Below are 71,426 nucleotides of genomic sequence, written 5' to 3' on the forward strand. Positions count from 1 at the left end.
CAACAGTGACTACACTTCAAAAAGTACTTCCTTGGCTGTAAAGCACTTTGGGGCGTCCAGTGGTCGTGAAAGGCGCTATATAAATGTAAGTCTTGCTTTCTTTCTTTCTTATTTAAAGCGGACCACAGCTGCTTTCAGGCGACCGCCAAGGACACCTAAAAACAGCACGGGCCAATATGGTGGCGGTCATGCAGATCGGGACCCCGGAAATCGCTCAAAGTTGTGCCTGTTTTACGCCCAAAGAACAGTCGCAGTTTATACCGGTTTCTGCCCCCCCACAAACCCCCCGCCATTTGTCTACAACATTGTCGAAATGTGATTGCATTTTATCGAATTGTTGGGTTATTCCCAGTTAAACTCCCAACTACTTCATTGATACAGCATCTTTAACACAGTAAAACGTTCCAAGGCTTGTCACAAGAGCGTTTTTGTTAAAAGTTTGTTCCTGGGATGTGGGCGTCGCTGGCAGGGCCAGCATTTATTGCCCATCCCTAGTCGCCCTTGAGAAGGGGGTGGTGAGCCGCCTTCTTCTTGAACCGCTGCAGTCCGTGTGGTGAAGGTGCTCCCACAGTGCTGTTAGGGAGGGAGTTCCAGGATTTTGACCCAGCAACGATGAAGGAACGGCCGATATATTTCCAAGTCGGGATGGTGCGTGACTCGGAGGTGGTGGTGTTCCCATGCGCCTGCTGCCCTGGTTATCGAACAAAATTTGACACCGAGAAAAGGAAGGAGACGTCAGGGCAGGTGGCCTAATGCTTGGTTAAAGAGGTGGGTTTTAAGGAGCGTCTTAAAGGAGAAGAGAGAGGCGACGGGGTTTAGGGAGGGAATTCCAGAGCTTAGGGCCTAGACGGCTGAAGGCACGGCCGCCAGTGGTGGGGTGAAACATAGAAACAGAGAAGATAGGAGCAGGAGTAGGCCATTCGGCCCCTCGAGCCTGCTCCGCCATTCAATGCGATCATGGCTGATCATCCAAACTCAGTACCCTGTCCCTGCCTTCTCCCCATATCCCTTGATCCCTTTAGCCTTAAGAAATATATCTAACTCCTTCTTGATATATTTAATGAATTGGCCTCTACTGCCTTCTGTGGTAGAGAATTCCACAGGTTCACCACTCTCTGGGTGAAGAAATTCCTCCTCATCTCGGTCCTAAATGGCTTACCCCTTATCCTTAGACCGTGACCCCTGGTTCTGGACTCCCCGACCATCGGGAACATCCTTCCTGCATCTAGTCTGTCCAGTCCTGTCAGAATTTTACAAGTTTCAATGAGATCCCCTCTCATTCTTCTAAACTCCAGCGAGTACAAGCCAAATTGACCCACTCTCTCCTCATACGTCATTCCTGCCATCCCAGGTATCAGTCTGGTGAATCTTCGCTGCACTCCCTCCATGGCAAGAACATCCTTCCTCAGATAAGGCAACCAAAACTGCACACCATACTCAAGGTGTGTTCTCACCAAGGCCCTGTACAACTGCAGCAAGACATCCTTGTTCCTGTACTCAAACCCTCTCGCTACGAAGGCCAACATGCCATTTGCCTTCTTAACCGCCTGCTGCACCTGCATGCTTACCTTCAGCGACTGGTACACAAGGACACAAGGAAGTGGCGGATGCACCAGAGGTCAGAGTTGGAGCACAGTGCAAGCTGCCGTTTGTCCAGAGTAAATAGCTCGAGGGGATGACAAATGAGCTTCGCCTCCCCCAGTTGGCCTCGTTGGATGAATGTGTTGGCCGCTGTGGGGCTGAGCCCTTAGAAGCAGGGGGCTTGATTCCTGAGCTGAGGCAGCTGATCTCTGCCAAGGTTAGCTACAAAATGGCCTCGGCGCCCCTGGGGTAAGGAGGGCCAAGTTCAGCCAGGATTCCTGCTCCCGATTGCTGCCCAGTGACTGTCGGAATGTCCCACTTATGGATGTCGGTGGGACGGGGGGGAGGATGGTGAGGAAACGGATCGGGTGTGGCAGTCATGGCAAGCAGCGAGCCATCTTTCACTGTCTGACAGACCCATGGAGATGGGTCACCTGGATGAGGTAATGAAGGGTGGGCAAATCCAGGAGGAAAAGTTGAGGAAAAGAAGGAGAAAATATTGGGACATGTGGTATATAGGTTGATTCCTGGGATGAGAGGATTGTCCTATGAGGAGAGGCTGACTAGAATGGGCCTATAGTCTCTAGAGTTTAGAAGAATGAGAGGTGATCTCATTGGAACGTATACAATTCTTAGAGGGCTTGACAGGGTAGATGCTGAGATTCCGTCTCCCCCTGGCTGGAGAGTCTAGAGTGTGGGAGCACCTTCACCACACGGACTGCAGCGGTACAAGAAGGCGGCTCACCACCACCTTCTCAAGGGCAATTAGGGATGGGCAATAAATGCTGGCCTTGCCAGCGATGCCCACATCCCATAAACGAATAATAAAGAAAAGAACTAGGGGGCATAGTCTCAGGATAAGGCGTCGGCCATTTTGGACTGAGATGAGGAGAAATTTCTTCACTCAGAGGGTGGTGAACCTTTGGAATTCTCTGCCCCAGAGGGCTGTGGAGGCTCAGTCGTTGAGTATATTCAAGACGGAGATCGCTAGATTTTTGGACACTGATGGAAGCAAGGGATATGGGGATCAGGCGGGAAAGTGGAGTTGAGGTAGAAGATCAGCCATGATCTCATTGAATGGCGGAGCAGGCTCGAGGGGCCGAGTGGCCGACTCCTGCTCCTATTTCTTATGTTCTTTTGTTATCTTATTATGTCGCAATAAAAAGGGGAGCAAACAAATCGCGAGCTGGAGGTTCTGACCCTGCTCGTTGGCTCACTCAATTTGTGCATCTCAAGAAAAGGGCTCTTAAAATTGCACGAACACCCCTTGATGCTCCTCCTCAGTTTACCCAGTGAATCGCTGAGCTGCCCAGAGCAGGAAGGTCCCAGTCTGTGCTTCATTTATCTTTGCGATTCATTCTTGGGATATGGACATCGCTGGCAAGTCCAAGTTGCCCCTTGACGAGGTGGCGGTGAGCCGCCTTCTCCTTGAACCGCTGCAGTCCGTGCGGTGAAGGTGCTCCCACAGTTGCTGTCAGGGTGGGCAGTTCCAGGATTTTGACCCAGCGACGATGAAGGATCGGCCGGTTGCTCTGCTTAGAGCAGACAAGGCTAAGAGGAGATTTGAAAGTTGTGTTTAAAATCATGAAGGGTTTAGCTGGAGTAAATAAAGAGGAACTGTTCCCAATGGGTGACGGGTCAGTAACCAGAGGCCACAGATTTAAGGTGATTGGCCAAAGAACCAGAGGCGACAGGAGGAAAACCTTTTTTCCGCAACGAGTGGTTAGGATTTGGACTGCGCTGCCTGAGAGGGTATTTCAGTTGTTATCATTCTGTTATCACAGAATCCCCACAGTGCAGATAGAGGCCACTTCGGCCCATCGAGCCTGCACCGACACATATCCCACCCTATCCCTGTAACCCCACGTATTTAATCCCCTAACACTAAGGGTCAATTTATCATAGCCAAATCAACCTAACCCGCACATCTTTGGACTGTGGGAGGAAACCGGAGCACCCGGAGGAAACCCACGCAAACACGGGGAGAATGTGCAAACTCCACACAGACAGTCGCCCAAGGCCGGATTTGAACCCGGGTCCCTGGCGCTGTGAGGCAACAGTGCTAACCACTATGCCTTCAATAGTAGCCTTCAAAAGGGAATTGGATAAATACTCAAAGGAGAAACAATTGCAGGGATGTGGGGAAAGAGCGGGGGAGTGGGACTAACTGGGTTGCTCTTCGAAAGAGCCGGCGCAGACTCGATGGGCCGAATGGCCTCCTTCTGTGCTGTACTATTCGATCATTCTATGATATATGTCCAAGTCAGGATGGTGTGTGACTTGGAGGGGAACTTGGAGGTGGCGGTGCTCCCATGCGCCCGCTGCCCTTGTCCTTCTAGGTGGCGGGTTTGGGAGGTGCTGCCGAAGAAGCCTCGGCGAGCTGCTGCAGTGCATCCTGTAGGTGGGGCACGGTGCAGCCATGGTGCGCCGGTGGTGGAGGGAGTGGATGCTTTTAGTTTGCATTCACTGAGGACTGCTGGGGTAGAGGATAGAGGTACGAGAAATTGCCTCAGCACCCCTCCACGGAGGAGGGGAGAATCCTTCCTCGAGTCATTGTCGAGCGACCCCTGATACAGGGTCATCGTGACGGGGACAGGACCGGACTCATCTGCAATGCCTTCAGTAGTGGAAGTGCCTGCTGAAACCAATTCAGTGGTGACGAATGACTGCTTTGGCAAAGTACCACGATATATCAGTGGAACCATCTCCCAGCGAGGGACAAAATTGGTGGATTAAAAAGGAATAAACACGCCTTATCCCATTAGCAAATCTGTCTCTGTTTCCCTCTCTCTCTCTCTCTCTCTCTCTTCTAGTTTTCTCTCGCCTTAATCTGTGCACGAGTTTGTTTTTTCCTTTTCTCTCTCTCTCTGTCTTCAACTCGCTGCAAAGAAAGGAAAGTGGTGCATGGGGGCGTGACGGAAAGCCGGCGCTGCGAGGGTTAACTCTGCAGTCTTCCCAGGTCTGTCTGCGTGTGATGTTTCGAAAATGTTTAAAAATAGAGCAGGTTCGAGTTTCGAAGGCAGCGACCCTGCAGAGCCAGAAATAGAAGCAAAAGGAGCTCGTGCACAGCCTGCTGAGCAGCAGGCTCGTGCGTAGGTTCCCAGCTGTACCGCACAGCTGGGCAATGGGGAGCGAGGTTAGCAGCAGCAGCGGCTTCCACATAAAAGGCCACTCTCCCATTGGACAGCGGGGCTAACCAGTTAACCCTTTCACGGCCAGCAGCTAATGTTCATCGCCCCGTGTTCTTTCTCACCCCCTCCCCCCTTTCCTCCTTTCACCCCCCCTCCCCCGCCCTCCCCCCTTTCCTCCTTTCACCCCCCCTCCCCCGCCCTCCCCCCTTTCCTCCTTTCACCCCCCCTCCCCCGCCCTCCCCCCTTTCCTCCTTTCACCCCCCCTCCCCCGCCCTCCCCCCTTTCCTCCTTTCACCCCCCCTCCCCCGCCCTCCCCGCTTTCCTCCTTTCGCCCCCCCTTCCCCCACCCTCCCCCCTTTCCTCCTTTCACCCCCCTCCCCTGCCCTCCCCGCTTTCCTCCTTTCACCCCCCTCCCCCGCCCTCCCCCCTTTCCTCCTTTCACCCCCCTCCCCCGCCCTCCCCCTTTCCTCCTTTCACCCCCCCTCCCCCGCCCTCCCCGCTTTCCTCCTTTCACCCCCCCTTCCCCGCCCTCCTCCCTTTCCTCCTTTCACCCCCCCTCCCCCGCCCTCCCCCCTTTCCTCCTTTCACCCCCCCGCCCTCCCCCTGTCCTCCTTTCACCCCCCCCGCCCTCCCCGCTTTCCTCCTTTCAACCCCCCTCTCCCGCCCTCCCCGCTTTCCTCCTTTCACTCCCCCCTCTCCCACCCTCCCTCCTCCCCCCCCCACACCCTCCCCCTTTCCTCTTTTCACCCCCCTCCCCCTCCCCCCTTTCCTCCTTTCACCACCCACCCCACCCCCGCCCTATCCTTTCCCTAAAGAGACTGGGGGTAGAAATGCGTTTTGGGGACGGTAGTGTGTTATCGGATCGAGGATCCGCTCCTTTATACGTCCCGCCTGCTATTCCGATTCATCGCAGTCAATGGGGCCGAGTAACGGGCCGGGCGTAGAACGGGAGGGGATTCATTCTCGCCTGCATTCTGCCCCCACGCGCGGTCTCCTGGCTGAGAGGCAGTCGGCCCAGACCGCACCCCCCACTCTACATTTGAACCTGTTCCCTTCCTCCCCTGTGCAGGCGCACGGGAACACCGACACCTCCAAGTCACACACACCATCCCGACTTGGAAATATATCGCCGATCCTTCATCGTTGCTGGGTCAAAATCCTGGAACTCCCTCCCTAACAGCACTGTGGGAGCACCTTCACCACACGGACTGCAGCGGTTCAAGAAGGCGGCTCACCACCACCTTCTCAAGGGGCAATTAGGGATGGGCAATAAATGCCGGCAATGCCAGCGACGCCCACATCCCGTGAATTAATTTTAACAAAGCATTGCTGGAAACTCCACTGTCCATGAATGTGGGTGATTCAGCTTCCTCACATTGACCTCTGCCTGTTAGTCGTGGCTGTGCTTGGTTGGGTAACAGAGGTGCAAGTCTACCTCTAACATAAATGGGGTCGGATATTTAGGACTGAGATGAGGAGGAATTTCTTCACTCAGAGGGTGGTGAATCTTTGGAATTCTCTACCCCAGAGGGCTGTGGAGGCTCAGTCGTTGAGTATATTCAAGACTGAGATCGATAGATTGTTGAATATGAAGGGAATCAAGGGATATGGGGATCGGGCGGGAAAGTGGAGATGAGGTAGAAGATCAGCCACGATCTTATTGAATGGCGGAGCAGGCTCGAGGGGCCGAATGGCCGACTCCTGCTCCTCGTTCTTATGATGTCTTTTCCTTATGTGTGACAGCAGCGGTCAAATCCCTCGCCACTGCCCAGGTGAAGTTTAGTATCTGTTCTGTCAAGGACATCATAGAAACATAGAACATAGAAAAATAGGAGCAGGAGTAGGCCAGTCGGCCCTTCGAGCCTGCTCTGCCATTCAATATGATCATGGCTGATCCTCTATCTCAAGACCATATTCCCACTCTCTCCCCACACCCCTTGATGCCTTTTGTGTATAGAACCTAACCATAAAAGCACAGACCCAACAATTGTTGGAATATCTTCTGAAGCACATGAGAAAAAGACAACATTTTTATGTTCGTGGTAGACTTGCAGCTCTACTGTCCAACAGGGACACAACGGCACAAGTCTTCCACGTCCTTAGGATGTCCCAAAGCGCTTCACAGCCAATTAGTTACTTTTGAAGTGTGGTCACTGTTGTAATGTTAACCAACACGGTAGCCAATTTGCACACAGCAAGGTCCCATGGCTAGCAAATGAATGAATGACTAGTAAAGCAGCCGATTCGCCCACCATCCAACTTGATGGAATCCCCTATCGCAACATAGAACAACTCCTGCTGGGTTTGATCCTACTGGGGAAGGTCTCTGGTCCAGGCCCGTGGAGGACAGGGGAGAATGTGAGGGGTGTCAGTAAAGAAAGCAAGACTTGTATTTCTATAGCACCTTTCACAACCACCGGACGTCCCGAAGCGCTTTGCAGCCAATGAAGTACATTTTGAAGTGCAGAATGGATAAGGTCCCGCATAAGAGATTAGCGTGCAAAGTTAAAGCACATGGGATTGGGGGCAAGGTATTGACTTGGATAGAGAACTGGTTGGCGGACAGAAAGCAAAGAGTTGGAATAAACGGGTCGTTTTCCGAGCGGCAGGCAGTGACTAGTGGGGTACCGCAAGGATCGGTCCTAGGACCCCAGCTGTTCACAATATATATTAATGATCTGGACGAGGGAATTGGATGTAATATCTCCAAATTTGCAGATGACACAAAGCTGGGTGGGAGGGTATGCTGTGAGGAGGATGTCGTGAAACTCCAGTACGATTTGGACAGGTTAGGTGATTGGGCAGAAACATGGCAAATGCACTATAATGTGGATAAATGTGAGGTTATCCACTTTGGTGGCAAAAACAGGAAGGCAGATTATTATTTGAATGGCAATAGATTGGGAGAAGGGGAAGTGCAAAGAGACCTGGGTGTTCTTGTGCACCAGTCGCTGAAGGTAAGCACGCAGGTGCAGCAGGCGGTTAAGAAGGCAAATGGAATGTTGGCCTTCGTAGCAAGAGGGTTCGAGTACAGGAACAAGGATGTCTTGCTACAGTTGTACAGGGCCTTGGTGAGGCCACACCTTGAGTATTGTGTGCAGTTTTGATCGCCTTATCTGAGGAAGGACGTTCTTGCCATGGAAGGAGTGCAGCGAAGATTCACCAGGCTGATACCTGGGATGGCAGGAATGACGTATGAGGAGAGATTGTGTCGATTGGGCTTATACTCACTGGAGTTTAGAAGATTGAGAGGGGATCTCATCGAAACCTATAAAATTCTGTCAGGCCTGGACAGACTAGATGCTGGAAGGATGTTCCCGATGGTCGGGGAATCCAGAACCAGGGGTCATAGTCTAAGGATAAGGGGTAGGCCATTTAGGACTGAAATGAGGAGGAATTTCTTCACCCAGAGAGTGGTGAACCTGTGGAATTCTCTGCCACAGAGGGCGGTGGAGGCCAGTTCATTAAATATATTCAAGAAAGAGTTGGATATATTTCTTAAGGCTAAAGGAATCAAGGGATATGGGGAGAAGGCAGGGACAGGGTACTGAATTTGGATGATCAGCCATGATCTCATTGAATGGCGGAGCAGGCTCGAGGGGCTGAATGGCCTCCTCCTCATCCTATGGTACTATGTTCCTATGTTGCACCCCCCTGCCCCACACCACCATGGCCCATACGACAGATGCAATCTCACACATATCTCTTCCCCCATTTTAACGTCTCTCTTCCTCTCACGTTCTTTGCATCTCTCTCATTGGAAGTGGGGGCGGGCAATTTTGACTTTGAGCAACAGTTTAAAAAAAGATAATATCGTATCATTCGCCCTTAATATATCTCTCTCGATTAAAATATTGGAAATGGAAACTTGGGGGAGATTTATGATGGGCGGCTGATCCGATATCTTCCGTTTAACACCAGTGCCCCTAGTCACAATTACCCCCACTGTCTCTCACTATTTGCCTCTTTCCTGCCCCTCATAAACACCCCTCCACCCCCACCCCCCTCGCCCCTTCATATTTCCTTGCCCACTTGTTGCGGACATACTTCTGGCTCCTCTTCCATTCTTTGCCTCCTCTCCCTATCCCTTTGTTTCTCTCCCTCGCTCCCTCCACCCTTCTCTCTGTCTCTTTCCTTCCTTTCTCAGTGTCAGCTGTGGCTCAGTGGGTCGCACCCTCGCCTTCTGAGTCAGAAGGTTGTGCGGTTCGAGATTCACTCCAGAGACCTGAGCACAGAAATCTAGGCTGACACTCCCAGTGCGGTGCTGAGGGAGTGCTGCACTGTCGGAGGTGCCGTCTTTCGGATGAGATGTAAAACCGAGGCCCTGCCTGCCCTCTCAGGAGGACGTAAAAGATCCCACGGCCACTATTTCGAAGATGAGCAGGGGGGAGTTCTCCCTGGTGTCCTGGGGCCAATATTTATCCCTCAACCAGCATAACAAAAACAGATTATCTGGTCATTATCACATTGCTGTTTGTGGGACCTTGCTGTGCGCAAATTGGCTGCTGCGTTTCCCACATTACAACAGTGACTGCGCTTCGAAAAGTACTTCATTGGCTGTTAAAGCGCTTTGGGACATCCGGTGGTCGTGAAAGGCGCTATAGAAATGCAAGTCTTCCTTTCTTCCTCCCTCTCTCCTCCCTTTCATTCATTCAGGGAGAGCCTCTGACCCAGCTCAATCCTTTGTTCCCATTCACAGCTTCTCTTTTTTTTTTCAAATCCTTTAATCATTTTAAACACCACTGCCCGCCCCCCCCCCCTTCCTTCCCCTCCTCCCGAAGGCAAAGGTATCGCCATGGAGACGCAGGATGCACACTGTGCCAGGAGCGGGCGAGTCTGCCAGCTCTGACGTTGGCTGCACCTGCCCCATTCAGGCAGGAATTAGAATAAAAACACTGAGCCAGAGAGAGAGAGAGAGAAAAAAAACACACACACACAGACAGACGGCTTTCCCCAAAATCCTCCATCCGAACTTAATAGTATTGAGTAACAGCACTTAACACACACACACAAAAACACACACACCCAAGAGCTAGTCTCACCAGAGAGTGCGTCGGAATCCCGGGATGGTTTTCCCTGTTTATTTAACTTGGTTCCTGGCCTGGAGCCAGCTGTTCTGCTTCCAAACACACGGCTCCCTTCTTATTTTTTTTTCTCCCCCCTGATCTTTGCTTTCTCTTGACTGCAGTGTCCCGTCAATGATCTGTCGTTGGCCAGCAGCTCGGCACAGAGTTGCTGGCCTCCCGTGGAATTCCTCCCTGTCCCCCCTGTGATTTTGCCACAGGGGGAATGTCGGCCTTTCTGCGCTAACGTTATCGACCGGAGGAATTTCATCTGACACCCCCCGCCACCCCCCCCCGCCCCACCCCACATACCACCCACCACCCCTCCTCGTGGGACTGCTCCTGGGCCTGGCCAAAGTGGCCATTAATAGGTCCAGGCAGCGGGCGGTCGAGGGGTGTCGTCCGGCCCGATTGCTTGCCTCTCTTCCGCGGCCACGTTCGTGCCCGGGTGGCCCTGGAGATGGAGCACGCGGTGTCCGCCGGCACGCTCGATGCCTCCCACAACCGGTGGGCACCATGGGGACTGGAGTGCATCGTCACCCCCAGGCAATGTAATTTAATTTGATTTGATAAGTTTTATTTTAAGTTCTAGTTAATTTACAGTTAACCGGTTCTAACAAAAGAGGACTACCCACCGCCCGCCACTACCCACCATTGCAACAGGGGACGTTCCCTAATAGTTTAAAGGGGTGAATTACTGCCTGGTCGGTCTAACTGTGCTGTACAGAGCAAGACAGTCCCAGCTTGCTTTATTCGTTGCCCTGGGTCTCGGCCGTGGCTCGGTGGGCAGCTCTCTCAGCTCCCGAAGTCAGAAGGTCGTGGGTTTCAAGTTCCCACTCCCCACGAGACTTGAGCACATAATCCAGGCTGCCACTCCCCAGTGCGGTGCTGAGGGAGTGCTGCACTGTTGCAGGTGCCGTCTTTCGGATGAGACTCGTAAGAAAAAAAATCCCACGCCCGCTATTTCGAAGAAGAGCGGGGTGGGGGGGGGGTGGCGGCGGGGGGGAGTTCTCCCCGGTGTCCTGGCCAATAGTTATCTCTCAATCAACATCACTAAAAACAGGTCATTATCACATTGCTGTTTGCGGGATCTTGCTGTGCGCAAAACTGGCTGCCGTGTTTCATAAATTACAACAGTGACCACACTTCAAAAGCGCTTCACTTGGCTGTAAAGCGCTTTGGGACGTCCTGAGGTCGTGAAAGGCGCTATAGAAATGCAAGTTCTTTCTTTATCGCTGGTTTCTGCTGAGGTAAACGATCTGGGCAGCTGACCACAGCGATCCTGGGCTTAAGGAATGGGGGTGTTGGGGATTCAGTGATGTTTTCAACTGATGCGTACTCTCCACTGATCCTGGTCGCTGCTTGGCTCAAGAGGTGGCTTTTTAAGGAGGTGAGGGAAGTGGAGAGGCGGAAGGGTATGTGGAGGGAATTCCAGGAAGTGGGACCCAGGCGGCCGAAGAAAGAAAGGCTTGCATTTCTATAGCGCCTTTCATGACCACCAGACGTCTCAAAGCGCTTTACAGCCAATGAAGTACTTATGAAGTGTAGCCACTGTTGTAATGTGGGAAACGCCAATTCGCGCACAGCAAGCTCCCATAAACAGCAATGTGATGATGACCAGATAATCTGTTTTTAGTGATGTTGGTTGAGGGATAAATATTGGCCCCAGGACACCGGGGAGAACTCCCCCTGCTCTTCTTCGAAATAGTGGCCGTGGGATCTTTTACGTCCCCTTGATATAAGAAGAACGGTAGCCAGCAAGAAAGAGCGACTCCGTCAAACATCAGATGAGAGGCACCCTCTGCATTGTCATACACCTACACCCAGCCGCCTAAAGTCAAGGAAGAGCTTCATGAACAGTGTTGTTCCATTACAATCAACCTCATCTGAAGCCCGCATCGCCTTGTGGAAAGATCGGCTCGCCAGTCTTGAACAACCCCCAGCGATGGAAATTTTACTTGATGAAAGCCTTCCCCCAGGAGCTAATTGCAACTGGGCAATCTGGAAGTGCCTTAACAGACTTAGGACCGGTGTAGGTTGCTCAAAGGTGTCACTAAGCAAATGGGGATATTCAACCAGCCCGACAACTTGTGAATGTGGAACTGAGGCACAGACTATGCAACATCTCCTGCAATGCCCATCGTTAGAGGAACCCTGCACTGTTGCAGATCTTGCCGAGTCCAACAACAAGGCGCAAAAATGTGTCCAGTTCTGGCTGGGCTATGTATAGACTGTCCGTGGACATGATAAGAAGAAGACCTGAGAGAGCAGACGGGGCCTCGGTTTAACGTCTCATCTGAAAGACGGCACCTCCGACAGTGCGGCGCTCCCTCAGTACTGCACTGGGAGCGTCAGCCTGGATTTTTGCAAGAGGGTGGAGTCAGTGGAATGGGGTGTTTGGGGGGAGGGACTTCATGTAGAATGAGTGTGAATCCTTGAAGGGGTTAAGTGCGCAATACCAGGTGTGACCCAAGCCTCGCGGGGATCTACTTTGCTGCCCCGCTGTGGCGGTCAGTAAGTCAGATCCTGGATTGAATGCAGGGGGCTCTCTGTCTCTCAATTTGTTTCTGTCCCCTGCCCGCCCCCCGCCCCCCCCCCGCCATCACTCCCCAGTCTTGCAGGGCTGATCCCAGTCCCTGTTGCTGTGTGTTTATTTCTGGCAATGTGGCTGCCTGTGAGGAAATTCCCTCGTGATGATGACTCATTGCAAGAGAAGGTTCCCTCTGTCTCTCTCTCACATCTCCACAATCCACCCACCAAACCACCCCACCCCCCCCTCACCGCCCTTCCTCACCAAAGTTCAGTCTAACAATATCGAGCATGAGTCACTCAGTGTGAGTCAGGTTTCCCTTTTCGAAAGCTTTAATAGTCTGCAATGAGCTGCTTTGAGCCTCCACTGTTGGGGGATTTCCCTTGCTTGTTTAAGGGAGTGCCTTTTGGGATTGTTACATAGAATTATTACAGCACAGAAACAGGCCACTCGGCCCAAGAGTGGAGCATAAACACCGACACAGACCAGTTGGGCTGAATGGCCTCTTTCTGTGATGTCAGCTGTGGTTCAGTGGGTAGCACCCTCACCTCTTTGAGTCAGAAGGTTGTCGGTTCAAGAGTCCCCACTCCTGGGACTTGAGCACATAAAGCTAGGCCGACACTCCCACTGCAGTGCTGAGGGAGTGCCGCACTGTCGGAGGTGCTGACTTTTGGATGAGATGTTAAACCACAGGCCCCGTCTGCTCTCTCAGGTGGATGTAAAAGATCCCATTGCATTATTTCGAAGAAGAGTCGGGGAGTTCTCCCCAGTGTCCTGGGGCCAATATTTGTCCCTCAACCAACATAACAAAAACAGATTATCTGGTCATCATCATATTTGTGGGAGCTTGCTGTGCGCAAATTGGCTGCTGTGTTTCCCACATTACAACAGTGACTACACTTCAAAAGTACTTCATTGGTTGTAAAGCGCTTTGAGACGTCCAGTGGTCGTGAAAGGCGCTATATAAATGCAAGTCTTTCTTTCTTTCTATGCTGTAATATTATGTAACTGGTCCATGCCGGAGTTTATGCTCCACGTGAGCCTTTTCCCACCCTATCAGCATATTCTTCTCTTCCTTTCTGCCTCATGTGTTTATCTAGCTTCCCCTTAAAAGCTATTTTCCTCAACCACTCCCTGTGGTAGTGAGTTCCACATTCTCACCACTCTCTGAAACATAGAAACATAGAAGATAGGAGCAGGAGTAGGCCATTCGGCCCCTCGAGCCTGCTCCGCCATTCAATGAGATCATGGCTGATCATCCAAACTCAGTACCCTGTCCCTGCTTTCTCCCCATATCCCTTGATCCCTTTAGCCTTAAGAAATATATCTAACTCCTTGAATATATTTAATGAATTGGCCTCAACTGCCTTTTGTGGTAGAGAATTCCACAGGTTCACCACTCTCTGGGTGAAGAAATTCCTCCTCATCTCTGTCCTAAATGGCTTACCCCTTATCCTTAGACTGTGACCCCTGGTTCTGGACTCCCCCGCCATCGGAAACATCCTTCCTGCATCTAGACTGTCTAGTCCTGTTAGAATTTTATAAGTTTCAATGAGATCTGGGTAAAGAAGTTTCTCCTGAATTCCCTATTGCATTTATTGGTGACTATCTTACATTGACAGCCCCTAGGTCTGGTCTCCCACACAAGTGGAAACATCTTCTCTACGTCTACCCTATCGAACCCCTTCGTAGGTTATCAGGAGACGGTAAAGATTGTCCGACTGCCCCCACCCTCAGCGGCCCAATAAAAAATTAGAGGGAACATTGGCTGCTGCTCCAGTTACATCATCCAAAAACACGTCAGGTTCCATATGTACGCTAATGTAATCCAGCTGTACCTCACCATCACCTGCCTCAACATAAGAACATAAGAAATAGGGGCCTAGAAATTGGGTTGGGGCGCCAAAGTGGCGCAAAAGTCGCCTGAGCGCAGGATTTAGCGCAGCGATCGGAGTGATACCGATCGCCAGAAATTCAGTTTCAGTGCCCCTCGAGGGAGACGGGGCGAGGCTCGAGGCGCTCCACGTCCCTCTTAGGGCGCTGAAACTGATTATTGCAGCGCAACGTGCCGCAGCGCCACATGCTGCGGCACGGCACGCTGCAGTACTGCAGGCCTTCCTCCCATTGTTAAGGGGGAGGTGCCTGCAACAGCGCGATCCCCGATTGCGAGTGCCGGCAAATGAGCCCGGCACCAAGGAGAAGTGCCGGGCTCTCGGGAAACAGCCGGCAATGCCGCGGGGGGGGGGTTAGGAGGCCGGGGATGGAGGTGCTGGCAGGCAGCCGCCGAAAAAGCGGCCGCCCCGCACCTCCACCTTAACTTGCGACGCTGCCAGCACAGTAAGGCCCCGTGAACCAGGCGCGGGTAGCGAGCGGCGCAACTGCGGCGTTCGCTACCAAATATCGCAAACGGGGCACGAATGGGGCGCTGCGCACACCGATGACGTCATCGGTGGCGGCGCAGCACTAATGCCTAACGCCACCATTAGCGCCCCTACTATCGCCGGAGACGCAGCCAGTGGCGCTACAGCCACTGACTGCCTCTTTAGGCGCTAACAGGTGGCGCTACTCACCCAATTTCTCCCCCAGGAGCAGAAATAGGCCATTGGCCCTTCGAGCCTGCTCCACCATTCAATAAGATCATGGCTGATCTTCTACCTCAACTCCACATTCCTGTACTATCCCCATATCCCTTGATCCCCTTCATATTCAAAAATCTATCAATCTCAGTCTTGAATATACTCAACGACTGAGCCTCCACAGCCCTCTGGGGCAGAGAATTCCAAAGATTAACCACCTTCTGAGTGAAGACATTTCTCCTCATCTCAGCCCTCAATGGCCGACCCCTCCACTGTCTCTAAAATGTCAGACAGCTTGTCTGACATCCAGTTCTGGATGAGCAGAAATTTTCTCCAACTAAATATTGGGAAGACGGAAGCTGTTGTCTTCGGTCCCCGCCACAAACTCCGCTCCCGAGCCACCGACTCCATCCATGTCTGAGGCTGAACCCCAACCTTGGTGTCATATTTGACCCTGAAATGAGCATCTAACCATATATCCGTTGCATCACAAAGACCGCCTACCTCCGTAACATCGCCCAACTCCGCCCTTGCCTCAGCTCATCTGTTGCTGAAACCCTCATCCATGCCTTTGTTACCTCTAGACTTGAGCTCTCTCTCCTCCTTTAAGACGCCCCTTAAAACCCACCTCTTTGACCAGGCTTTTAGTCATCTGTCCTTAATATCTCCTTCTGTGGCTCGGTGTCAAATTTTGCTTGATAATCGCTCCTGTGAAGCGCCTTGGGACGTTTTACTACATTAAAAGCATTATATAAATACACGTTGTTGAAAAATATTATTGAATCTGCTTCCACTGCCCTTTCAGGCAGCGCATTCCAGATCACAACAACTCGCTGCGTAAAAAAAAAATCTCCTCATCTCCACCCTAGTTCGTTTGCCAATTATCTTCAATCTGTGTCCTCTGGAAACAATTTCTCCCTCTCTACTCTATCAAAACCCATTGTCATTTTGAACACCTCTATTAAATCTCCCCCTAACCTTCTCTGCTCAAAGGAGAACAAACCCAGCTTCTCTAGTCCCTCCACATAACTGAAGTCCCTTGTAGTGTATGTACCTTGAAGAAGGAACTATATTCTGCAGCCCCTGTATACTGCAGTACCAGTAGTGACCACCCCTGTATATAAGCCTGTGTAGTAACTTGTATAGTGGTTCCAGTTTTGTCTCCATTCAGTAAACACCTGTTATAACCAACTTCTGCAGTCCGTGTCTCAATTACACACGGACATTACATTGGCGACGAACAGATCCGAACTTACTTACAGTTCTGCACCACCTCACGGGGATCCATCCCTGAAGCGAAGTTGTTAGAGGTCGAGGCCAGAAGGAAGAAATCCAAAAAGAAAAAAAAACAAACAGAAGAAACGGGCGTCAACCGTGGGCAACCGCCCTCTGATTCATCGAATTCAAAGATTTGCAGGAGAGGCTGTCGAGAGCTGGGCTTAGTTATCCAGTCTATGGTGTTCCAGCTAATCGGGCTGGTGGCAGGTAGTACACTGATCCTTCCTGGGCTGCAGCGGGCTAGAGCTCGATCGGGTGGCTTTTCAACGGGGCCGAGCAGCATTGTCGGGAAGAGGAGAGAGAGAGAGAGGGTGGAGCACACAGGTGCTATGAAGCCGGGCAGCGTACAGACCCGAGAAGAGGGAGGAAAGTGTCCCATAGGGTCTGCTCTGATGACGGGAACAGTAATTAAAATAAAAGAAATTAGAAGCGCAGAAAGCCGCGAGGAGCTGCAGTTTGCCACGGGGACCGCGGAGAGCGGCGTTGGCAGCAGCGCGGGGGGAAATGCACGAAGACCATAGGGCGTCGCCATCAAGGCATAAAAACGCCAGCAACAGCGCTGGCAGCAGCGGAAAAGACAGAAAGTGCGGGAGGCGCCATCTTAATCCAGCGGGGAAGAAGGCAAAGCGCGGGAGGCGCCATTTTGTTCAATCGGGGAAGAAGGCAAAGCGCGGAAGGCGCCATCTTAGATCTCCAAGATGCCGAAGACTGGCAATATCACAGCCTTCGATAATGCAATAGAAGACTGGACCACGTATGTGGAAAGAGTCGAAGTATATTGCAAGGCAAATGAAGTAGCTGATGAGAAAAAGGCATCGGTACTACTAAACTTAATGGGCGCAAGAACGTACGGCCTATTGCGGAACCTGATCACTCCAGTCAAACCGATGGAGAAGAGTTTTAATGAAATTGTTGATATCCTACAGGAACACCTAAATCCTACACCGCTGCTGATAGCAGAAAGATTTAAATTCCACAAGAGAAATCAGCATAAAGATGAGAGCAATGCTGATTACCTTACGGAACTACACAAACTATCAAAGCACTGCCAGTTCGGAGCAGGACTGGCAGATACCCTACGGGACAAATTTGTCTGTGGACTCCTGAGTGAAGGAAACCAGAAGAGGTTACTCTCAGAGAAAGAGCTGACGCTAGATAAGGCTTTCAGCGTGGCAGTATCGTACGAAGCAGCAGCAAGGGGAGCTGCGGAAATACAGCAAAAGCCACAGGAATACGGCACCTATGAAATGACACGGGGATTTGAAAAATGTTATCGCTGCGGCAGAACAACCCATGACCAGAAGGACTGCTGGTCCAAGGACAAAACATGCAGGCAATGTGGAAAGATGGGACACATTGCACGAGTTTGCAGGTCTGGGAAGAAGACTAACGACAACAAAAAGGCTACTAAGGAACAGTACAGGAAAGTACAAAAGATGACGGACAGTAGTTCCGAAGACCAGAAGAGCGATAGTGAATCCGGGAACAAGAGACTAAGCTGTCTCAAACTTCACAACGTAATCGCAAAAGAGGATCACCGAACCATGTGGGTCACCCTCACGATAGCAGGGTCCCAAGTCAAAATGGAATTGGATACAGGATCAGCCCTGACCGTCATGAATCGACGAGACTACGAGCGGCTATTCTCACACATACCCTTGAAAGACACATCCATTGTCTTGAAGACATATACGGGGCAGAAAGTATACCCCAGAGGGAAAATAAGGGTGCCTGTCGAATACAACAGCAAGGAAATACAGAAATTGTATCTGTACATACTGCAAGATGGTGGACCACCATTATTGGGACGTGAATGGATCAGAAAGATAAGTTTAGACTGGCACTCCATTCAGGCACTGACTGTGGCTGGTAAAAAGGATGACGACGTCACACCTGGACGATTGTCAGAAATCTTGGCTAACGCTAAAGAGGTATTTCAACAAGAACTGGGAACTCTTAAAGGCGTAACCGCCTCGATAAAAATAGAAGAGAATGCAATTCCCAAGTTTTTCAAAGCAAGACCGGTACTGTATGCAATTCGCCCAGCCGTCGAGGCAGAGCTGGAGAATCTGGAGAATGCAGGCGTGTTAACTAAGGTAGACTGGAGCGAGTGGACGACACCCATCGTTCCTGTCATGAAGAAAACGTTAAACAATAAGTCTGAGGAGCCAAGGAAGGTTCGCATCTGTGGGGACTTCAAGGTGACTGTGAACCCAGTCCTTCACACAGTACAGTATCCTCTTCCGAGGATAGAAGATATTTTCGCCTCACTATCTGGAGGGAAACGTTTTACAAAAATTGACCTAGCGCAAGCATATTTGCAGATAGAGGTTGAAGAATCCTTTAGGAAATATCTCACGATAAACACTCACAAAGGTCTTTACCAGTATAATCGACTGGTATTCGGAGTTGCATCAGCTCCGGCTATATGGCAAAGAGCGATGGAACAAGTCCTGCAAGGGATTCCAGGGACTCAGTGCTACTTGGACGACATCCTAGTGACAGGTGAAAATGACAGTGAACACCTTGCCAACCTAGAGCAGGTGCTCACTAGACTAAGAGAACATGGGCTACAAGCCAATCGCTCCAAGTGCGAGTTTTTTAAGAAACAAATATCGTATTGTGGCCACGTGATTGATGAAGAGGGGTTACATAAGTCCCCTGACAAAATTGAAGCGGTAGTTAAGGCTCCAGCACCTGAAAATGTGTCGCAACTGAGGTCATTCCTCGGATTGGTGAATTACTACCATAAGTTTTTGCCGAATTTGTCCACAATTCTGCACCCACTGAACGCCCTGCTACAAACTGGAGTAGCATGGAAATGGAGCGATGAATGTAAGCGGGCCTTTCAGAAGTGTAAAGGCCTGATCACTTCAAGAGAAGTATTGGCTCACTACAACCTATCACTACCGATAAGACTGGCGTGTGATGCGTCTCCCTACAGCGTTGGAGCGGTACTGTCACATAAATCCCTTGATGGTTCAGAGAGGCCGATAGCTTTTGCATCACGCTCGTTAACTGCAGCCGAGCGTAACTACACCCAGATTGACAGAGAGGCCCTCAGCCTGGTGTGGGGGGTGAAGAAGTTCAATCACTACCTGCACGGACAGAAATTTACTCTACTAACTGATCATCAACCTCTTGTCTCCATTTTCAACCCTAAGAAGGGCGTCCCGATAATGACAGCACAACGGCTACAGAGGTGGTCCCTTTTCCTAGGGGCACACCAATATAAGATCGAGTACAAAGGGACTAAACAGCGTGGGAATGCTGATGGATTGTCGCGCCTACCGTTGCCGATGGTGGAAGAAGCACCTGCAGTGGATCCTGTGGAGATATTCCACTCGACCATAGTCGAATGTCTACCTGTGACGAATGCAAACATAGAAAAGGAAACACGAAATGACCCGACACTCTCCAGGGTCTATGATTTAACGGTGAAGGGATGGCCAGCACATGGTGAACCACTGTTGCCAGCATTCTCGCCGAGAAGAGAACAGCTGTCAGTGTGCCGAGGAACCTTGATGTGTGGATCCAGAGTAGTAATTCCACCCAAATTGAAGGATAGAGTGCTCAATGAGCTTCATGAGGGTCATCTGGGAGGGGTAAAAATGAAAAACTTAGCCAGAGCGTTTGTGTGGTGGTGGGAATCGATAGAGAAATCGAAGAGATGACCAAGAGCTGTACAGGATGCCAGATGGTCCAAAACGCCCCACCACAAGCCCCTCTACATCCATGGGAGTGGCCCTCATCTCCATGGCAAAGGGTGTGTGGTAAACCACTGTCATACCTGTCTGTGTCTGTATGTGTATTCCACTAGGTACAGGTCTGGACATGCCTCGGCTGACTCCTCCCACTATTCCAGGTATATAAGTGACTACCTCCCAGTCCCTTAGTATTCTGGACGGGTCGACCACTCGAGACAAGACCTTCATTCTTTAGTTAATAAAAGCCTGATTGTTACTCGCTCAACCTCAGTCTTTTGAGTAATTGATGGCGCATCAGGGTGCACATTGATTTTGCTGGTCCATTTATGGACTCGATGTTTTTAATTGCGGTGGATGCACATTCAAAGTGGCCAGAGGTAATAAAAATGTCCTCAACCACCACAGAAAATACTATCACAGTCTTACGAACCATATTCGCCAGAAATGGGCTGCCTGAACAGATTCGCTCTGACAATGGACCACAGTTTGTGTCTGAAGAGTTCCGGAGGTTCTTAAAGAACAATGGTGTTAAGCATTACACATCCGCCCCATATCATCCAGCCACCAATGGATTGGCTGAGAGGATCGTTCAAACATTCAAGAAGGCTATCAAGGCAATGTGTAATGAAGACATACCCCTACAACATAAGGTGGATAACTTCTTGTTTGCCTACCGGAATGCGACACATGCGGTTACCAACCAAACTCCAGCCATGATGTTCTTCAATCGAAGACTAAGATGCCGCTTGGATTTGGTTAAGCCAAACATCAGAAGAGATGTGGAGAACAGGCAGTTTCAGAATATGAATGAAAGGCCAACCAGGAGTTTCAAGATAGGTCAACCAGTTTTGGCCCGGGACTACCGCACAGAGAAATGGCAGCCAGGAACGATCTGCACACGGCAAGGTCCTCTAATGTATACCGTGGACGTTGGAGAGAGCATTGTAAGACGCCATGCTGACCAGATTCTAGAGTCACTGGAAAACGTCAAATCTACGCCACGATCCTATACACCTGGTGATGAAACCAAAGTACCAATTGCATCTACCTCAGAATCGGTGATATTGGAAGCAGACGAACCAAACAACGACGTTGATCCCGAATCAACTTTGCCAGAAGAACCTGATACCCCAAAGAGGCGTTATCCGGACAGAATCAGGAAGCCTCCTCAAAGACTGAATTTATAATTGATTAACTTCAGCTAATGTATATAGCAACTGTAATTGTAAATATGTTATTTAATTATTAATCGAATGTTATGTACTGTTTAGCTAAAAGGAGAGGAATTGTAGTGTATGTACCTTGAAGAAGGAACTATATTCTGCAGCCCCTGTATACTGCAGTACCAGTAGTGACCACCCCTGTATATAAGCCTGTGCCGTAACTTTGTATAGTAGTTCCAGTTTTGTCTCCATTCAGTAAACACCTGTTATAACCAACTTCTGCAGTCCGTGTCTCAATTACACACGGACGTTACATCCCTCATCTCCGAACCCCTCGATTAGATTCCAGCCTGTAACTCACTTCCGGGTATCTGTTATTCCATATATAAAACCCTCCCCCCGAACTCCTCGATTAGATGCCAGCCTGTAACTCACTCCTGGGTATCTGTTATTCTATATATAAACCACCCGAACCCCTCGATTAGATTCCAGCCTGTAACTCACTCCCGGGTATCTGTTATTCTATATATAAACCACCCGAACCCCTCGATTAGATTCCAACCTGTAACTCACTCCCGGGTATCTGTTATTCTATATATAAACCCCCCAAACCCCTCGATTAGATTCCAACCTGTAACTCACTCCCGGGTATCTGTTATTCTATATAGACCACCACGAACCCCTCGATTAGATTCCAGCCTGTAACTCACTCCCAGGTATCTGTTATTCTATATATAAACCCCCCAAACCCCTCGATTAGATTCCAGCCTGTAACTCACTCCTGGGTATCTGTTATTCTATATATAAACCCCCCAAACCCCTCGATTAGATTCCAGCATGTAACTCACTCCCGGGTATCTGTTATTCCATGTATAAACCCCCTGAACCCCTCGATTAGATTCCAGCCTGTAACTCACTCCTGGCTATCTGTTATTCTATATATGAAACCCCCCAAACCCCTTGATTAGATTCCAGCCTGTAACTCACTCCTGGGTATCTGTTATTCTATATATAAACCCCCTGAACCCCTCGATTAGATTCCAGTCTGTAACTAACTCCTGGGTATCTGTTATTTCTATATATAAACCCCCCAAACCCCTCGATTAGATTCCAGCCTGTAACTCACTCCTGGGTATCTGTTATTCTATATATAAACTCCCTGAACCCCTCGATTAGATTCCAGCCTGTAGTTCACAACCGGGTATCTGTTATTCTATATATAAACTCCCCGAACCCCTCGATTCGATTCCCGTCTGAGATCAGGTACAGGTGGGAAATGTTTATGACTAGTTTAGTTCTGTTTGAACAGTCCCAAATGCATGAGTTGGTGAGCAGCACCATCTGCTGGTGAAGGGAGGAGTTTGGCAAGTTTCTCAATGTCACCTCTGTTAAAATACGAAATAGCCGTCCTCACGACACCCACACCCACGTAAGAGTGAAGCGGGCAGCTAAGGATTTTAACTAGTCGTGCGCCATGGACCCTGAACTGCATAACGTAAACAACCCGAGTGGGGGGATGGATATCGCAGATGTAAAAAGAAAAACTGTGAATTCATATTAAATTTTTAAAAAGTGAGAGGGAATTTCTATCCCTCTGATGGATTATCAATGTTTATTAACACCTGACGAAAACTGTAACAAGCCCGACTTCTTCTGAGATTCTGTAGGATTAATTTTCAAGTTCTTCATCTAACTCAAGATTGCCCAGCTCCCACAGCTACCTGGACTACACTTCCTCCCACCCCGCTTCCTGTAAGGGCTCTATTCCATTCTCCCAGTTTCTCCGTCTCCGCCGCATCTGTTCTGACGATGTCACCTTCCATACCAGTGCTTCCGATATGTCTTCCTTTTTCCTCAACCGAGGATTCCCCTCTACTGTGGTTGGCATGGCCCTCGACCGTGTCCGTTCCATTTCCCGCACTTCTGCTCTCGCCCCTTCACCCTCCCGGAACCACGATAGGGTTCCCCTTGTCCTCACCTTTCACCCCATCAGCTTCCACATTTGACGGATCATCCTCCGCCATTTCCGCCACCTCCAACGTGATCCCACCACCAAACACATCCTCCCCTCCCCTCCCCTTTCAGCATTCCGAAGGGACCACTCCCTCCGCGACACCCTGGTCCACTCCTCTATCACCCCCAACACCCCTTCCCCTTCGCCCGGCACCTTCCCATGCAAGCGCAGGAGATGCAACACCTGCCCTTTTACCTCCTCCCTTCTCACTATCCAGGGCCCCAAATACCCCTTCCAGGTGAAACAGTGATTTACTTGTACTTCTTGCAATTTAATATACTGTATTCGCTGCTCACGATGCGGTCTCCTCTACATTGAGGAGACCAAACGCAGATTGGGTGACCACTTTGCGGAACACCTCCGTTCAGTCCGTAAGGGTGACCCCGAGCTTCCGGTCACCTGTCACTTGAATTCACCGCTCCACTCCCACTCTGACCTCCCTGTCCTCGGCCTCTTACACTGTTCCAATGAAGCTCAACGCAAGCACGAGGAACAGCACCTCATCTTTCGATTAGGCACTTTACAGCCTTCTGGACTCAACATTGAGTTCAACAATTTCAGATAATTTTTTCAGGCGGCCGCTGTTGATGATTCTGCCATCCTCCCCATTTGCAACATTTAATCTCTCCTCCCTCCCACCCTAGCACAGACTATCCCTTTGCTTGCTTCCTCCCCTTCCGCACCCCCCCCCCCCCACCACCACATCCCCTGCCTCTGCACCTGCTTATAACCTGTTACATCCCTAACTCTTTTCCAGTTCTGATGAAGGGTCCCAGACCTGAAACGTTAACTCTGTTTCTCTCTCCACAGATGCTGCCTGGCCTGCTGAGTATTTCCAGCATTTTTTGTTGTTATTTCCAGCATCCGCAGTATTTTGCTATTGTATTGTCGTAGTTTTAGTGATTTGTTTACCTGGAGACCCAATTCCCTTTGCTTCTCCACAGCTCCTGGTCTCCCACCATTAAGAAAATGTTTCAGCTTCTTTCAGTCTTTCTCGGTGGCCAAAGTGGATATCCTCACCTAAAGCCCCTTCTGCCATAGTTCGGCCCACTCACTTAGTCCGTCTGTTTCTTTTTGTAACTTTCTGCTCCCAGCTCCACAACTCACTGTGTCATCTGAAAATTTGGATATGTGACTCTCTATTCCAAGACAGTAATAGATATGGTGAAATGCTGAGAATCATAGAATCAGAGAAATTTACGGCACAGAAGGAGGCCATTCGGCCCATCCTGTCTGTGCCGGCCGACAAAGCTCTCCAGCCTAATCCCACTTTCCAGCTCTTGGTCCGTAGCCCTGTGGGTTATGGCACTTCAAGTGCATATCCAAGTACTTTTTAAATGTGATGAGGGTTTCTGCCTCTACCACCCTTTCAGGCAGTGAGTTTCAGACCCCCACCACCCTCTGGGTGAAGAAAGTTCTCCTCAACTCCCCTCTAATCCTTCTACCAATTACTTTAAATCTATGCCCCCTGGTTATGGACCTCTCTGCTAAGGGAAATAGGTCCTTCCTATCCACTCTATCTAGGTCCCCTCATAATTTTATACACCTCAATTCGGTCTCCCCTCAGCCTCCTCTGTTCCAAAGAAAACAACCCCAGCCTATCCAATCTTACCTCATAGCTAAAATTCCCCAGCCCAGGCAACATCCTCGTAAATCTCCTCTGCACCCTCTCCAGTGCAATCACATCCTTCCTGTAATGTGGTGACCAGAACTGCACGCAGTATTCTAGCTGTGGCCTAACTAGTGTTTTATACATTTCAAGCATAACCTCCCTCGGCTAATAAAGGCAAGTATCCCTAAGTATTCTTCGTAAAAGATTCCATGGCACTATTTCGAAGAACAGCAGGGGAATTCTCTCCAGTGTCCTGGGGCCAATATTTATCCCTCAACCTACATTAGCTCCCCTTTAAGCAACTCCTTGATTTCAAAATGTTTCCAAATCCCTCCTTGGCCTCGCCTCCCTCCCTATCTCTGTAACCTCCTCCAGCCCCACAACCCTCCGAGCTCCCTGCGCTCCACCAATTCAGGCCTCTTGCGCATTCCCGATTTTCATCGCTCCACCATTGGCGGCCGTGCCTTCAGCTGCCTGGGCCCCAAAGCTCTGGAATTCTCCACCTCGCTCTCCTCCTTTAAGACACTCCTAAAACCTATCTCTTGGACTCAGCTTTTGGTCCTCTGTCCTAATATCTCCTTATGTGGCTCGGTGTCAAATTTTATTTGATAATCGCTCCTGTGAAGCACCTTGGGAACGCTTTACTACATTAAAGGCGCTATAGAAATGCAAGTTGTTGTTGAATAGCTCAGCCCGTGATAGAGGAAGTGTGTTGTGAGGCAAACGTCGCATTAATATGGCAGGATTCAATCCCCAGTCTGCGCTAAGTTAATTTAATCTTAGCTGTAAGAGGGCTCCATGACTGGTGTCAGCACCCTGGGTTAGGGTGGTCGGCTGTGGTGGTGGGGTGGGGGCTCGGATAAGAGTGGTGGCGGGGGGGGGCAAAGTTCGAGTCTGCCAGAGTTATCTGATCACAACAGCAACTTGCATTTATAACCACTCCGGAGACCTGAGCACAAAATCCAGGCTGACACCCGCAATGCAGTGCTGAGGGAGTGCCGCCCTGTCGGAGGTGCCGACTTTCGGGTGAGACGTTAAAATCGAGGCCCCATCTGCTCTCTCAGACGTAAAAGATCCCGCGGCACTATTTCAAAGAAGAAGAGCCGGGGAGTTCTCCCCGGATGTCCTGGGGCCAATATTTATCCCTCAATCAACATCACTAAAAACAGATGATCTGGTCATTATCACATTGCTGTTTGTGGGAGCTTGCTGTGTGCAAATTGGCGGCTGCTTTTCCTACATTACAGCAGTGACTACACTTCAAAAAGTACTTCGGGACATCCAGTGGTCATAAAAGGCGCTATATAAATGCAAGTCTTTCTTTCTTTCTCATAGCGCCTTTAAAGTACTAAAACATCCCAAGGGGCTTCACAGGAGCGATTGTCAAACAAAGATTTGACACCGAGCCACATAAAGAGATAATGGCCCAGAAATTCGGGTCTCCACGGGTGAGTACGCACGGGGTACTCACGCGTAGGCCCAATGGAAGTGCCGGTTTCGGGCATGCACTGCGCATGTGCGGGAAACCGGAACTTCCATTCCCCTGAACAAAGGGGTTCACAGGTCGAACGTGTGCGCCGGAGAGGCAGCGCGTACGCCTGGAACTTACGGTTTTTTTGCAGCGTTCTCCGGGAGGTTAAGTCTCCAGGAGTTACACTTTTAAAAAGCAGGCGCAAGGCCTGCTTTTAACAAGGTAAGTGGTGAATTAATTTAAATTAAAACATTTTTTCCACAGGTTTATTATTTTTAAATGCTTTAAAGAAAGGTAAGTTTATTTTTAGCCCTGTTAGAAAATGTAATTAACTTTTTCAAAAATTTAAATTATTGTTTAAAAGTTATTTCATGTAATTTATAGTTATTTTAAAATGTGATGTTTTTTTAATTTATTTGAGGTTTTCGTGATGTTTTGGGGCTTATAGTATTTATAGGTTTGACAACTCTTCCTGTCAAATTTATGAATGAAGCATTCCCTGCTACCATTGGCTCTCCATGGCCCACGTGATCCCAGGGGACGCTTCGAACTAACTGCGCCCCTGGGATACGCAAGCACTGCGCGCCGGCAGTTGGAGCAGGCCCAGGATCGGAATTCCACGGGGGTCCACAGCTCAACGGCCGGCGCGCTAGGTAAGTGCAGGTCGGAGGCTTGCACCCGCGGGAAGCCCCCGACCCGAATTTCTGGGCCATTAGGACAGGTGACCGGAAACTTGGTCGACGAGGTAGGCTTTAAGGAGCGGCTTAGAGGAGGAGGGAGAGGTCAAGTCTAAGAGGTAACAAAGGCATGGATGAGGGTTTCAGGCGCAGATGAGCTGAGTTGGGTGATGGCGGAGAGAGGACGGTGACTCCCGTCGCAAGAGGCCACGTGTCCGAATGTCAGCCAAAATCACAATCAGGTTGGGACGCAACGCCCTCCACAGTTGTACACCCTGTCGATACTCGGGGCGGAGGCTGACCGTACGGAACCGTACCCCTGCGGGGGCAAGGAGGGTGGCGGGGGGGGTGGGGGGAGAGAGAGGAGACGAGCACTGCAGGAGGAGGAGAGAAAAAAAAATCAGCAAGAAAAACCCAGAAATAACTTTTACATTGTGACCTGCCCCCGATGACATCAGCCCCCTCCTACTCAGCATATCATTAATCAGCCGGCGAGAGATGTCTTGATTAGCCGTTCCGCGGGCGGACATTGAAAAAAAAGAGGTTTTTCTTAAAAAAGCGACGCATGGCAATTTATTGAGCATGTGGATATTGGGGCGCGTGGCAAGGTGAGGACGCTGGAGGCCAGGTAAAGGCAAAAACCCTAAATGCTTCATACAGTTATTAATAATTAGGAGTAAAATGACACAATAATGAGTTAAAGGGGCAACCCTGCTTGCGGGGGAGGGGGTGAGTTGAGCTCCTGTTTTAAGGAGTGGGGGGGGGAAGAGTTTGCAAAGAGTTATCTCCACCAGGCTGTCGAGTGAATTGTTTGTGCAACTATTTAATGTGACAAAAGAAGGAAGAGGCTGCGTGACGTCACAACCCGATGACGACAGAGGATTGCGTCACTGTGCAGGTCGGGAGGATTCCCCCCTTGACGCTAAACTTTGCTGTCAAACTTGGTGGTTTAATAATAATCGGAGTTTTGTCTCCCCCACAACCTGATGACCCCTTGTTAATGGTCCGCGACGGAGTTTTTAAAGGCACAGTCAAGGCAGCAGCTGGCGCAACCCCGACGCTTCCTGCGCCAGTCGGAGCGGCTCCTTTAAGAGCGTGAGTTTCCGAAATCCACCTTTCGCGTTTGGTTTCCTCCCCGGCCCGGAGTCTTTGCTGCGCCACCCGCTCGCATCTCTCGTCAAACCTTCTCTGCCGGCCCCCAAATGTGTCTTTTTTCGCGGCGTTTGGGAAGCGGGTTGGGGTGGCGGCCCCTTTAAGAATGGCCGTGGGGCGGGTGGATGGTGGAATCGCTGCCGTAATTTCGGCGTAGACCCTCCCCCCCCCCCTTTAGCCTGAAATTGGGGCCTTCTGCCGAATTTCCGGAGCCACGCCGATGCAATCACTCCCCAACTATCCCTCAGCAGCCTGTGTGCATGGTATGCATTGCTGAATCTCAATCCAGGACAACATTTGGAGGGGTGGGGGTGTTAATGATTGATCTCAGTGCCCCTGGCTCCCAGTGAGTGGGTGGTTAGGATTTGGAATGCCTGATAGGGTGGCGGATACAGCTTCAATAGGAGCCTGCAAAAGGGAGTCGGATAAATACTTGAAAATTGCAGGGATATGGGGAAAGAGCGGAGGGGTGGGACTAACTGGGTTGCTCTTCTGAAAGAGCCAGCAACCACCTGATGGGCTGAATGGCCTCCTTCTGTGCTGTACTGTTCCACGATGCCACGATTAGATCCCCTGCTATCCAGTGTTCCCCTGCTGGGAAGTGTGCCTGTCAAGAAGTCCAGTTGCGATGCCCTCCATGGTGCAATAGCCCTTGCCAGCACTTTACCGTCTAGGTTCAGACATGGAGTACGGTCACTTGGCCAAGGGCTTCTGGTGTCTGTGTCCTCCCGAGGCAAGAGTCAGTGTCGTCAGGGGCAGAGGGGGGAATATGGGAGAACATTGGCAAAACTGGCACTATATCAGTTTTATTGAGCATTGATTAACCGATCAACTTTATCAATTGTGTATAAGACACCCTTGAGTCATTACTACACATATTTAATAATTCGTTAGAAAAAGGTGTAGTGCCAGAGGACTGGCGGATAGCTAACGTAATACCGATATTTAAGAAGGGGGATAGAACATGTCCAGGGAATTATAGACCAGTCAGCTTAACATCGGTGGTAGGAAAAATAATGGAATCCCTACTAAAGGAGAAAGTAGAAGAACATCTAGAAACCAAAAAGATAACAATGAATAGTCAACATGGATTTCAAAAAGGAAAGTCTTGCTTGACCAACCTTATTGAATTTTTTGAAGAGGTAACAGAGAGAGTAGACAAGGGTAATGCAGTAGATGTAATTTATCTGGATTTTCAAAAGGCCTTCGATAAGGTACCCCATAATAGACTGATGAACAAGGTCAGAGGATGCAGAGTCAGGGGACAAGTAGCAGAATGGATTGCTGGCTGGCTTCAGGACAGAAAGCAGAGAGTGGGAGTAAAGGGTAGCTATTCACAGTGGCAGAAGGTGGGTAGTGGTGTTCCACAAGGATCAGTGCTGGGACCACTGCTGTTCACAATTTATATTAACGATTTAGACTTTGGAATCAAAAACACAATTTCTAAATTTGCGGATGACACCAAATTGGGGGGGAATAATCAATACTGAGGAGGACTGCAACAAGTTACAGGAGGACAATAATAAACTTGCAGAATGGGCAAATGAAGTTCAACACAGATAAATGTGAGGTATTACATTTTGGTAGGAAGAATAGGGAGGTCACATCACTTGGAGGGTGCGAGTCTAGGTGGGGTAGAGGAACAAAGGGATCTCGGAGTACAAATACACAAATCACTAAAAGTTGCAACACAGGTTAGCAAGGCCATAAAAAAAGCAAACCAAGCACTAGGGTTAATTTCTAGAGGGCTAGAATTGAAAAGTAGGGAAGTTATGCTAAACCTGTATCGAACCTTGGTTAGATCACACTTGGAGTACTGCGTACAGTTCTGGTCACCATATTATAAAAAGGATATAGAGGCACTGGAGAGGGTGCAGAGAAGATTTACAAGGATGATACCAGAAATGCGAGGGTATACATATCAGGAAAGGATGAACAGGCTGGGTCTCTTTTCTCTTGAAAAAAGAAGGCTGAGGGGTGACCTAATAGAGGTCTTTAAAATTATGAAAGGTTTTGATAGAGTGGATACAGAGAGAATGTTTCCACTTGTGGGGAAGAGCAAAACGAGAGGCCATCAATATAAGATAGTCACCAAGAAATCCAATAGGAATTCAGGAGAAACTTCTTTACCCGGAGAGTGGTGAGAATGTGGAACTCGCTACCACAGGGAGGGGTTGAGGCGAATAGTATCGATGCATTTAAGGGGAGGCTGGACAAACATATGAGGGAGAAGGGAATAGAGGGTTACGCTGATAGAGTTAGATGAGGAAAGACGGGAGGAGGCTCGAGTGGAGCATAAACGCCGGCATAGACTGGTTGGGCCGAATGGCCTCTTTCTGTGCCGTATATCCGATGTAATTCTATGTATGCCGCCCCCCACCCCGCCCGCCCCCAAGTTTTATCACCTGCTCCCCTGAACCCTGAACGTGCTGATTCTCACTAGGCTCTGGGTCTGCTGGTGTCAGCTGCCCTCTGATAACCTTGCCCACTCTTCATCAACGAGCCTCCACGGGCTATTCCACCACGGAGGCCGTTGCAGCGAGCCCGACCCTTCCCTCACTGGACCGTTCCCCACAACCACGCACAAACTAGCTGGGGTCATGGAGAGTGACCAGTTGCAGGAACCTCCTGTTTATTTTTATCCCTCTGCTTAGGCGACATGAAGAAAAACTTGTTACGCAACGAGTGGTTAGGATTTGGACTGCGCTGCCTGATAGGTGGATACAGATTCAATAATAGCCTTCAAAAGGGAATTGGATAAATACTTGAAGGAGAAAAATAAAATTGCAGGGATATGGGGAAAGGATGGGGCAGTGGGATCAACTCTTCGAAAGTGTTGGCGCAGACTCGATGGGCTGAATGGCCTCTTTCTGCGATTCCATGATTAGGCCAACACTCAAGCTTAACTCAGCACAGACCTGGAATTAAACTTGGGACCTCACTAGTCTGTATGGCTCAATGTGTAAGAGTCCAGCAGCCTAGTTGTTTTTGGTATAAAAACAGAAAATGCTGGAGAAACTCAGCAGGTCAGGCAGCATCTGTGGAGAGAGAGAAACAGAGTTAACATTTCAGGTCGATGACCTTTCGTCAGAACTGGAAAAAAGCAGGAAATGGAACAGATTTTTAAGCAAGTGTAGGGGCTGGGAAATGGGGGAGGGGAGGAAAGACCAAAAGGGAAGGTCTGTGATAGGATGGAAGGCGGAAGAGGTTAAGAGACATTGAGAGATATTCAAGGCGAGAGGAGATGGTAATGGGGCAGGTTAAGAAACAAAGGATGGCTCTAGATGAAGTGTGAATTGCGCTGGCAGAATGAAAGACAGCTGCCATGTGGGGGAGAAGGGGAAAAAAAGGGACAGTCAAAGAGTGTGGATAAAAAATATATATATAATAGGGGCCGAGGTTATGATCTGAAATTGTTGAACTCGATATTGAGTCCGGAAGGCTGTAAAGTGCCTAATCGGAAGATGAGGTGCTGTTCCTCGAGCTTACGCTGAGCTTCCGTGGAACAATGCAAGAGGCCGAGGACGGTGAGGTCCGAGTGGGAATGGAGCGGTGAATTAAAATGACAGGCGACCGGAAGCTCCGGGTCCCCCTTACGGACTGAACGGAGGTGTTCCGCAAAGTGGTCACCCAATCTGCGTTTGGTCTCCCCAATGTAGAGGAGACCACATCGTGAGCAGCGAATACAGTATACTAGATTGCAAGAAGTACAAGTAAATCGCTGTTTCACCTGGAAGGGGTGTTTGGGGTTTGGACAGTGGGAAGGGGGGAGGTATAAGGGCAGGTGTTGCATCTCCTGCGCTTGCACGGGAAGGTGCCGGGCGAAGGGGAAGGGGTGCTGGGGGTGATAGAGGAGTGGACTAGGGTGTCGCGGAGGAAGCGGTCCCTACGGAGTGCTGAAAGGGGAGGTGAGGGGAAATGCGTTTGGTGGTGGGATCACGCTAGAGGTGGCGGAAATGGCGGAGGATGATCCGTTGAATGTGGAGGCTGGTGGGGTGAAAGGTGAGGACAAGGGGAACTCTATCGTGGTTCCGGGAGGGAGGGGCAAGGGTGAGGGCAGAAGTGCGGGAGATCGAACGGACACGGTCAAGGGCCGTGTCAACCACTGTAGAGGGGTACTGATCTAAGCAACCCTGGAGATTGTGAGTTCCAAGCCCACAGCGGCCACGATTGAATAAATCTGGTCATTTGCCCGACTTAAAATGACCACGAAATCTTCGCAGCTCTTGTTAAGAAACTCAACTGGTTCACTAGTGTCCTTCAAGGAAGGAGATCGACCCCACTCCTCCCCCCAACTCCCCACACCTGTCATGGCGTGCTCGTGACTCCAGTCATTGCATGGTAGACTCTGAAAGCCTTCAAGCCCAACCTGGATAGGCCAGTGTCGCCCACAAGCACTGGGTTATGGAGGGCCATGGCTCTGTACTTTCTGTTGAGCTAATGTGACACTGGTGGAATGGTGGAACAATACTGAACTTGTTGCTTATTAATTAGAGGGGAAGAGCCTACGGGGACACTTCTTGTTTGGGCCACTTTATGCTGCCTTTATTTTGATAAGCTGCTTCCGTCAGTATGGAGGTTTCCTGGGATCAGAGGGGGGGCGGGGGTGGGTGAAGGGGCTTCGGGCTAGTTCCTGGGAGAGTCTAAGAACATAAGAAATAGGAGCAGGAGTGGGCCATACGGCCCCTCGAGCCTGCTCCGCCATTCAATAAGATCATGGCTGATCATCGACCTCAACTCCACTTTCCCGCCCGATCTCCATATCCCTCGATTCCCCTAGAGTCCAAAAATCTATCGATCTCAGCCTTGAATATGCTCAACGACTGAGCCTCCACAGCCCTCTGGGGCAGAGAATTCCAAAGATTCACAACCCTCTGAATGAAGAAATTCTTCCTCATCTCAGTCTTAAATGGCCGACCCCTTATCCTGAGACTGTGACCCCTGGTTCTAGACTCTCCAGCCAGGGGAAACAACCTCTCAGCATCTACCCAGCCAATCAACGTTAACTCTGTTTCTCTCTCCACAGGTACTGCCCGACCTACTGAGCGTTTCCAGCATTTACAGTTTTTTTTTTTTAATTTCAAGTTACCGTTTTGGGAAAATATTCAACCCTGTTTCATTTTCATCTCTTTGTTGGATTAGGAATCATAATGGTCTCCCCGGAAAATGAAGGAATAAAGCTGTGCAGCCCTCTCGCCAAACAGAAGATCTGCTCCGAGTCCCCGACACCAGGGGCTCTCCAGCAGCATCTCTTCTACGGCGAATACGATCCCTTCAAATACGCGCCCATCTTCGAGAGCGACTTTGTGCAGGTAAAAGTGAACTAAATGCCGAGCACTACCAGCACCAAGGTGGTTCCACCGAGCGTACGGCACAGAAACAGGCCATTCGGCCCAACCGGTCCATGCTGCTGTTTATGCTCCACACGAGCCTCCCCCCACCCTACTTCACCTCACCCTACCAGCACATCCTTCTATTCCCTTCTCCCTTGTGTGTTTATCTAGCTTGTCCTTAAATGCATCTCTGCTATTCACCTCAACCACTCCCTGTGGCAGCGAGTTCCACATTCTCACCACTCTCTGGGTGAACAAGTTTCTCCTGAATTCCTTATTGGATTTATTAGTGACTGTCTTATATTGATGACCCCTAGTTCTGGTCTCCCTCACAAGTGGAAACATCTTCTCTACGTCTACCCTATCGAACACGTTCATAATTTTAAATACCTCCATCAGGTCACCCCTCAGCCTTCTCTTTTCTAGAGAATAGAGCCCCAGCCTGTTCAGTCTTCCCTGATGGGTAGAACCTCTCAGTTCTGGTATCATCCTTGTCAATCTTTTTTTTTGCACCTTCCCCAATGCCTCAATATCCTTGACATGGTTACTTTGATTCAGGAACATAGGAACAGAAGGACGCTACTCAGCCCCTCGAGCCTGTTCCACCATCCAATCAGATCTTGGCTGAACTATATCTCAACTCCATTTACCCGCAATGGTTCCAAGTCCCATTCTCGCCTCGATTTCAAAATTCTCATCCTTGTTTTCAAATCCCTCCATGGTCTCGCCCTCCTCCCTATCTCTGTAACCTCCTCCAGCCCCACAACCCTCCCAGATTTCTGCGCTCCTCTAATTCTGGCCTCTTGAGCATCCCCGATTTTAATCGCTCCACTATTGGTGGCCGTGCCTTCTGTTGCCCGGGCCCTGAGCTCTGGAATGCCCTCCCTAAACCTCTCCGCCTCGCTACCTCTCTTTCCTCCTTTAAGACGCTTCTTAAAACCTACCTCTTTGACCAAGCTTTTGGTCATCTGCCCTAATATCTCCTTATGTGGCTCGGTGTCAAATCTTTTGTCTTAAAATACTCCTGTGCAGCACCTTGGGACGCTTTACTAGGTTAAAGACGCTATATAAATACAAGTTGTTGTTGTTGTTGGTTCCGTAACCCTTAATATCCTTTACCTAACAAAGATCTATCAATCTCAGTTTTGAAATGTTCAATTGACCCCCAACCTCAACAGCTTATTGAGGGAGCGAGTTCCAGATTTCCACAGCCCTTTGTGTGAAGAAGTGCTTCCTGACATCACCCCCGAACGGCCTGGCTCTAATTTTAAGGTCGTGCCCCCGGTGCTGGACTCCCCCCACCAGAGGAAATCGTTTCTCTCTATCCACCCGATCGAATCCTTTAATCATCTTCAACGCCTCAATTAGATCACCCCTGAATCTTCAATACTCAAGCCTAGTCTGTGCAACCTGGCCTTATAATTTAACCCTTTTATCCCCCGGTATCGCTCTGGTGAATCTGCGCTGCTCCCCCTCCAAGGCCGAGATATCCCTCCTGAGGCGCGGGGCCCAGAACTACAACATAACTTCCACCCTCTCTGTATTCCAGCCCCCTTGAGATAGAGGTTATCATTCTATTAGCCTTTTTCATTATTTTTTTGTACCTGTCCACTAGTATCTAGTGATTTCTGTACATGAACCTTTAAATCTCTCTGCGCCTCCACAGTTCCTGCTTCTCACCATTTAGAAAATACTCTGATCTAACTTTCTTTGGTCCAAAGTGGGTGACCTCACACTTCCCCACATTGAACATCTGCCCCAGTTTTGCCCACTCACTTAATCTATCAAACGTACTTCATTGGTTGTGAAGTGCTTTGGGATGTCCAGAGGTCATGAGAGGTGCAGTATGAATGCATATTGCATTCTCTCTTTCTCTCTTTCTCTCCTTCTCTCCCTCTCTCTCTCTCAATCACTCCTTTCTTTTTCTTTCAGTCTCTCTTTCTCTCCTTCTCTCCCTCTCTCTCTTCCTCTCATCTCGCTCTCTTTCTCTCCCTCTCTCCTCTCTCAATCTCTCCTTCTCTCTCTCTCTCTCAATCTCTCCTTCTCTCTCTCCTCCTCTCCCTCACTCAATCTCTCCTCTCTCTCTGCCAATCTCTCCTTTCTCACTCTCTCTCTCAATCTCTCCTTCACTCTCTTTCTCACTCAATCTCTCCTCTCTCTCTGCCAATCTCTCCTTCTCTCTCTCTTTATCTCTTCCTTCCCTCCCTCCCTCCCTAAACACTGTCCGGTGGAGCACTCCAAGGGCAGGTGTGGTGCTCATGATGAAAGGAGCAGAGGGAGTGAGTTTTGACAGCCAGGATTTACTGGTCGCTGTTTCTTGCAGGTTACAAAGAAGGGAGAAGTCCTGAACATCCATAACCAGGTTACCGTGGTGACCGTGGGCGTGACCTCCACGAGCCCTAACTTCGCCCTCCCTAACGTCATGCTGCTGGCCCGACCCATCAACGCTTTGAAGGAAATTATGTGCAACTGCTCGGTTTACGATGATAGATGCCCCATGGAACTCACCAGGTAAGAAAACTTCCTGCCAAACATCTTTGGTTGAGGAATCGCGGTGACGGGCAATGGCCAGCGGTTTAGGGCAGTACCAAGGCGGAAGTGGTTAGAGAGAAGATGAGGAAAATTAAGAAGTAATGTCATATGAACATAAGAACATAAGAATTAGGAGCAGGAGTCGGCCATTCGGCCCCTCGAGCCTGCTCCGCCATTCAATAAGATCATGGCTGATCATCGACCTCAACTCCACTTACCTGCACTATCCCCATATCCCTTGATTCCCTTAATATCCAAAAATCTATCGATCTCTGTCTTGAATATACTCAACGACTGAGCCTCCACAGCCCTCTGGGGTAGAGAATTCCAAAGATTCACAACCTTCTGAGTGAAGAAATTCCTTCTCATCTCAGTCCTAAATGGCTGACCCCTTATTCTGAGATTGTGACCCCTGGTTCTAGACTCCCCAGCCAGGGGAAACATCCTCCCTGCATCTACCCTGTCAAGCCCCTTAAGAATGTTACATGTTTCAGCGAGGTCACTTCTCAATCTTCTAAACTCTAGAGAATATAGGCCTAGTCTACTCAATCTCTCCTCATAGGACAATCCCCCATCCCAGGAATCAGTCTGGTGAACCTTCGTTGCACTCCCTCTATGGCAAGTATATCCTTCCTTAGGTAAGGAGACCAAAACTGTCCACAATACTCCAGGTGTGGTCTCACCAAGGCCCTATATAATTTCAGTAAGACGTCTTTACTCTTATACTCAAATCCTCTTGTAATAAAGGCCAACATACCATTTGCTTTCCTAATTGCTTGCTGTACCTGCATGTTAACTTTCAGTGATTCGTGTACAAGGACACCCAGGTCCCTCCGAACACCAACATTTCCCAATCTCTCACCATTTAAAAAATATTCTGCTTTTCTATTTTTCCTACCAAAGTGGATAACTTCACATTTCTCCACCTTATATTCCATCTGCCACATTCTTGCCCACTTGCTTAACCTGTCTATATCCCTTTGCAGCCCCTTTGCATCCTCCTCACAACTTACTTTCCCGTAGGAATTGCTAGCCGATAAAAGGCCAAGGTCCAACCACCATCCTGGTAGTCGCACGACCCGACGACAATGGAGCTGTCGACCAATCACGGCCCTCGATCTCTTATCAGTGAGTCTGCAACAGACCCAGACACAAACCCTAAATATCTCCATCAAAATGGGTTTACTGGTGATTTATATTATCTGCTGTTTGTGGCACCTTGCTGTGCACAAATTGGTTGCTGCATCTGCCTGCAAGGGAGTTGGACGGGTGGTTCAGGATGAGGAGCTTACAGGGTTACGGGGAAAAAGCGGGGGATGTGCGACTGAGAACGGCTGCTCATTCAATGAGCCGGCACAGGCACGACGGGACGAATGGCCTCCTTCTGTGCTGTGCTTCTATGGTTGTATGAAGTGACAAATGTAATTCACTGGCTATGGGGCATCCTGAGGGTATAAAAACAACAAAGCAGGGTATTTTTTAAATGGTGAGAGATTGGGAAATGTTGGTGTTCAGAGGGACCTGGGTGTCCTTGTACACGAATCACTGAAAGTTAACATGCAGGTACAGCAAGCAATTAGGAAAGCAAATGGTATGTTGGCCTTTATTACAAAGGGATTAGAGTATAAGAGTAAAGAAGTCTTACTACAATTATATAGGGCCCTGGTGAGACCACGCCTGGAGTATTGTGTACAGTTTTGGTCTCCTTACCTAAGGAAGGATATACTTGCCATAGAGGGAGTGCAACAAAGGTTCACCAGACTGGTTCCTGGGATCGGGGGATTGTCCTATGAGGACAGATTGAGTAGACTAGGCCTATATTCTCTAGCGTTTAGAAGAATGAGAGGTGATCTCATTGAAACATATAAAATTCTTACAGGGCTTGACAGGGTAGATGCAGGGAGGATGTTTCCCCTGGCTGGGGATTCTAGAACCAGGGGTCACAGTCTCAGAATAAGGGGTCGGCCATTTAGGACTGAGATGAGGAGAAATTTCTTCACACAGAGGGTGGTGAATCTTTGGAATTCTCTACCCCAGAGGGCTGTGGAGGCTCAGTCGTTGGGTGTATTCAAGACTGAGATCGATAGATTTTTGGGAACGAAGGGAATTAAGGGATATGGGGATAGTGCAGGAAAATGGAGTTGAGGTAGAAGATCAGCCATGATCTCATTGAATGGCGGAGCAGGCTCGAAGGGGCCGTATGGCCGACTCCTGCTCCTATTTCTTATATTCGTTCTTCACATACTCTCTGGCTGCACTGTGATCAGGAGCAATGTCACAAATCAACCACTTGGTGGTAGCAACCAACCGCTACAGGACCTGAGACATCAAACACTGTAAAACACGCAGGGAGGAACGGCGAATCCAGGGATAGGAGCAGAGTACAGGTATAATGGGATTGTGGCTCGAGCCCATAATGTTTGTTTTGTTGCTAGCTCAGATTGCGGACGTTAATAACACAACTTCTTCAGCTCATCCAACACTCTGCCGGCTGTGTCCTAACTCGCACCAAGTCCCGCTCACCCATCACCCCCCGTGCTCGCTGACCTCCATTGGCTCCCGGTCCGGCAACGCCTCGATTTTAAAATTCTCATCCTCGTTTTCAAATCCCTCCATGGCTTCACCCCCTCCCTATCTCTGTAACCTTCTCCTGCCCCACAACCCCCCGAGATCTCTGCGCTCCTCCAATTCTGGCCTCTTGTGCATCCCCCCACTTCCATCGCTCCACCATTGGTGTCCGTGCCTTCAGCTACCTGGGCCCCAAGCTCTGAAATTCCCTCCCTAAACCTCTCCGCCTCTCCTCCTCTCTCTCCTCCTTTAAGATGCTCCTTAAAACCGACCTCTTTGACCAAGCTTTTGGTCACCTGCCCTAATATCTCCTTATGTGGCTCGGTGTCAAATTTTGTTTGATAATCGCTCCTGTGAAGCCCCTTGGAAGGTTTTTCTCTATTAAAGGTGCTATATAAATGCAAGTTGTTGTTCGTATCATTGGACGCAGAGACAGTGGGGAAAGTGAATGACTATTTTAAGAAGCTGATTGTTCAGGGTAGACGTTGTGTCTGGTAAAATTGCAGTCAATGCGTAACACATTCATACTACAGTCCCATATGGCCTAACTCGTTTATTTTTAAAATTCATTCTCATTTATTGCCCATTCCCTATTCTCCCTGAGGTTTGATACAACTGAGTGACTCGCTATCCCCCTTAGAGGGCAGTTAAGAGTTAACTGTGTTGCTGTGGGCCTGGAGTCACATATAGGCCAGACCGGGTAAGGACGACAGACTTTCTTCCCTAAATGGCATTAGTGAACCAGATGGGTTTTTATTACATGGTCCCACTGCAGAGACTTGAGCACAAAAATCCAGGCTGACGCTCCCAGTGCAGTGCTGAGGGAGTGCTGCACTGTCGGAGGTGCCGTCTTTCAGATGAGACATTAAACCGTGACACCGTCTGCTCTCTCAGGTGGACATAAAAGATCCCGTGGCACTATTTCGAAGAAGAGCAGGGGAGTTCTCGCCGGTGTCCTGGCCAATATTTATCCCTCAATCAACATCACTAAAAACATTACCTGCTCATTATCACATTGCTGTTTGTGGGAGCTTGCTGTGCACAAATTGGCTGCCATGTTTCCTACATTACAACAATGACTACACTTCAAAAGTACTTCATTGACTGTAAAGCACTTTGAGACGTCCGGTGGTCATGAAAGGCGCTATAGAAATGCAAGTATTTCTTTTTTTCTTTCTCTTTCTCTCTCTCTCCCTTGCTTTCTTTCCCTCTTTCTTTCTTTCCCTCTTTCTTTCTTTCTTTTGACACAGCTCCTCTTGCTCACAGTGATGTTGATCTGAGCGTGTGCGCTTCAACCATCGACGGACCTTCTCTCCTTTTCTCTGGTGTCCGGTTTGCGCGTGTAAGAATCGCTGATGCTGACTCCCCCGTGTTGCTTGTTTTGTTGTCGTTGTCTGTAACAGGCTCTTTCCCCTGAGTTTTGTCAACATTTCCATCCACGACGTCTACAACCACCGGCTGCGGCTGAAGCTGGCCAACGGCCGCGCCTTCTACCTGCAGCTCTACGTCCACCCCAACTGCGAGAATGAGGTGTTCGAGCGCTGGATGAAGCTGGTCAACCTGCTGCACACCACCCCGGAGGACGTGTATGGCTACGAGGCCGTGACGCCCGAGATCGAGTGCATCCTGGAGCAGGGCAGCCTGGAGACCTCGGTCACCGAGCTCTCCGATTGGCAGATGGAGCCGCCCGAGATGACGCCGGTACGTGGAGATCTGGTTGTGCCGTGTGCTCGCCGGTCCCTCAATCGTAGAGGGTACTAGGACCTTCTATCAAAGGGGGACTGTCACCATCGGCTAACCATTTAACAAGAGAGTCGCCATCTCGGTGCTCCCCCTTTTTCTGACCCATTTCCCCTGCCCCCTCCCACAACTCTACTGAAGACACCCACCTTTTCCAGGGTAGAATCCCATAGGCCCCCTCCCTTCCACGCACCTGCCCTCACCTTTGCCCTCCACTCCCCTTCCTTCCCCTCCTCTACTCCACCACACTCCTGTCCCCTCCCCTACTCTACTCTATTCCACTCCTCTCCCCTCCCCTTAAAGAATTTGTCCCAATTCAGTACTGAGGGGGGCGCTGCACTGTCGGAGGTGCTGCCTTTCGGATGAGACCGAGGCACCGTCTGCCCTCTCTATTTCAAAGAAAAGCAGGGGACTTCTCTCCGGTGTCCTGGGCCAATGTTTATCTCTCAACCAACCTCACAGAAAAAACAGAATATCTGGTCATTTATCACATTGTGGGAGCTTGCTGTGCACAAATTGGCTTCCATGTTTCCTGCATCACACTTCAAAAAGTACTTCATTGGCTGCAAAGCGCTTTGGGATGTCCTGAGGTTGTGAAAGGTGCTATAGAAATGCAAGTCTTTCTTTACTCCCCTCATGATTTTGAATGCCTCTGATCAATCTCCCCTTAGCCTTCACTGATCCAAGGAGAACAACCCCAGCTTCTCCAGCCTCTCCACGTAACTGAAGTCCCTCATCCCGGGTATCAGTCTAGTAAAGCCCCTCTCCTAGGCCTTTGACAACTTTGACACAAAAGTATTATTTTTCATTCGGATCCTTCCCTTATGAGTAACACAGGAATATATTTTTTTGGTCCTTAATAATGACGCAGTAATTCTCTTTTTCTTCATTCGACCCTGCTTTAGGGCATGAGGGACTTCTACGAGGCCAGCCGGGTGAGCAGCAAGAGCAAGAAGAGCGACAAGAGCAAGAAGAGCGACAAGAGCGACTGCAGCGAGAGGGTCCAGAGCAAGAGGAGCAAGAAGAGCGCCTCCAGCAAAACGGGCGGAAGCGACGCGGACAGCATTCCCGACTTCAACCAGGATCAAGAGCACTGGCCTCCTGTCAAACCGTGGGTATTCCTGCTCGATACGTGTCGAGGGGGTGGGGGTGGTTGGGGGGGCGTTCAAAGTGTCAGCCCTCGCACTCCTCGTCTCTGAGTCAGGAGGCGGTGGGCTCGAGTCCCCGCTCCAGAGATTCGAGCCCATTAATCCAGGCTGACGCTCCCAGTGCGGTGCTGAGGGAGCGCTGCACTGTCGGAGATGCCGTCTTTCGGGTGAGACGTTAAACCGAGGCCCCGTCTGCTCTCTCAGGTGGACGTAAAAGATCCCATGGCCACTATTTTGAAGAAGAGCAGGGGAGTTCTCCCCGGTATCCTGGGCCAATATTTATCCCTTAATCAATATCACTAAAAAAAAACAGATTAACTGGTCTTTATCACATTGTTGTTTGTGGGAGCTTGCTGTGCGCAACTTGGCTACCGCGTTTCCTACATTACAACAATGACTACACTTCAAAAAGTACTTCATTGGCTGTAAAGCGCTTTGGGATGTCCTGAGGTTGTGAAAGGCGCTATAGAAATGCAAGTCTTTTTTTTTCTAGTCAAAGGGCAACTCAATGAGAAAGAGAGGCGTGTGGGGGTCTTGGGAGAGGGGGGTGGGTGGGTCGGGTGGGGGGCGGCGCGCGGCCATGTCCAAACTGGGGATAAGTTCTTTTGGGGGTTTTTTTTTGCCAGTAAGCTCCAAAAAACACTTTGGACCGTCGAAGGAGACTTCCCGCCATCCAGGGGGAACAGGAGGAGGCCATTCAGCCCCTCCAGCCTGTCCCGCCATTCAGTGAGATCGCGGCCGATTTGTGGCTCTACCCCGTCCGCCCGCCTCGGTGCCGTAACCCTGAATACCCTTGCCCAACCAAAACTGATCAATCCCAGGCTTGAAATGTTCACGTTCGGACATTTTGTGGGCGGTGGGAAGAGACCACCTTTGACACGGGGGATGATCGACGCGCTATCCCTGCGGACCACCTGTGTTTGAGTCCTGTCCAGACGCTCCTGTGTCTGGCAGATATTAAGAGTGAAAAAAGAGAAAATTGGTGTGAATCTTGGGCTCCAGGTGAGGGATGATAGTCCTGAGGAGCGGAACTCTTTCCATTGCTGCCTCTCAGCGCTGACTTCAAGTACTGCCAGGGCAGGCATAGCAAGAGGTGCAGACTGAAGCTACCCCTACACTGCTCCAACAACGTGCCTCAGTCTCAACCTCAGAGGATTAGCCCCTTACTGTGCCGCAGGTACATTTTTCCATTGCCTTATTCATATCGTGGCCTTTCTGTGTGAGATTATCAGTTTAAAAGCGAGACTTGCATTTCTATAGCGCCTTTCACCACCTCAGGGCATCCCAAAGCGCTTTACAGCCAATGAAGTACTTTTTGAAGTGTGATCACTGTTGTAATGTAGGAAACCCAGCCGCCAATTTGCGCACAGCAAGATCCCACCAACAGCAACTTGATAAATGACCAGATCATCTGTTTTAGGTTGAGGGATAAATATTGGCCCAGGACGTATAAATATTGAGGTGCCAAATTAGGGGCTGTGGATCCAGGCCTACTCGGAATTGGATTGAGACTGTCCAAACGGATATCACATAGAACCCTTACGGCCGGCAGACTTTCATCCCTCCAGTCTGGGAGGATTTGAGTCCAGTCCCAGAGATTTGATAGAGGTGTTCAATAGAGTCGTAGATAGAGACATAGGCCTAGAAATTGGGTTGAGGCGCCAAAGTGGCGCCAAGTTCGCCTGGGCGCTGATTTTTGCGCAGCATTCGGAGCATTAACGAACGTCAGAAATTCAGTTTCAGCGCCCCTAGAGGGAGGCGGGGCGAGGCTCGAGGCGCTCCGCGTCCCTCTTAGGTCGCTGAAACTGATTATCGCAGCGCAACATGCCGCAGCGCCACACACTGCGGCACGGCACGCTGCGGTACTGCAGGCCTTCCTCCCATTGTTAAGGGGGCGGGGCCTGCAACAGCGCGAACCCCGATCGCGAGTGCCGGCAAAAGAGCCCGGCACCGAGGAGAAGTGCCGGGCTCTCGAGAAACAGCCGGCAATGCCGCAGGGGGCGGTCAGGAGGCCGGGGACGGAGGTGCTGGCAGGCGGCCGCCGAAAAAGGCGGCCGCCCCGCACCTCCACCTTAACTTGCGCCACTGCCGGCACAGCAAGGCCCCGTGAACCGGGCGCAGGTAGCGAACGGCGCTACAGCGGCGTTCGCTACCAAATATCGCGATCGGGACGCTAATGGGGCGCTACGCACACCGATGACATCATCGGTGGCAGCGCAGCGCAACAGGCTAACGCCACCTTTAGCGCCCCCGCTGAATATCGCGGGAGGCGCGGCCAGTGGCGCTACAGCCACTGACTGCCCTTTTTAGGCGCTAATAGGTGGTGCTACATACCCAATTTCTCCCCCATAGAGTCATACAGCACAGAAAGAGGCCTTTCGGCCCATCATGTCCACGCTGGCCATCAAGCCTGTCTATTCTAATCACATTTTCCAGCACTAGGTCCATATTATATTATGAGGGGTTTTGATAGAGTAAATAAGGAGAAACTGTTTCCACTGGCAAGAAGGTCGGTAACCAGGGGACACGGATGTAAGGTAATTGGCAAAAGAACCAGAGGGGAGATGAGGAGAATTTCTTTTGCGCAGCGAGTTGTTGTGATCTGGAATGCGCTGCCTGAAAGGGCGGTGGAAGCAGATTCAATAATAACTTTCAAAAGGGAATTGGATAAATACTTGAAAAATTTGGCGGGCTATGGGGAAAAACGGGGCAAGTGGGATTAATTGGAGAGCTCTTTCAAAGAGCCGGCACAGGCACGATGGGCCCAATGGCCTCCTTCTGTGCTGTATCATTCTATGATTAGCAATAGAAAACACAACCTCACTCACCTGAACATTGGAGAAACAATCATGTTATCGCCATTGAGAAGTCTACGTGTCTCCCCGCGGGCCCTCCCATCACGGCCTCCCCTTTAACTTTGTTCTTCAACTGTTAATGATTCACATTAATAGATGGGGGTGCGGGAGCACAGTGGTTATGTTACTGGACTAGTAATCCAGAGGCCTGGACTAATGATCCAGAGACATGAGTTCACGGCAGCTGGGGAATTTAAATTTAATTAAATAAATCTGGAATAAAAAGCTGATGTCAGTAATGGTGACCCTGAAACTATCGGATTGTCGTAAAAATCCATCTGGTTCACTAATGTCCCTCAATGTCAACCGTGGCTCAGTGGGCTGCACCCTCGCCTTTGAGTCAGAAGGTTGTGGGTTCAAGTCCCCACTCCAGGGACTTGAGCACAAAACTCTAGGCTGACACTCCCAGTGCAGTGCTGAGGGAGTGCTGCACTGTCAGAGGTGCCGTCTTTTGGATGAGACGTTAAGCCGAGGCCCCGTCTCCTCTCTCAGTTGGACGTAAAAGATCCCGTGGCACTGTTTCGAAGAAGAGCAGGGGAGTTCTCCCCAGTGTCCTGGGGACAATATTTATCCCTCAACCAACATCACAAAAACAGATTATCTGGTCATTATCACGTTGCTGTTTGTGGGAGCTTGCTGTGTGCAAATTGGCTGCCGCATTTCCTACATTACAACAGTGACTACACTTCAAAAAGTACTTCATTGGCTGTAAAGGGCTTTGGGACGTCCAGTGGTCGTGAAAGGCGCTATAGAAATGCAAGTCTTTCTTAGGGAAGGAAATCTGCTGTCCTCACCTGGTCTGGCCTATATGTGACTCCAGACCCACAGCAGCGTGGTTGACTCTGAACTGCCCTCTGAAATGGCCCAAATGTGTTCAAGAAGGCGGCCCACCACCACCTTCTCAAGAGCAATTAGGGATGGGCTATAAATGCCGGCCTTTGCCGGTGATGCCCACATCCCAAGATTGAATTAAAAAACAGATAGGTTGTAGGTTGCCGTCACGTTACAGATTTACCTCAACTCTCATTATGGTTTATCCAACAGGCCACAGGAAAAGAAGAAGAGGCGAGGTATGGCATTTGATTGATTGTCTCGCACCGAGACCATCTTGTTTGGGTAAAATAGGAATGGTTAACGGGAGAGGGGGTGGGGGTGGGTGGGGAAAAGGCCTTGATCCATCCACTACTCGTGCTGCATCCCCAGAAGGATCTGTCGGAGCTGACCATGGTGGCTTAGCAGCTAAAGGCAGAGCATTGAGCCATAAGGACCACCACATCTGGGTCCCATTCCACTCCTAGCTAGCTGACCTCAGCCAAGTCACTGCCGTTTCCCTCCAAGGGTTGCTTGGCTAGGGGAGGAGGGGGAAAAAAATAAACCAGCCAGATTTCTGCTTGTGATCCCACCAACAACATCTTGCATTTATATAGTGCCTTTAAAGCAGTAAAACGTCCCAAGGCCGCTTCACAGGAGCGATTATCAAACAAACTTTGACACCGAACCACTTAAGGAGATGTTAGCACAGGCGACCAAAAGCTTGGTCAAAGAGGTAGGTTTTAAGGAGCGTCTTAAAGGAGGAAAGAGAGGTAGAGAGAGGTTTGGGGAGGAAATTTCAGAGCTTAGGGCCCAGTCAGCTGAAGGCACGGCCACCAATGGCGGAGCGATGGAAATCGGGGGATGCACAAGAGGCCAGAATTGGAGGAGCGCAGAGATCGCGGAGGGTTGTAGGGCTGGAGGAGGTTACAGGGATAGGGAGGGGGGCAAGGGCCATGGAGGGATGGGAACAAGAGAAGGAGTACTTTAAATTGGAGGCGTAGCTGGACCGGGAGCCAATGCAGGCCAGCGCGCACAGGCTTGACGGGTGAATGAGTCTTGGTGCGGGTTAGGATACGGGCAGCAAAGTTTTGGAAAACAGCATCAAAGATTTATTTGGAGTTTGGGAGGGATAGGGAAGACAAGCTCAGAGAAGTAATGAACGTTGGAGCAGTGATAAAGTAGAGAGAGAGAGAGACAAAACATTGATGTAGAGAAAAAGAACTTGGAGGCTAGAGGTGCGAGAAGAGTCGTCTTCTGCAAGAATACAAGAAGGTGTAGAACAGCCATCTAGGCCCTCAGCTCCAGAGTTCCCTCCTTAAACTCCTCTGCCTCTCCCTGCCCCTCTGTCCACCTTTAAGACGCTCCTTAAAACCTACCTCATTGACCAAACATTTGATCTCCTGCCCCGTTGTCTCCTGTGGCTCGGTGTCACGTTTTATCTGATTTACAATCCTGTGAACGTTTGGGATGTTTCACTATGTTAAAGGCGCTATATAACTGCAAGTCGTCATTGTTGATCTCCTCCCTGCTTGCTCACCACTGAGAACAAGGCTCATCGTACCATCTCCCTTTCTGACTCATGCTTTCCCAGCGCCTCAACACTACGGAATGTCTCTCTCTCTCAGTATTCGTTTCATAAGAACATAAGAAATAGGAGCAGGAGTCGGCCATACGGCCCCTCGAGCCTGCTCCGCCATTCAATGAGATTGTGGCTGATCTTCTACCTCAACTCCACTCTCTCGCACTATCCCCATATCCCTTGATTCCCCTAGAGTCCAAAAATCTATCGATCTCAGCCTTGAATATACTCAACGGCTGAGCATCCACAGCCCTCTAGGGTAGAGAATTCCAAAGATTCACCACCCTCTGAGTGAGGAAATTTCTCCTCATCTCAGTCCTAAATGGCCGACCCCTTATCCTGAGACTGTGCCCCCTAGTTCTAGACTCTCCAGCCAGGGGAAACAGCCTCTCAGCATCTACCCTGTCAATCCCCCTCAGAATCTTATATGTTTCAATGTGATCACCTCTCATTCTTCTAAACTCCAGAGAGTATAGGCCCAGTCTACTCAATCTCTCCTCGTAGGACAGCCCTCTCATCCTGTTCCCTCCTCCAATCTACAGGCTTTTAAAACCCGAGCTTGGGGTACCGCAGCCACTGTTACATGACTCATCTTGTCGTCCCTTTTAATCAAACTTAATGGGGGTCTTGAGCCTTGAGCTCTAGCCTGTCATCTAGGTTTCTCAATAAAAAAAAACATATAAAGAAGAGTCTTTCATGTTGTCACTCTGGACTGGATTTGGGTCCAGGCGTGAGCACTGAGAGGAGAGATTGTTAACTGACTGTGTCTATCCCCCCGGCCCCCCACCCCACATAATTACAAAAAACCCAATTTACATCAACCATCCAAAATGAATATGGAAACGCTGAGTTAAAGGTCTTCAGAATTCCTTTGGTTACTGAGTGATATTTCTGCTTTGATTGGCAGGGTCGATAGGTTTCAACTTCTTCAATAAGGGAGACAAGGGATCAAAGGAGAGAGCGACAGATGAAAAAGAGAAGGCGGGGCCTCCCCCAGTCCCGACTGAAGGCCAAGAGCCAAAGGGAAGGTCCGAGAAAGAGGAGAAAGGGGGCAGGAAGAGCAAGGACAATGCGAAGAAAAAGCAGAACGATAAGTCAAAGGGCAAGGAAGACAAGGGGGAGAAGGAGAAGAAGAAGCAGAGAGAGAAGGAGGAGAAGCAGAAGGAGAAAGTGGAGAGGCAGAGGGAGAAAGAGAGGCAGCAGAAGGAGAAGGAGGAGAAGAAACAGCGCGAGAGGGAAGGCAGGAAAGAGAAGGGAGTAAAGGACGACAAGAGGGGGAAGGAGAAAGAGAAGCGGCAGCGGGAGAAAGAGGAGAGGCAGCGGGCGAAGGAGGCCAAGCAGCGGGAGAAGGAGGAGAAGAAACAGCGAGAGAGAGAAGACAGGAAACAGAAGGGAGGAAAGGACGACAAGAGGGGGGGGAAGGAGAAAGAGAAGAGGCAGCGGGGAAAGGAGGAGAAGAAACAGAAAGATAAAAAGAAACCGACCAAAGCATCTGACACCAAGTCCAAAGGAGATAAAGAAAAAATAGATGGACGAGATATGGACGAGGCAGTGCGAGAGTTGAGGACAAGGGTGGAAAAACAACTGGAAGATAATCAGGTTTAACAAATGAAACCAGGAGGGCTGCCCAACATGCAGGAGCAGGGCAGAGAAGGCAGGTGTTTAAATGTATTAGAACAGGTCTAATGTGTCCATGTGAACTGGGAATAAAATGCTCAATTGCAGTTTATTTTAGTTTTGACAAAGGTTAAAGGCCAATCTTCACTCCCCAAATGTGACTTTTTAAAGTTGACCCATTCTGCGGCTACAAGTTTCTCTTTAAGTTCCCCCGTGTGTGTTGACTGCGAGCAGGACGTCTGAACAGCTTTCTCTGTAGTATCCCGATACATCCGCTCTCCTGATATTTTTTTCTCTCTCTCTCACACGGTCAAGCCGTTTTGTTGTGTCACTTCCTGTTTCGGGAACAATTGGTCGAAAAAACTTTAGATTAAAAAAAAACTATCTTTCAAATCTTCCATTTTTTTTTCGTTCTTACGTACGATTGCACGAATCAACTTTACTCAACGGGAAACAAAAAGCAACATTTACTAAAACAACAGAAAATGCTGGAAAAACTCAGCAGGTCAGGCAACATCCGTGGAGAGAAATTTGAGTTGACGTTTCGGGTCGAAACCCTTCTTCAAAACTGGAAAGAAAAGAAAATAGATCGAAGGCAGGGCTGCGATCGGACAAAAGAAGAAAAAGAGACAATATAAGGTATTCGAAGCCAGACAAGATGGTAATAGGTCTCCTGGCCGATATTTTATCCCCCAACCAACATTGCCTTCGATCTATTTTCTTTTCTTTCCAGTTTTGAAGAAGGGTTTCGACCCGAAACGTCAACTCAAATTTCTCTCCACGAATGTTGCCTGACCTGCTGAGTTTTTCCAGCATTTTCTGTTGTTAGTTCAGATTTCCAGCATCTGCAGTATTTTGCTATCGTACTAATTTACTAAAACAATGTGGAGCCCCTCGTCCCCCGCTTGGCATTAGGTGGCGCTTTTCAGAAGGTTCCATTTCCCCGTCACCCCTCTGACATTCCAGGTGGTTTGTCTTCCCACTCTCTCCCACCCCCCCCACCGGGTCACAAACTTTCCTCCTTTTTCCAAAAGTGCTGACTCCTGCTAGGGTCCACGTGCACACAAGCACCTGTGGTGCCGTCTTTCGGATGAGATGTTCAGCCGGCACCCCGTCTGCCCTCTCAGGTGGACGTAAAAGATCCCACGGCCACTATTTCGAAGAAGAGCAATGGGAGGGGGGGAGATCACCCCCACCCCCCCACCGGTCTCCTGGCCGATAATTTTATCCCTCAACCAACATCGCTGAAAGAAAAACCAGATGAGCTGGTCATTGGTCACAGTGATGTTTGTGGGATCCTGCTGTGCGCAAATTGGCTTTGGCGCATCCTGAGGTCGTGAAAGGCGCGATATACCTGCAAGTCTTTCTTTTGACCCCGCTCACCTTGGGCCCGGTGATGTTGACCCGAGTGCGCATGTCTCAGTAATCGATGGGGTGCTCCTTCCGCGCCTCTCCTGAAGCTCCAAGACTTGCTGGGGGGGGGGGGTTTGTTCGCACTGGCACCGACTTCGCTTGTGGGGGAAACTCAGCGGGCATTAGGACCTTGGGGAGGGGGGGGGGCCTCACAGCTGGAACTTATCCCGTCCTCATTCCCCCCCTCCCCTCCCCCGCCCCCCCAGTCACACATGCTCACCAACCATGGGCTGGGGGGCTGGCGGAGGGGAGGGGAGGTCACCGGATCGTGATCAGTAGGTCTAATTGCCTCCGTGGAAATCTGGATCTCTCGCCTGCAAAAGGCTGTGGACGCCTCGTGTCAATTGAAACTTTCAGGACTGACATTGACGGATTTTTATTAGGTAAGGACAACAAGGACTATGGATCGGAGACGGGTAAATGGAGTTGAGTTGCAGTCAATGCAATTGAATGGCGGCACCGGCTGGATGGGCAGAATGGCCTCCTCCTGTTCCTATGTGCTATAGGCTGTCAGCTGTGGCTCAGTGGGTAGCACCCTTGCCTCTGAATCAGAAGGTTGTAGGTTCCAAGTCCCCACTCCAGGGACTTGAACACATAAAGCTAGGCTGACACTCCAGTGCGGTGCTGAGGGAGTGCCACACTGTCGGAGGTGCCGTCTTTTAGATGAGAGGTTAAACCGAGGCCCTGCCTGCTCTCTCAGGTGAATGTAAAAGATCCCATTTTGAAGAAGAGCAGGGGAGCTCTCTCTGGTGTCCTGGCCAACCAACATAAACAAAAATAGATGATCTGGTCATTATCGCTTTGCTGTTTGTGGGAGCTTGCTGTGCACAAATTGGCTGCCGTGTTTCCCACATTACAACAGTGACTACACTTCAAAAAGTACTTCATTGGCTGTAAAGCGCTTTGAGACGTCCGGTGGCCGTGAAAGGCGCTACATAAATGCAAGTCTTTCTTACAGGTGGCAATTCACATGAATGTAGCAGTAACAGTGACCATGAGGCTTTTGAATTGTCATAAAATCCCAACAGGTTTACTAACGTCCTTTAGTGGGCCTATACGTGACTCCAATCCCACTCCAACGTAGTTGAGTCTTAACTGCCCTCTAAAGAGGGCCTAGCGAGCCACTCAGTTGGCTCACCACCACCATCTCAGGGCAATTAGGGATGGGCAATAAATGCCGGCCTTGCCAGCAACGCCCACATCCCTGGAATGAATATAAATTAATCAGAGCGCTACAATACGTAAGAAGTAGGAGCAGGAGTAGGCCATACGGCCCCTCGGGCCTGCTCCGCCATTCAATAGGATCATGGCTGATCCGAACCTAGACTCCCGTCCACTTCCCTGCCCTCTCCCCGTAACCCCTAATTCCCTTATCTGCTAGGAAACTGTCTATCTCCGTTTTAAATCTATTTAATGTCGCAGCTTCCACAGCTCTCTGAGGTAGCAAATTCCATAGATTTACTACCCTCTGAGTGAAGAAGTTTCTCCTCATCTCAGTTTTGAAAGGGCAGCCCCTTATTCTAAGATTATGCCCCCTAGTTCTAGTCTCACCCATCAGTGGAAAATACGGCACACGGGGGGGATATTAAACCCACAGGAAGGCGAGGAGCCTGGCTGATTCTACACCCACTTGATGCTGAGGCTAACTGTAACACCTCAACCGGGATCGGTTACCTCACGACAGATCAGGCATTGAGTCGCCTAGGCTGTCCGATCAGTAGCGCACTGGACAGTGCCTATTTCCGTGAGGCCATGAGGGAAGCTCTTGCATGGTACGGTAGCATAGCAACCCACAGGTCATGAGTTCAAATCCAACGATGGCAAGTTTTTTTTTTCAATTAATTCTCGGGATGTGAGCGTCACTGGCAAGGCCGGCCTTTATTGCCCATCCCTAGTCGCCCCTTGAGAAGGTGGTGGTGAGCCGCCCTCTTGAACCGCTGCAGTCCGTGTGGTGAAGGTGCTCCCACAGTGCTGCTAGGGAGGGAGATCCAGGAGTTTGACCCAGCGACGATGAAGGAACGGCCGATATATTTCCAAGTCAGGATGGTGTGTGACTTGGAGGTGGTGGTGATCCCGTGCGCCTGCTGCCCTTGTCCTTCTAGCTGGTGGAGGCCACAGGGGAAGGAAATTGAATTCAATAAAACCTGGTCACAAAAGCACAAAAACAGGCCTGTTATAACAGCCCAACTGGTTCAATGGAAGCTGCACCTCCCGGTCTGGCCTACACGTGACTCCAGACCCACACCACACGATCAACTCTTAATGGCCTCTGAAGTGGCCTAGCAAGCCACTCGATTGTAAAATGAACTGCTATAGAAGGCAGCCCACCATCACCTTCTCAATGGAACTAGCGATGGACAATAAACACGCCCACATCCTGAAAACAAATTTTAAAAAACGGTTTTTCGGTTAATTTTTCACAAAAATCACCATAGCCGAAAGTAGCTAATGTGGTGTAAGTTTAAAAGACTGGGTATTCTGCGGCGAGTGTCTCACCTCCTGACTCCCCAAAGCCTTTCCGCCATCTACAAGGCACAAGTCAGGAGTGTGTTGGAATATTCTCCACTTGCCTGGATGAGTGCAGCTCCAACAAGACTCAAGAAGCTCGACACCATCCAGGACAAAGCAGCCCGTTTGATTGGCACCCCATCCACCACCTTAAACATTCACTCCCTCCACCACCGGCGTACCGTGGCTGCAGTGTGTACCATCTACAAGATGCACTGCAGCGACTCGCCAAGGCTTCTTCGGCAGCACCTCCCAAACCCGCGACCTCTTCCACCTAGAAGGACAAGGGGCAGCAGGCACACGGGATCACCACCACCTCCAAGTTCCCCTCCAAGTCACACACCAGCCTGACTTGGAAATATATCGGCCGACCCTTCATCGTTGCTGGGTCAAAATCCTGGAACTCCCTCCCTAACAGCACTGTGGGAGTACCTTCACCACATGGACTGCAGCGGTTCAAGAAGGCGGCTCACCACCACCTTCTCGAGGGTGACTAGGGATGGGCAATAAATGCTGGCGTTGCCAGCGACGCCCACATCCCATAAGCGAATAAAAAAATTACACTGTTCTTGCTCCAATTCATTGTTTTTCTTTTATAAAAAAAGCAGCCTCTGGCTCTCAGATGTTTACAATGCACGTAATTTATAAGTTCAGTTACTGGGTTTTATTCAGATGGAGAGTCTTCTTCCCTGCGCTGTTCTTGAAGTTGGTGTGTAAGGTTTGCCAGTGTTACTGGTGTGACTGTGCCCTGTTCCTGGTGTTGTTTTGCAGTCTAGACGTGTGGGCATTGGCAGAAGCAACCGTCCATCGCCTGGATGTGAAGGGCCTCCTTCCACCCTTTGCACTGTCCACTCTAATCCTCCCCCACTCGTGATCTGCCTTCTCCCTCTGGCGTAAGTGATGGGCCGCATCTTTGTTGTAGCATCGAAGGCTGTAGACTTTGGGTGTAGCTCGTCCAGTAGTGCCTGGATCCATCCTCTCCGCTGGTGGTCATGTATTGACCGGGACTGGTCATGCAAGAGTTGGTGTTCGCTGACAGACCTCACCCTGCAAGCAAATACAATTTCCTTTTAAAATATCTCACTATCTACATCCGCTAGAGCAGGACTTATCTGAACCAATGCTCTCTTGGCCAACCTCCCACCTTCCAAATCCCTCCATGGCCTCGCCCCTCCCTATCTCTGTAACCTCCTCCAGCCCTACAACCCTCCGAGATCTCTGCGCTCCTCCAATTCTGGCCTCCTGAGCATCCCCCGATTTCAATCGCTCCACCATTGGTGGCCGTGCCTTCAGCTGCCCTGGGCCCTAAGCTCTGGTATTCCCTCCCTAAACCTCTCCGCCTCTCTCTCCTCCTTTAAGACGCCCCTTAAAACCTACCACTTTGACTGTCCTAGTATCTTCTTATGTGGCTCGGTGTTGAATTTTGTTTGATAATCGCTCCTGTGAAGCAGCCTTGGAACATTTAACTATAGGCGCTATGTAAATGCAAGTCGTTATTGTTGTGGTCAAAATGATCCCCCAAATGCTGGCAATCTAATCCCTTGCAGTCCAGGGAACTCAATCCTATTGGCTGTACGGACAGATTGTTAAATAGAATAAGCCAGTTGGCATTAACTCGAATGAGGTAATATTGACCGAGAATATCTGGAGGGCTGTCAGGTTACGACACACACCAGACAGACACACTGGCACAGTGTGAGAACGGAAGGTCAATCGCTGATTAGACGCCAGTGTCGATCGGGAATAAGTTCCTTTTGCGATAAAGATCGGAAGAGATGAGGGATTAGAGGCTACAGAGAATCCTAATCAGCTAGCGGCCTAGAAATTCGTCTTGGGCGACGGCACAAAACGGCCGGTATCGGATCGGCCGCCCGTTACACGCTGCGCCCAATATTTGGTTCCATTGTGCCCGATTTGCGCCAGTGACCGAGATGAATTTCTAGGCCACAGAGTGTAATAAACCTAAAAAAGACATTGGGCCGTATTTTGCGACCCGCGCGAGGTGCGCACAACACGCGCCCGTAGGGCGCTGAAACCCGGTGACATAAATCGTGCCATTCATGTAGAATTGACTTATGAAATATACTGGGCGGCCTGCTGGTGGCGTTGTCCAGGGAGAGTATAAATACTCGGGCACGGGCCCAGATTGCTCAGGGACATTTTGTAAACAGGAACTAGTGAAGAATAACTAGACTTCCATGTTGTGAAACAGTTGATTAAAGCCTTGTTTAATACTCCGACCAAGTGCCTAGTAGTTTTCTTACGTCACCCGGCACTTGCGACCTGTCAAGAATCCTCGTCAGATCCTCCGCATCCCCGGGAGACGGGCCTCCGCGGGGTGGGGAGGGTTGCGCTATTTGCCCAACTTCTGCCCGCTGAATGCCTGTAAAATTCTTACGCCTGGTAAAAGCAGACGTAAGGCCTGCTTTTACCAGCATAAGAGTTTTAAAAAATAGAAAAATAAAATGTTATCACTCAAAAAAATACTCTTCAAAAAGGTAAGTTTATTTTTAGCCCCGTTAAAACATATACATTGTTTTATCAAAAACTTAAATTTGTTTAAAATATGTAATGAAATGGCATTTTTATTCATTTTAAATAGGTCATTTAAAAATTTTTTATTTCATGTGTTGGTGTATTTTTTAAGTGATCCCATTCATACTTTTGACAGTTCCGTACGTACAGGAACTGTCAAAAGTATGAATGGGGATGCCCTTCTTTTATTGGTTGGGCCGTCCCATGTGATCCTAGGAGCACCTACGAACTGCCTGCGCCCCTGGGATACGCGGGCCGTGCCCGCGCGGACCCGGAGAGGCCCAGGATCGCGAGCCTCCGTACCTCCCGGGCCACCGGGTACTTTCGTAGACATTGTGCAGGTCGGAGGCGTCCGGTCGCAAATGCTGGCCCATATTAATTGAGACGGGCGGAATGATGGCAGCTTGAGTGAACCACTAAACAAGCCAACACACCGACAGAAATCAACACGGTAGTTAACTCTATAAATACCGGCCTGTATACTCTGTATAGTCCGACCTGGGGCGACAGTGAGCGATTGGAGAGAAGCGAGCTCTCCACCTGTGAGTAATTTTGACGCTGGTGTCGCGGACACTGCATGTAATGGGTTGCATTAGTGTGTTTATGAATGAGAGTTCTCAATCTTGCACCTCGCTATTTCCTGGTCCATGAACCTGCACTGAGGTGAGCGAGGGATAGTGAGGATTCTAAGACCCGGACATTGGCCCTTATATTTCTCAATTGCATCCTTCTCCTTCTTAGGCAGTCCCTCGGAACCGAGGATGACTTGCTTCCACATTAAAAATGAGTTCGCAGGTGACTGATGAGTCCAATGCAGGACCTACAGTCTCTGTCCATGTCTCTGAGGCATACAGCAGGGCGGGTATCACTGCTGCTCTGTAGACCATGAGCTTAGTGCCGGGTTTGAGGTCCTGCTCTTCAAACACTCTCTTCCTCAGGCGACCGAAGGCTGCACTGGCACACTGAAGGCGGCGTTGGACTTCGTCGTTGACGCCTACCCTTGTTGACAGTAGGCTCCCGAGGTATGGTGAGGGATAGTGAGGATTCGAAGACCCGGACATTGGCCCTTATATTTCTCAATTGCATCACAGGTATAAGCACAGCCTGTTGCAGTACTGAACCACACGGACTGGAGAGTCCCAGGTCCGATTCCTAGTCTGAGTTAGCTGGATTCTGCTTGGGCAACACTTAAGGTGCTACAATTGGATTCCTGATCTCTGCGCCTTAATTTCCCAACCGGCAGTGAATTTACCAGTGACTTAGATGAGGGAACAGAGAGCCGTATATCCAAGTTTGCTGACCACACCAAGTTAGGTGGCACAGTCAATAGTGTAGGTGGGAGCAGAAAGTTGCAACGCGACATTGAGAGATTAAGTGAGTGGGCCAAACTGTGGCTGTATGGTGGGGGGAGTCCAGAACAAGGGGGCGTAACCTTAAAATTAGAGCCAGGCTGTTCAGGGGTGATGTCAGGAAGCACTTCTTCACACAAAGGGTAGTGGAAATCTGGAACTCGCTCCCCCCCAAAAAAGCTGGTGAGGCTGAGGGACAATTGAAAATGTCAAAACTGAGATTGATAGATTTTTCTTAGGCAAAGGTATTAAGGGATATGGAATTGAGTTCACCCAGAAGGACAAGGGCAGCAGGCGCATGGGAACACCACCACCTCCAAGCTCCCCTCCAAGTCACACACCATCCTGACTTGGAAATATATCGCCATTCCTTCATCGTCGCTGGGTCAAAATCCTGGAACTCCCTTCCTAACAGCACTGTGGGAGTACCTTCACCACACGGACTGCAGCGGTTCAAGAAGGCGGTTCACCACCACCTTCTCAAGGGGCAATTAGGGATGGGCAATAAACGCTGGCCTTACCAGCGACGCCCACAACCCATAGATGAATTAAAAAAAAGTTGGAATAGAGATCAGCCCTGAACTGATTTGAGTAGCGGAGCAGGCTCAAGGGGCTGAATGGCCTCCTCCTGTTCCTATGTTCCTGCCAACTGTCGGACAATCCTTGAGCAAGCTTTTGATCAAATTGTAAAGAGCCTTGTCAGTAAATGATAGCACCGTTCCCCCTCTGTACTGATATTCCCCATTAACTAGGTCAATAGAGCTTTCCTGGAGAAACCTGACCATTCCAGCACCCAAAGGTCGATACTTACACGACAGCTCTGGTCTGGTTTAGGGTTGGCAGCAGTGTGACGACCATCAGGGTTACCACAGCCAGCGGCAGCCCACTCTGTGCTGCGGGCATTGCCAAACGCTAGGGGGAGGGGAGGGAAAGGAAAACAAACAGTATATATTACACATAAAAATCTTCTGCAGATTATAGTCTAGAAATTCCGGTTTGCGCCTTTAGTGTGTACACCCTTATTGTCTGTATAATTAAGACCTACCTATGGAGTATTTACAGCACAGAAACAGGACATTCATAGAAACATAGAAAAATAGGAGCAGGAGTCGGCCCTTCGAGCCTGCTCCGCCATTCAATATGATCATGGCTGATCCTCTATCTCAATACCATATTCCCGCTCTCCCCATACCCCTTGATGCCTTTTGTGTCTAGAAATCTATCTATCTCCTTCTTAAATATATTCAGTGACTTGGCCTCCACTGCCTTCTGTGGTAGAGAATTCCACAGGCTCACCACCCTCTGAGTGAAAACATTTCTCCTCATCTCAGTCCTAAATGTCCTACCCCGTATCCTGAGACTGTGACCCCTCGTTCTAGAGCCCCCCCAGCCAGGGGAAACATCCTCCCTGCATCCAGTCTGTCTAGCCCTGCCAGAATTTTATACGTTTCAATGAGATCCCCTCTCATTCTTCTAAACTCTAGTGAATACAGGCCTAGTCGACCCAATCTCTCCTCATATGACAGTCCTGCCATCCCAGGAATCAGTCTGGTGAACCTTCGCTGCACTCCCTCTATGGCAAGTATATCCTTTCTTAGGTAAGAAGACCAAAACTGCACACAGTACTCCAGGTGTGGTCTCACCAAGGCCCTGTATAACTGTAGTAAGACATCCTTGCTCCAGCCCAACTGGTCCGTGCCGGTGTTTATGCTCCACACGAGCCTCCTCCCACCCCACTTCATCTCACCCCATCAGCATATCCTTCTATTCCTTTCTCCCTCACGTGCTTATCCAGCTTCCCCTTAAATGACTCTATACTATTCGCCTCAACCACTCCCTGTGGTAGCGAGTTCCACATTCTCACCACTCTCCGGGTAAAGAAGTTTCTCCTGAATTCCTTATTGGATTTATTAGTGACTGCAGTGGGGAAAGAGTTAAACTGACATCGCTGGCAGTTTCACTGAATGGTGTACGAAAGAGGGACTAACATGAAGGACCACATCTAAAGAAGCGGTCAAGATAAGCTGACCTCTGAAAGCTAAAAAACAATTAAATGCAGACAGGGTGTCTGGGATTTCAGCTGCCCGTAAAAACTTTATATCTGGGCTGCATCCCAAGGTATCTTTTAATCAGCATTCAGCAGTTTGAGTGATTGATTGAGGAGGCAGCTCATACATGTTTATATTAAGATTCGTAACCAATCCGTGACGGTGCATGCGGGCCAAGATCCAATCAGGTGGCAGGAATGAATTGTGCATGAGGTGGTCATGTGTATTGTAATGTATAAAAATCTAGTGTTTGCTGTATCAATTTGGAAAAGTCTGGCTAAGACAGAGCAGACTGTCTCCCCACCAGTGCAATAAAGACAACTTGACTATCGATCTAAAACCTTGCGTCGAGTGTTGGTTTAAAATACTCCACAACAGTGACCATCTTATATTTATGGCCCCTAGTTCTGGTCTCGCCTGCAAGTGGAAACGTCTTCTCTACGTCTACCCCATCGAACCCTTTCATAATTTTAAGGACCTCCATCAGGTCACTCCTCAAGAGAAAAGAGCCTCGGCCTGTTCAATCTTTCCTTATAGTTATAACCTCTCAGTTCTGCTGTCTATCTTTTTTACACATTCTTCAGTTCCTCTATGCCTTTTTTTATAATATGGAGACCAAAAACTGTTCACAGTACTCCAAGTGTGGTCTAACCAAGGTTCTATACAAGTTTAACACAACTTCTCTACTTTTCAATTCTATCCCTCTAGAAATGAACCCCAGTGTTTAGTTTGCTTTTTTTATGGCCTTATTAACCTGCGTCGCTACTCTGTCCATTATTTTAATGGAGATACTGTTGAGGCTGCCGCGGAACACGAATGGAGGCCGAACCGATCTGAGGAACACATGGCTTTTATTACATTCTCTTGAGAGATGGCTGCCCCAGCTCCTCTCTCTGCTAAACCCAAAAACAGAATGAGGGCGACACCCGCGCTTTTGAGTACACACTGAGGGCGACGCCCGCTCCTTTGTCATGCCTTAAAGGCAGCATGCTTCTTAAAGGCAAGGTGCCCAATTTATTGTCCACGGACGGAAAAGTGGATTGCGCCCGTTTAGGTGGCGATCCGCCACACAGCTCCCCCCAGAATCCGCTTAGGAGGTGTGGACGAGACGGTGCGGCAGTCTGATGGGCCGGCCGGAGCGGCTCTTGTAGGACGCCGGTGGACGTGGAACGGCCGGGCGTGGAGCAGCCGGGTGTACTGGCTTGAGGGCAGGTCGGCCACGTGGCGGTGGACGAGCTACTGGGACCTGCTCACCGGGCTCCGAATGTGCTGGCTTGAGTCGGTCAACCAACACTTTTTCAGTCCTGTCGCCCACTTGTAGGTCGAAAAATTTGTCCCCAGCCTGTAGCACTTTGTAGGGCCCGTCGTACGGCGGTTGAAGGGGTCCGCGGTGGGCATCGTGCCGGACGAAAACAAACCGTGCCTGGTGCAGGCTTAGCGGGACGTGTGAGGTGGATTCACCGTGCCGGGCAATGGGCACCGGGGCGAACTGTAGCGCCGATGAGGCGAAGTCGTGGCGTTGCTGGTCGGCTGACCAGGGTGTCGTGGCGGTGGGCAGGAACTCGCCGGGTACGCGCAGCGGCTGGCCGTACACGAGCTCTGCTGCCGATGCGTGGAGGTCTTCTTTAACCGCGGAGCGCAGGCCGAGGAGGACCCACGGGAGTCGGTTGGTCCAGGCGCCGTCCTGGAGGCTGGCTCGAAGAGATGCCTTCAAGGATCTGTGGAACCGCTCACACAGTCCGTTGGCTTGGGGGTGGTACGCTGTGGTGCGGTGAATGGTCACCCCGAGATTGCGTGCGATGGCGGTCCAGAGTTCAGAGGTAAATTGCGGACCTCTGTCCGACATCATGTCGGAGGGGACGCCGAACCGTGCGACCCAGGTGCTGACGAAGGCTCTGGCGATGCCGGCAGTGGTGGTAGAGGTCAGTGGAATTGCCTCGGGCCGGCGTGTGGTGCGGTCGACGATCGTCAGCAAGTGCGTGTGGCCTTGCGACGGCGGCAGGGGCCCGACAATGTCCACGTGGATGTGGTCGAATCTACGTGAAGGGATGGTGAACTCCTCGAGGGGTGCTTTTGTGTGTTGCTGCACCTTGGCCCGTTGGCAGGCTAGGCAGGAGTTGGCCCAAGTACGCACATCCTTGCGAAGGCCGCGCCAGACAAAGCGGTTGGCTACCAATTTGATGGATGCGCGGGCGCCGGGGTGGGAGAGGTTGTGGAGAATCTCGAATACCCGGCGGCGCCAGGACGCTGGGACGACGGGCCGAGGTTGAGATAGGGATATGTCGCACTTGACCGTGACTGCGGTCGGGCCGCAGGCGACGTCGGCCAGGCGTAGCCCTGGTAGGTTGGTAGGTGCGGAGAGCAGATCAGGGTCCGTGAGCTGGTCTGCTGCGAGTTGAGCGTAGTCGACTGCCAGGTGTGCGGCGTGGATGGCGGGGCGGGAGAGGCAGTCAGCTACCACGTTGTCTCGGCCGGAGACGTGTTGGATGTCCGTGGTGAACTCGGACACTGCCGCGAGCTGGCGCTGCTGCCTGGCGGACCAGGGGTCGGTTGTCTTTGCCATTGCGAATGTCAGGGGTTTGTGGTCGACAAACGCAGTGAAGGGGTGACCCTCCAGCAAAAACCGAAAATGGTGGACCGCCAGGTACAGCGCGAGGACCTCGCGGTCGAAAGTGCTGTACTTGACCTCCGGGGGGCGTAGTTGGCGGCTGAAGAAGGCAAGTGGTTGCCAGGCGCCGTCGACCCACTGCTCGTACATGGCGCCGACCGCGTGGTCGGAGGCGTCCGTGGTGAGCGCTACTCTGGCATTGGGCCGTGGGTGCGCGAGCAGGGTGGCGTCGGCGAGTGCGGTCTTGGTGGAGTTGAAGGCGGCTGATACGTCTGCCGTCCATTCGACTGCCATCTTGCCGCTCCTGCCCCGGAGGGCTTCATACAGGGGCCTCATGAGGGACGCCGCTTTGGGGATGAAGCGGTTGTAGAAATTCACCATCCCGAGGAACTCCTGGAGTCCTTTGATGGTGGTGGGGCGGGTAAATTGCTGGACGGCCTGCACCTTGGTGGGCAGAGGAATGGCCCCAGCATGGGTGATGTGGTGGCCGAGGAAGTCGATCTTGTCCAGGCCGAACTGGCACTTGGCTGGGCTGAGGATGAGCCCGTGGTCACTGAGGCGCCCGAACAGGATGCGAAGGTGTTCGAGGTGTTCCTGCTTGGAGGAACTGGCTACCAGGATGTCGTCCAGGTAGACGAACAGGAACTTCAGGTCCCGAAGGACCGAGTCCATGAGCCGTTGGAATGCCTGGGCCACATTTTTGAGGCCGAAGGGCATCCGCAGGAACTCGAAAAGCCCGAAGGGGGTGATTACGGCCGTCTTGGGGACGTCCGCAGGGTGGACGGGGACTTGGTGGTAGTCGCGCACCAGGTCGACTTTGGAAAAGACTGAGCGGCCGGCCAGTCTAGCCGAGAAGTCCTGAATGTGCGGCACGGGGTACCGATCAGGGGTGGTGGCATCGTTGAGGCGGCGGTAATCCCCGCAGGGGCGCCAACCCCCGCCTGGTTTGGGGGCGATGTGGAGTGGGGAGGCCCAGGGACTGTTGGAGCGGCGGATGATGCCGAGCTGTTCCATAGTGGCAAACTCGGTCCGCGCGATCTCCAGTTTGGCCGGGTCCAGCCTGCGGGCGTGGGCGTACACTGGGGGGCCTGTGGTGGGGATGAAGTGTTCCACCCCGTGTTTGGCGACCTCCGCGGAGAAGGTCGGGTTGGTGAGGGCCGGGAATTCGGCCAGGAGTGCCGAGTAGTCATCCGTGGCCCGGGCGTGGCACTGTGACGCCATGTCGGCGGGTTGACGGGGGGCCATGGCGCCCAGGATGGGGGACATGGTGTTCATGTCCACGAGGCGGTGTCGAGGGATGTCTACCAGTAGGCCGTGGGCGCACAGGAAGTCTGCGCTGATGAGAGGGGAGAGTACCTTGGCAGTGATGAACTCCCATCGGTAGCGGCGACCAGCGAGGTCGAGGGTGACTGTGCGGGTGCCGTACGTCCGGATGTCCGAGCCGTTAGCGGCAGCCAGCGCCTGTCCTCGTTCGCCCTTTTGGATGTCGAGGGCGGAGGCCGGGATGATGCTGTGCTGAGCTCCAGTGTCGCACAGGAACCGGCGGCCGGTTTTGTCATCCGTGACGTACAGCAGGGAGCCCGCGTGGCCCACGGCCATCGCGGGGGCTGGTACGGGGGCGGACTTGAAGGAGCAGGGAGGTGTGCACCGTTGTGCCCTGGCGCCGAACCGTGCGTGGTAGTAACAGTAGCCCGGGTTTGTGGGGCGCGAAGGCCCCGTGGGCCCCGTGGCTGGGCCTTGTGGCCGCGTGGTGGCCGGTGAGGGGCGCGCCCAGGCTGTGGCTGCCAGGTCCGGAGCGACGTCGCGGCTGGAGTGAGCGGACAGCAGCTTGTCGGCCTCGTCGGCCAGGGCTTCTAGGTCCGTGAGGCCGGACGCCACGATCGCTGGGCGGATGCTGGGAGGTAGCTGGCGGATGAACAGCGTGCGGAAGAGGGACCCGGGTGGGCTCTCGTCGGTGAGTGAGAGCATGTGGGAGAGGAGGTCTGACGGTGAGGCATCACCGAGGCCTGGAAGGTCGAGGAGGCGGCAGTTTCGCTGGTATGTAGAGGTCGTAAATTTTTTAAGGAGCGCGGCCTTAAGATGTGCATACTTGCCCTCCTCTGGTGAGTTCTGCAGCGCTATCCAGACCTTCGTGACTGTGGAGCTACCGAGTGACGCGACGAGGTAGTCATACTTCGTCCCATCTGTGGTGATGTGTCGCAGCCGGAATCGGGACTCAGCTTGGAGGAACCAGGCTTCAGGCTGGTTTTCCCAAAACTCCGGCAGTTTCACGGAAACTGCATTCGTGTCCGCCATTGCAGTGCTCGGAATACGTTCTGAGTGTCGGGGTCACCAATGTTGAGGCTGCCGCGGAACACGAATGGAGGCCGAACCGATCTGAGGAACACATGGCTTTTATTACATTCTCTTGCGAGATGGCTGCCCCAGCTCCTCTCTCTGCTAAACCCGAAAACAGAATGAGGGCGACACCCGCGCTTTTGAGTACACACTGAGGGCGACGCCCGCTCCTTTGTCATGCCTTAAAGGCAGCATGCTTCTTAAAGGCAAGGTGCCTGATTTATTGTCCATGGACGGAAAAGTGGATTGCGCCCGTTTAGGTGGCGATCCGCCACAATACTAACATTTTTTATTTTTAAATTGTGTTAAAAGAATATCGCAACATCACCGTAAGTGCTTGTACGGTAATATTGCAAACAGTAATCTCTAGCCTTATGGTTCTTTTAGAATGAACAGGGAGATTCTTTTATCAATTGAAAATATCTCATTGGTATCGGAGTCAGAATACCTGCAATCTTTGAGTGACCTTAGCAATCACACTTGAGGGAAAGAAGAAGCCAAGCAATTTCATCCTGTTTCTGACCTGCAGTGGAAGAGCAATTAAACTCTAAATGACCTCATCCCGTGCTTAATTAACAGCAGTTAGGCTTTGTAATCTGAAAGGGACAAAGGTCACCTTAGCAGCAGAATAATAGTGTGCATTAAAAAGAGAGACTTGCTGGACATCCCAAACTGCTTTACAGCCAATGAAGTACTTTTTGAAGTGTAGTCACTGTTGTAATGTAGGAAACGCAGCAGTCAATTTGCGCACAGCAAGCTCCCACAAACAGCAATGAAATAAATGACCAGATCGTCTGTATTAGGCATTGGTTGAGGGATAAATATTGGCCAGGACACCGGGGAGAACTCCCCTGCCCTTCTTGCAATAGTGGCCGTGGGATCTTTTACGTCCACCTGAGAGAGCAGATTTAACTAGCAGCAGGAGGCTGGATAGCGCTCTGCACTGGTAAGCTGTATGGTATTAGTTGGTTTATCACCAGTGGCGTCACTGTGTACAAGGGTGGGTCCTTAAGACTTGGCTCTGCAGATTTGCACCTAAGATCTCTGGGCTTCACTTAGTGGGATGTGCCCCTATGGAGAGACAGTGTGCACTCCACACTGGGAAAACACAAGTCTTACATTTGTAGATTTTGCAGTAACTTGGCTTGGAGGCTCTTAATCAAGAAGCTCAACACCATCCAGGACAAAGCAGTCCACTTAATCGGCAGTCTTAAACATTCACTCCCTCCACAACCGGCGCACCGTGGCTGCAGTGTGTACCATCTACAGGATGCACTGCAGCAACTCGCTAAGGCTTCTTCAGCAGCACCTCCCAAACCCGCAACCTCCATCACCTAGAAGGACAAGGGCAGCAGGCGCATGGGAACACCACCACCTCCAAGTTCCCCTCCAAGTCACACACACTTGGACATAAATTGGCCGTTCCTTCATCGCCGCTGGGTCAAATTCCTGGAACTCCCTCCCTAACAGCACTGTGGGAGCACCTTCACCACACGGACTGCAGCGGTGCTTACTCCATCCCAAGTCTCCCCACTATGAACACGTCCTACCACAAACTAGCATTGCCAGTGAGCAGGAGGGCACCCATGGACCAGGCTAGTGCTGTTGTCCTCAACTAAAGCCAGATGCATAGAGGTCGGGCAGCCAACGCAGAGGGAAAAACAATGGCAGGCAATTTGGGGAGAGGAAATGATGGAAAGTCTTACCCACTGATGGTGAAAACAGGACGATTTTCTAGTCTCGCATTGCTGAACGGAGCCAGTTGCTTGTCTGACCACTTGCCGAATTTTGTGGACAGTTGAGACACTAGAGAGATCGTAGAACGCTGTGGGATGTGAACTTATAGCCAAGGAGCGGCACTAAATCAGCCCCGTGACACCATGCACATTCTTACTGAAAATTAACAAAAAAAAATCTTCAGATCTCCAACATCGCAAGGCTCGACATTCCATGGTAGCCTCCAAGGCAACAAACGGTTGCTGTGAGTGGCTCCATGTTGCCTCCCCAGACATTAACCACATCATTTGCGGACATTTTTCCAAGAACAAGAAGTCATCAATTCCACATGCCATTCCTTCGGGCTGAAGCGTTATTTATGTGTCTTCGGAGAGCTGTAAAGCGAAGCTCCGCAAACATCGTAACTACATTTCCCGGCTTGTCTCCCATTCTCCCCCCGCCACCCCGCTACCCGCGAACATTCTGCCAGTCTGCTGCGGTTGCTTGCCCTTGTCTAGCAAAGCGTGCACAGTCTGTTTCAACTAGCATTCCAACCCAGCGACAATCCCTCGCGCCAATTCTTTTTCATAAGATGTGTGACAGGAAAATTAGCATTTCCGTCTCTGTCATGTTAATTGTTGGATTCCGCCCTAACACATGCAGGGTTAAAATTGGTTACTGCTAACTGTAACCCAGAGTGGCTGATGCACACACCTCAGGACAAAGCAAAGCCCTTTTCTTTTTAGGATGGCCTTTGACATGAATCAGTCATTCATGAAAGAAAGACTTATGAAATAATACTGAGCGGCCTGCGGGTGGCGCTATCCAGGGAGAGTATAAATACTCGGGCACGGGCCCAGCTTGCGCAGGACATTCTTAACAGGAACTAGTGAAGGATACAGCTAGACCTCCATGTTGTAAAACAGTTGATTAAAGCTTTGTTTAATGCTTAGACCAAGTGCCCAGTAGTTTTCTTACGTCAGCCTTCATATATGTAAGTTGACTGTTGCCATTGTCTTAGGATGCGGACCCACCTAACAAGTCTTCCAAACCGTTTGGAACAGATCAAGCCACTCCATTTAAATACAAACATCCTATGGAGTTGTTTGCAGCACACGTTTGTTTGGTCACATGATTTGCGTGGGAAAACGACGTATTGAATCCTGACGAAAGGTCTTCGACCTGAAACGTTAACACTGTTTCTGTCTCCACGGATGCTGCCTGATCTGCTGAGTATTTCCAGCCTTTTCTGTTGTTATTTCGGATGTCCAGCATCCGCTGGATTTTGCTATTGTATTGAATCCTGTAAATGGCTGACCACCAGATCGAGCAAATCGCCAAGGTTTCTTCGGCAACACCTCCCAAGCCCGTGACCTCCATCGCCTAGGTCAAGGGCCGCAGGTGCACGGGAACACCACCACCTCCAAGATCCCATTCCAAGTTACACGCCTTCTCAAAATGGATGCATATCAGCGTTCCATCGGCGTAGCCGGGCCAAAATCCTGGCGCTCCCTCCCTAACAGCATTGTGGGAACACCTTCACTACAGGGACTGCAGCAGTTCAAAAAGAAGGTCCAGCGCCACCTCCTCAAGGGGCAACGAGGGGTGGGAAATAAGTGCCGGCCTTGCCAGCGATGCCCACATTCCAAGCATTAATTTTTGTAAGTCTTCATTTACATAAATGCAAGTTCTCAAGTCATTTCCTTTAACATTGATGGCGTCTTGCATGGTAGGTCTGTGGATCTTCACCGAGGTTTCATAGAAACACAAGATAGGAGCAGGAGTAGGCCATTCGGCCCCTCGAGCCTGCTCCGCCATTCAATGAGATCATGGCCGATCATCCAAACTCAGTACCCTGTCCCTGCTTTCTCCCCATATCCCTTGATCCCTTTAGCCTTAAGAAATATATCCAACTCCTTCTTGAATATATTTAATGAATTGGCCTCTACTGCCTTCTGTGGTAGAGAATTCCACAGGTTCACCACTCTCTGGGTGAAGAAATTCCTCCTCATTTCGGTCCTAAATGGCTTATCCCTTATCCTTAGACTGTGACCCCTGGTTCTGGACTCCCCCGCCATCGGGAACATCCTTCCTGCATCTAGTCTGTCTAGTCCTGTTAGAATTTTATAAGTTTCAATGAGATCCCCTCTCATTCTTCTAAACTCCGGCGAGTATAAGCCCAATCGACCCAATCTCTCCTCATACGTCATTCCTGCCATCCCAGGTATCAGCCTGGTGAATCTTCGCTGCACTCCCTCCATGACAAGAACATCCTTCCTCAGATAAGGCGACCAAAACTGCACACAAATACTCAAGATGTGGTCTCACCAAGACTTTCTCAGTCAAAAACCTAGTAGAACCCAACTCTTCTTCTCTTCTTCTTAGGCAGTCCCTCAGAACCGAGGATGACTTGCTTCCACATTAAAAATGAGTTCTCAGGTGACTGATGAGTCCAATGCGGGACCTACATTCTGTCACAGGTGGGGCAGACGGTGGTTGAAGGGGCGGGTGGGTGGGGTGCTTGGGTTGACGTGAGCTCCTTGCGCTGCCTGCGCTTGGCTTCCGCTTGCTCCCGGCGAAGAGACTCGAGGTATTCGGCGCCTTCTCGGATGCTTCTCCTCCACTTTGTGCGGTCTTGGGCCAGGGATTCCCAGGTGGAATTCCCAGGGACCAACTGCGGTGTTGCTCACGGGCAGTCCAAGTACTTCTGGTGTATGCTTCCTGAGGTTTCTTACAATCCCACTGAGGCCTAAATGCAACAGCAGTGTAGCCCTCGCTGCAATGCAGCAGATTCACTGAAATGTATCACATGCATGGCACACAAAAAAAATCACATGACTTGCCTCCTTGATACTGAAATATAACTTTAATGTTTGCAATAAAAACAGAAAAACAAAAAATTGCTGTAAATACTCAGCGGGTCAGGCAGCATCTGTGGAGGGAGAAGCAGAGTCGACGTTTCAGGTTGATGACCTTTAATATTTGCTACACTATTTAATAATAATAATAATAATCAACTTTATTGTCATTGTTAGTGCACAAGTGCAGTACAACGAAATGTAAGCTTGCGACTCCCGAGAGTGTACATTTTGATTAGACATTTAACATACATTTGGCTTGTAACATAAACATAATAAAGTGCATTGGCAGATGTGCAGGCTTTAGAGTTTATTTGTGGAGTTCAGTAGGATGACAGCCCTGGGAAAGAAGCTGTTCCTAAATCTGGTCGTTCGGGTGCAAATGCATCTGTAGCGTCTCCCAGATGGCACGGGGGCGAACAGACTGTGGCTGGGGTGGGTAGGGTTTTTGATGATGGTCAGTGACCTCCGTAAACAGCGTTTCTGGTAGATGTTCTCAATGGTACTACTTTACAAAAATTTGCAAGCAACTGTGTTCTTCCCTCCTACAAAATCTCTTCCCAATTTTATTTTTTCCCCGACTCCCAGTGTGGATTTGCTTAAGAAGCAACCACTTTATTCATATGTTTATTAAGAACATAAGAAATAGGAGCAGGAGTCGGCCACACGGCCCCTCGAGCCTGCTCCGCCATTCAATGAGATCATGGCTGATCTTCAACCTCAACTCCACTTTCCCGCCCATTCCCCATAACACTTGAGCCTCTTAATATTCAAAAATCTGTCTATTTCTGTCTTGAATATACTCAACGACTGAGCCTCCACAGCCCTCTGGGGTAGAGAATTCTAAAGATTCACCGCCCTCTGAGTGAAGAAGTTTCTCCTCATCTCAGTCCTAAATGGCCGACCCCTTATTCTGAGACTGTGACCCCTGGTTCTAGAATCCCCAGCCAGGGGAAGCATCCTCCCCCTGCATCTACCCTGTCAAGCCCTGTAAGAATTTTGTATGTTTCAATGAGATCACCTCTCATTCTTCGAAACTCCAGAGAATATAGGCCTAGTCTACTCAATCTGTCCTCATAGGACAATCCCCCCATCCTAGGAATCAGTCTGGTGAACCTTTGTTGCACTCCCACTATGGCAAGTATATCCTTCCATAGGTAAGGAGACCAAAACTGTACACAATACTCCAGGTGTGGTCTCACCAGGGCCCTATATAATTGCAGTAAGACGTCTTTCCTCTTATACTCAAATCCTCTTGTAATAAAGGCCAACATACCATTCGCTTTCCTAATTGTTCGCTTCCTCCCCAAACTTTTTTTCAATTATTTAGATGATTATTGACGTAAGAAAACTACTAGGCACTTGGTCAGAGTATTAAACAAGGCTTTAATCGACTGTTTCACAACATGGAGATCTAGTTGTCCTTCACTAGTTCCTCTTTTACAAAATGTCCTGAGCAAGCTGGGCCCGTGCCCGAGTATTTATACTCTCCCTGGACAGCGCCACCAGCAGGCCACCCAGTATATTTCATAAGTCATTTCTACATGAATGGCAAGATTCATGTCAATTATAATGTTTTTTTTTCTCCCACAGTGGCTTTGAAGACGCTGTTGTTTGCTCTTTGAGTATTTGGCAAGTTGAGCCGATGGTTATTGATAGTAGTCCCGGATTGAATACAACCACGATCAGAATGAAAAACAGGATGATTTTATAGCCTCGCATCACTGAACAGTCATTTTTTCTTATTGCCTGAACGGCTTTGTGGGCAACGAGACGATCAAAGTATCTCACAAATGTCCGTGTGACTGCAGCGCATACGTTGGCTCCCCTCAGTAGTAACACACAAAAAAAATCTTTGTTTTGCCAAAAAGTTCACACTCGAAACGGTAACAGAATCATACAGCACAGAAGGAGGCCATTAGGCCCATCGTGCCTGTGAAAGAGCTGTCCCATGCGCCTCTGCTCTAATCCCATAACTCTGCAAATTTCTCCTTTTCAAGAATTTATCCAATTTCCGGTTGAATTGTACCTGCTTCCACCACCCTTTCAAGCAGTGCAGAACTCACCGCGTAAAGAATTTCTCCAATTGTCTTCAATCTGTGTCCTCTGGTTACTGACCCAGCTGCCAGTGGAAACCGTTTCTCCTTGTTCACTCTGTCTACTTGTTTGGTCTCTCCTCAGATGCTGTCAGGCCTGCCATGTGTTTCCAACAGTTTGTGCTTCAGATTCTGCAGTGTTTTGCTTTTGACCAAAAGTCTCATTGCAATCAATATCCTGGCTCAGAGTTTGTATTTTAATGGTTTAAACTGTATAACGCTGAAACAAAATCATAATGTTGATGTTTCTTTGCATCACTGATCCCTTACGCTTGTTATCTGTAATCTCCTCCTGCCCTACAATCCTTCGAGACCTTTGTGCTCCTGCAATTCTGGTCTCTTGCACGTCCCTGATTTTTAATCACTGCACCATTGGCGGCCGTGCCTTCAGCTGCCTCGGTCCTAAGCTCTGGAATTCCCTCCCTGAACCTCCCCGTCTCTATTTCCTTCTTTTAAGATGCTCCTTAAAACCTATCTCTTTGACCAAGCTTTGGTCACCTGCCCTAATATCTCCTCATGTGGCTCGGTGTCAAATTCAGTTTGATAATCGCTCCTGTGAAGCGCCTTGGGATGTTAAAGGCGCCAAGTTGTTCCTTTTTTTGTAAATTCTCCCGGCTGGTGCGCCTGTGACATGGATTGCCATGGAGGGCACTGGGCATTATAGTTCCTCAGGAGCAGAGTGAAAAACTACAACTCCCATGAGCCAACTCTCTCTATCCCTCTCACCCCCGCCCCCCCCACCCCATTCAGAACAGGAGATGGAAATCCTCAGTACTCAAACCCTAGGTGATTGTCCAACCCTGGGACTGAAGCAGAAGTCAAGCTCCAGACAGGATGAATTTCTTGCAGGTATGTCTATCATTAAATGGCCAACTAAATGGTAAGTTCAATGGTTCCCTTCCAGTGTTGTGTAAAAAATGTTTGCGTGTTGTAATGTTATAAATTTTTACCAGTGTATTAGCGTTGCCAACTCTGGTTGGATGTAGTCCTGAAGGTTTCATCACATGACCTCCAATAGCCCCGCTCCCACCATTGGTCGCTAGCCACATCCATCCTTCCCATGGCCAATTGGAAAGCAAACAGGTTCTTAGTTACCTGTTTGGATGATTCTTGTAAATTCTTTGTAAATCAAACAGCCTTTTTAATCCCGCCTCCAATACTTTTGTAAATGTTCGAAGGAAATGGGGGAAAAAAAAAAATCACAATTTATTTTGAACGTCCCTGATTTATTTTCTCCTGGGTTGCTTGTAGTATCCTGGAGATTAACCATTAATTCCTGGAGACTGCGGGACAATCCTGGGGTTTTGCGACCCTACTGTATGTAGTGACTCGAGTGAGGAAGAAAAACGACAGCCAAAAAAGAATTTTGAGAAAAAAGTGTAATCGGGTTGGTGTGGGTTCCCTGCTCGTGATCAGTAGTCGTCCTACCTGCCCATATTTTAGGCGGGTAGTTGGAATATCGTGTCCAGTTTTGGCCATCCTACTTTACAAAGTATGTCAAGGTCACGGAGAGGGTACAGACCAGTTGCTGAGAATTGTACCAGGAGCTTTGAGACTAGAGAAACTGGGTCTCTTATCACTAGGATAGAGAAGATTAAGAGGGGATTTAAGAGCAAATTACGAGAGGCTTTGATATGGTAAACAGGGATAAATTGCTTTCACTGGTCAGTGAGCCAGTAACTGGAGGACATAAATTTCAGATCATCAAAAGAATGAAGGCAACGGTTAGAAAGTATTTTACAGAGGGTTGTTTGGATATTGAATGCTCTGCCAGAATGAACAGTGGAAGCAAAATCCACAATAGCTTTTAAAAGCAAA

At 50.0% G+C, this 71,426-nt stretch overlaps 1 protein-coding gene and 1 long non-coding RNA gene across 2 annotated transcripts; one reads left to right on the top strand and one right to left on the bottom strand.

Moving 5' to 3' along the window:
• The first annotated feature begins 33,105 nt into the window (after window positions 1–33,105).
• Window positions 33,106–48,526, top strand: LOC147099522 (uncharacterized). The gene is made up of 6 exons (XM_085969202.1): window positions 33,106–33,267; window positions 35,612–35,799; window positions 39,792–40,089; window positions 41,034–41,239; window positions 45,176–45,201; window positions 47,431–48,526. Exons 1-6 carry the CDS (start codon window positions 33,106–33,108, stop codon window positions 48,126–48,128), a joined length of 1,578 nt encoding a protein of 525 aa, XP_085825328.1. The 3' UTR covers window positions 48,129–48,526.
• A 4,108-nt stretch (window positions 48,527–52,634) lies between these two features.
• LOC147099523 (uncharacterized) lies at window positions 52,635–64,733 on the bottom strand. Its single transcript, XR_015073914.1, has 3 exons — window positions 64,645–64,733; window positions 56,757–56,857; window positions 52,635–53,108 (listed from the first exon to the last, which is right to left on the bottom strand). It is a non-coding gene; the product is annotated as an uncharacterized LOC147099523 (long non-coding RNA).
• Window positions 64,734–71,426: the final 6,693 nt, after the last annotated feature.

The sequence above is a fragment of the Somniosus microcephalus genome, chromosome 28 (genome assembly GCF_052327205.1).
Source record: "Somniosus microcephalus isolate GS21.2 chromosome 28, FLI_Smic_1.0, whole genome shotgun sequence".
NCBI classification, from domain to species: Eukaryota; Metazoa; Chordata; class Chondrichthyes; order Squaliformes; family Somniosidae; genus Somniosus; species Somniosus microcephalus.

Bases quoted from the DNA above. Each gene is read 5' to 3' on its own strand.
- LOC147099522 (XM_085969202.1), top strand. From the start codon at position 33,106: ATGGTCTCCCCGGAAAATGAAGGAATAAAGCTGTGCAGCCCTCTCGCC. The intron at 33,268-35,611 runs GTAAAAGTGAAC...TGTTTCTTGCAG, and splicing joins TCGAGAGCGACTTTGTGCAG to GTTACAAAGAAGGGAGAAGT. The intron at 40,090-41,033 runs GTACGTGGAGAT...ACCCTGCTTTAG, and splicing joins AGCCGCCCGAGATGACGCCG to GGCATGAGGGACTTCTACGA.